The 72089-nt window shown below is 35.3% G+C and overlaps 2 protein-coding genes, 1 long non-coding RNA gene and 1 pseudogene across 3 annotated transcripts; 2 read left to right on the forward strand and 2 right to left on the reverse strand.

Annotated features, from left to right (window-relative positions):
* The first annotated feature begins 11127 nt into the window (after positions 1 to 11127).
* Positions 11128 to 29625, forward strand: LOC149265219 (metal transporter Nramp7.2-like). Its single transcript, XM_089392295.1, has 13 exons — positions 11128 to 11280; positions 11787 to 11871; positions 11999 to 12039; positions 21823 to 21901; positions 22007 to 22111; positions 22256 to 22365; positions 22485 to 22666; positions 22858 to 22927; positions 23037 to 23210; positions 24153 to 24257; positions 24378 to 24509; positions 29015 to 29110; positions 29215 to 29625. Exons 1-13 carry the CDS (start codon positions 11185 to 11187, stop codon positions 29476 to 29478), a joined length of 1539 nt encoding a protein of 512 aa, XP_089248421.1. The 5' UTR covers positions 11128 to 11184; the 3' UTR covers positions 29479 to 29625.
* On the reverse strand, positions 26230 to 26841 carry LOC149265220 (uncharacterized). Its single transcript, XR_016250915.1, has 3 exons — positions 26762 to 26841; positions 26554 to 26613; positions 26230 to 26419 (listed from the first exon to the last, which is right to left on the reverse strand). It is a non-coding gene; the product is annotated as an uncharacterized LOC149265220 (long non-coding RNA).
* Positions 29626 to 46273: 16648 nt separating the features above from the next.
* Positions 46274 to 46630, reverse strand: LOC149265221 (putative receptor-like protein kinase At1g11050 pseudogene; annotated as a pseudogene).
* A 21791-nt stretch (positions 46631 to 68421) lies between these two features.
* Positions 68422 to 72072, forward strand: LOC149265222 (uncharacterized). Its single transcript, XM_089402203.1, has 3 exons — positions 68422 to 69419; positions 69606 to 71753; positions 71892 to 72072. Exons 1-3 carry the CDS (start codon positions 68422 to 68424, stop codon positions 72070 to 72072), a joined length of 3327 nt encoding a protein of 1108 aa, XP_089258329.1.
* Positions 72073 to 72089: the final 17 nt, after the last annotated feature.

Raw genomic sequence — 72089 nt, forward strand, 5'->3', positions numbered from 1 at the left:
ACTTGACAAATTATCTCCTTTACAAATTACTTTAGACGTTTCCCTGAACATACAATTCAAAATGCCTCAGATGTTTGTGAGGAATCCAAAGAATTTCTAGCTAAATTATCAACTGCATGCATAAACATGTTGAATATTGGCCGCATCCACATGGATAAGTCTATTTGCATGCAATTAGATCCCTTCAACCTCATGCATAAGCTTAGGTCCATGCAGTTGGGGCAGAGGATCTGAGAAAACCAAGAATTCCACCTCAGAACTACCTACAACTTCTTGCTTACCTTCTCCAAACCCTAAACATTCCTCCAAGCCTTTGTCACAACAATTGACACCTCTACAAATGAAAAAACAAGTCTCCCAAGTGTCACAGCCATGATGACCTGGAAACCAATAAACATGGTTTGGCATGGTAGTTAAACAAGTCCTCATCTCTCCTCTGACACTTACATAAGCTATAACACCTCTGAATAGACCCTATAACAACTCTGCAACATCGCCATCAGATCAAATCATTGTTGCAACAAGTCATAATAATCCTACCAATCTCATCAACATGAAGCACATATCCATCACCTATAACAACATATCTAATGCCTCCAACTCTTGTAGAAGCATCTCCAATGCCTATATCAACAACTCCATCATCACCATAAGGCCAACACTCCACTACAACAAGTCATGAGCATGAAGGTGAACATGAAGACCTATAATTTCCATAATCCTCAACATGGACAACCTTAACATCACTAACACTTTACAAAGGTTTACATCAATGCCAAAATAACCATCTCAATGTCAACACTACCAGCTGAATAAATAAATAAATGTTTTTTTTTTTTTCAAATTTATATCAATAAACCCCAGATCTACTCTCTATCAATTAAATTGAAACCAATATCCCTTCTCTAATACCAATCGTTAGAAAATTTTGAGCACTAATGAGAGGGGGGTGAATCAATAGTGTGATCTTATTAATAATTTTACCAATTAAAATTTGACATACTGAATCATGAATATAATAACCAACAACTAATAACACATCATAACATGTGAACCATATGAGAAAAAACTAAAAACCATAAGAAAAAAAATAGAAAATAAAAAATGTATGCAATCACATCCTCGCACATGAGGCACAAGATTTTTGGTGGAAACCCTTCTGGGAGAAAAACCACCCTTTTTGTTGCTACTCTGCTTTGAATCTCTATTAAGTTAAGAAATTTGTATTTTTTATACACAAATGACTCTGATAAGCCTATAGACTCGACCTCATATACAATAGGCCAACAAGAATCAACTAGGGGAATTGATTCTATTGATCAACTAGGAAGACTATGTTCTCATACGGATCTATGGATTACCATTCGATGAAGGCCACCATGATCAGTGATCCTCACCCAACTCCAATTGGATTATCCAACTCTGATTGGATGGAGAAATTTTCCTTGCACTGATGCTTCGAAATCATTGCTCCAATCTCATGAAGTCATTGTTCCAATACACTATGTGGACCTCATTTCAGAAATTTTCAAACTGGATCAAAGACTCTCTGCTCAACTAGAATTCAACTCTCCAATCCAAGTGTCAACAATAAGACAATCTCATCAAACAAAGAAAAACCACCCATAAGAAAAATCAACAAGAAACCATAATCTCACCCATACATAACTCCATAAGAAACAAACTGCAACAACCTACAAATATATCAAACCCTTTCTAAATCAACAACATAAAAACTAATATGTCATTCACCATATGCACCAACATCACTTGCAAAAAAAACTGCCAATCATGCAATAAATCCTCTACCCAAACCATACACAAACATTGGCTTTTTCCTCAAGGATATTCATCTCCAAACAAATTTTTCTACAACGACTATGAATCTGATCTAAAAATTGATGCTTTGCTTCAGAAATCCACTACAACACTACCATTTAATCTCATACACTGAAGAATTTGTACTCTAAACTATGTCTGAAGCATATTTCCTCTATGCATCCTTCTCTAACTCACTCTCATACTCAACCAACCATAAACCAACTCCAAAATGTAGAATATAGAGTATGTAAGGCAAATTACACTTTTGAACTAGGACCAAATGTGCACAAAGTTGACAAATTCAATCCTCAACCATCACTACTTGTGCATTAAATGTGTTCACACCCACTGGAGGACTTACTTGACCAATTCTCTCCTTTACAAATTACTTTAGAGGTTTCTCGGAGCATACAAATCAAAATGCCGCAAATGTTTGTGAGGAATCGAGAGAATTCCTAGCTAAATTATCAACCATATGCATAAGCCTATTGAATCTTGGCCACATCCGCATGGATAAGCCTATCTGCATGTAGTTAGATCCCTTCAACCTTCTACATAAGCATAGCTCCATGCTTGGGGTAGAGAATGGGATAAAACCATGAATTCCACCTCATAACTGCCTCCAAATTCTTGCTTACCTTCTCCAACTCCTAAACATTCCTCCAATCCTTTGTCACAACCATTGACACCTCTACAAATGAATAAAAAACGTCTCCCAAGTGTCACTGCCGTGATGACCTAGAAACCAATAAACATGGTTTGGCATGGCAATTAAACAAGTCCTCAGATCTCCTTTGACACTTACACAAGCTCTAACACCTTTGAATAGATCCTATAGCACCTCTGCAACATCGCCATCATATCAAATCATTGTTGCAACAAGTCATAAGCATCCTTCCAAGCTCATCAACATGAAGCACATATCCATCACCTATAGAAACATCTACAATTCCTCCAACTCTTGTAGAAGCATCTCCAACACTTGTATCAACAAATCCATCATCACCATAAGGCCAACACTCCACTCCAGCAAGTCATGAGAATGAAGGTGAACACGAAGACCTAGAATTTACATAAACATCACTAACACTTTCCAAAGGTTGACATCAATTCCAAAATAACCATCTCAATGTCAACACTACCAGCTGAATATATATATATATATATATATATAGATAGATTGCAAATTTCTGTCAATAAACCCCGGATCTTCTCTCTATCAATTTGGCTGGAACCAATATTGCTTCTCTAATACCAATTTTTAGAAAACTTTGAGCACTACTAAGAGGGGGGGTGAATCAATAGTATGATCTTCTAAACAATTTTACCATTTAAAATTTGACTTACTAAATCATGCAGATAATAACCAAAAACTAATAACAAATCGTAACATGTGAGACATATGAGCAGAAACTAAAAACCATATGAAACAAAATAGAAAATAAACAATGTACACAATCACATCCTCACACACGAGGCACAATATTTCTAGTGGAAATCCTTCTGGGAGAAAAACCACCCTTGTTGTTGCTACTCTGCTCTGAATCTCTATTATGTTAAGAAATTTGTATCTTGCTTATACAGATGACTCTGATTAGCCTAGAGTCTCGACCTCATACACAATAGGCCAACACCAATCAACCAGGAGAATCGATTCTACTTATCAACTAGGAAGACTATGTTCTCATACGGATCTATGAACTACCATTCGATGAAGGCCACGATGATCAGTGATCCTCACCCAACTCCGATTGGACTATCCAAATCTAATTAGATGGAGAAAATGTTCCTTGCACTAAAGCTTTGAAATCATTGCTCCACTCTCATGAAGTCATTGTTCCTATACACTTCATGGACCTCATTTTAGAAATTTTCAAACTGGACCAAAGATTTTCTGCTCAACTAGAATTCAACTCTACAGTCCAAGTCTCACTGGTAATACAATCTCATCAAACAAAGAAAAACCACTCATAACCAAAACCAACCAGCAACCATAATCTCACCCATACATAACTCCATAAAAAACAAACTGCAATAACCTACAAATACATCAAACCCTTTATAAAGTAGCAACATAAAAACTAATATGTCATTCACCATATGCACCAACAACACCTGCAAAACAACTGCCAATCATGCAATAGATCCTCTACCCAAACCATACTCCAACATTGGCTTTTTCCTCAAGGATATTCATGTCCAAACAAATTTTTCTACAATGACTATGAATTTGATCTAAAAATTGATGCTTTGCTTCATAAATCTACTACAACACTACCATTTAATCTCATACACTGAAGAATTTATACTCTAAACTAGGTCTGAAGCATATTTCCTCTATGCATCCTTCTCTAACTCACTCTCATACTCAACCAACCATAAACCAACTCCAAAATGTAGAATATAAAACATGTAGGGTGAATTGCACTTTTGAACTAGGATTAAAGGTGCACAAAGTTGAAAAATTCAATCCTCAACCATTAGTACTTGTGCACTAAATGTGTTCACACCCACTGGAGGACTGACTTGACCAATTCTCTCCTTTACAAGTTACTTTAGAGGTTTCCCCAAAAATGCAATTCAAAATGCCTCAGATGTTTGTGAGGAATCCAGAGAATTTCTAGCTAAATTATCAACCGCGTGCATAAACCTATTGAATCTTGGCTACATCCACATGGATCAGCATTTTTGGATGTAGTTAGAGCCCTTCAACCTCATACATAATCCTAGCTCCATGCGGTTGGGGCAGAGAATGGTAGAAAACCAAGAATTCCACCTCAAAACTACTTCCATCTTCTTGCTTACCTTCTCCAACTCCTAAGCATTCCTTGAAGCCTCTGTCACAAACATTGACACCTCTACAAATGAACAAAAAAATTCTCCCAAGTGTCACTGCCATGATGACCTAGAAACCAATAAACATGGTTTGGCATGATAGTTAAACAAGTCCTCGGCTCTCCTCTGACACTTACACAAGTTATAACACCTCTTAATAAACCCTATAGAACCTCTGCAACATTGCCATCATAACAAATCATTGTTGCAACAAGTCATAAGAATCCTACCAAGATCACCAACGTGAATCACATATCCATCACCTATAGCAACATATCCATTGCCTCCAACTCTTGTAGAAGCATTTCCAACACCTGTATCAACAACTCCATCATCACCATAAGGCCAACACTCCACTACAACAAGTTATGAGCATGAAGGTGAACATGAAGACCTAGAATTTCCATAGTCCTCAACATGGACAACATCAACATCACTAACACTTTCCAAAGGTTGAAATCAATGCCAAAATAACCATCTCAATGTCAACACTACCAGCTGCAACCATGCTACAAGAATGACATCAACACATCAACTAGGCTAGATAGAGTTTACATTAATGCCAACATGAGCTAGTTGCCATCATAAATCAACACAAACATTAGCTAGCCGCACACATGAACACCATAATGCCATCATATATATTGATTTTGTGTCACTTGGATTTCTAAGTATACACTTGCTTGATATATAATATTTCTTGGTGTTTATCTCACTTTCATTTAATCTTAATTCTTTACTACTTGATAATGTACAATAATTTTTATTATTTGATTATTGAATTACATATTCTAATCTTATGCATAGCGAGAGATTCCTTTGTGGTCCACACAATTGAAGCTCCCCCCCCCCTCCACTTTCCGTAGAATGAAAAAATCGAGCCTATATGAAAATTTATGATAGAATATGTGAAAATCTCATCTTCGACGAGCTCAGAGAATTCATCATTCACTCTCTTGCTTTTGGCGTATTTATTTTTTTAGTTTTTTAGTAAGTTCTCCTAAATTGTTGGTTAAATTTAAGGATTGTTTTCTTCATGAAAAATTCTTAAATCTTCGAACCTATATCAAATTGATTACAAAAAAAAAAACCAAAGTTTTACCTTTGATGGTGCTATTAAATCTATGCATTTTTAAACCTATTTTTCTTCCTATTTTATGTCCATTTAAAAAAAGAAATTAGTTCAAGAAAATATCATATTCACCATAGCATTGTTACATTATGCGAATAATTATGTCTATTAAGTTAACTTCATTGAGTTAATCTTCTAAAATTTTAGTGTGTAGAACAAAGGATTTGCAAAACAAGAATATGTGCAAGAAGAAGTAGTTGCGAAAGAAGAAAAAAGAAAGCTCCCTCTACACTCTTTTCTCTATTCCACACAATGAAAATTGTCTTCCCACCTCCGTAATTCGTATAATGAAACTAATTTTCGCACCTCAAAATTTTGTGGGATGAAATGTTCCTCTACATCCCAAACTGAATTTGCCACAACTACTGCAACAATTGCAGGTTGTATGTCTTAGGGTTTCAGTTTCATTGTGCATAGTGTAGTGGTGAGGAGTAAGATTTTATTCATTCTTCCTTTGCATATCAAAGTGAACCCGAGGGAACTACTATAACATTTGCAAAGTATACATATCTCAAGATTTATATTTCATTGTATAGACATCGAAGGTATGGAAAAAGCTTCCATTTTGCTTTTGTACTTAGGTGTGACCACATTTCTACACTGCCCACAATGAAAGTTTATTCCAATCCCAGAGTGAAATTCATATATAAATTTTGTGGAACTTAAATCTTTGCGTATGAACTTTCCCCTTGATTGTATTTAATTAAATTGCTTAATATGTATTTTAGATATTAATAGTATGACTAAGCCTTAATTTTTTGATAATGGGTGTGGAGTGTGATGATTTGATGAGAATTTTTCAAAACCATATTCATCAGCTTTGATCCGTCATTGAATTATCAAATTATATATCACCACATTCAACACATTGCAAAATAAAAATTTCCTACACACCTCTGCACTTCGTACAATGAAAGTGTTTTCCACTCTGCACTGAGCACAACGAAATTAACTAAATTAAAAATAAAAGAAATTAACTTAATTAAAATTCATAGTTTTTTCCACTCTGCGCTCACTTGGCACAACGGAATTAACTAAATTAAAAATAAAATGAATTAACTTAATTAAAATTCATAGTGTTTTCCACTCTGCACTCCGCACAACGAAATTAACTAAATTAAAAATAAAAGAAATTAACTTAATTAAAATTCATATTAGGAAAAAGTTTGAAACATAACATTCTCAAATAACAACACACTTTGCACAATCAAGGTTTAGCTTTCATTGTGCCAAATCAAATAATGACACACTCTACACAATTAGGATTTTGATTTCATTGTGTGAAATATGAAGGCACATAGAAATTTTTCATCACTCACACTGTGGAAATTTTGTGGAGTGTAGAAGTGCAGAAGAAATTATGTAGAGATGGTTTTCATTGTGCGAAGTGCACAACTGTTTGAAAGTGGATTTCATTGTGCAAGATACATAGGTGAAGAGGTGGAAATAACAATATATTGTGAAAATATAGGCATTCTCAAATAATGACAAAATGTGGACACCACATAAAGAAACACGACCTTAATCAATTAATTAATGGTAAAGATAAAAAGTATATTGCATTGTAACTATTAATCTTGTTTAAATGATTGAATGCTCAAAAAATTCATTTTAACTTTATAAAATTTTAACAATTCAAAAAAAACCATCAAATTTAAATATATAACTTTTTCCTCGTAAACAATGTACATTAAACTAATTCAAATTAATTTAATTAAATCAACTTGTTAAATTATTAGCAAAACATGGCAATAAAATTTTATTAATTATTTTTATTTAAATCACGCTCAAACAATATAGTCTAGAACTACTATTTAATCTATTCAATAAATTAAAGTAATTTTATTAACTTATTGAATATCAAAAAACATAAAAATATATTTCGATATATTTTTATTCACTTATCTGGTATAAAAGAGAATAAATTTGTTTTTTATCTCTATGTAAAAAATAATAGGTTTTAAGAAAAAATAACAAATTAGAATATAATGTTTTCAGGTTAATATTTAAAATATTTTTGAAAATTAAATAATTATTCAAATCATATTTTTCAAAAATAAATAATAATATAATAAAAGAATAGATAATCAAATGAATAATATTTTGATAAGTTTATTATAAGAGGTTTTCATTTTAAAAAATATAATAATAAGGATGATGACTTAACCAATGATAACAATAATAATAACTAATATACACTAAAAAAATGATTTACACAATTTACGAAATGATTTATACAATTTTATAAAGTTGGGAGATTATTTGGAATACTTTAGAATTTTATTTTTGTACTGGAAAGCATTTGAAGATTACTATATTTTTATTGACTTAAATCGGGAATAAAATTTCTGAAATTTAAATCTTATCTCAGTGTAAGTTACAGTGTAAGTTAGATAATTTAAGAGATTGTGATTTTCATTTTCAACTTCTTTAATGTCATAAAAGTTTGGTACCAAATAAGAGTTTCACTATAGGACTCATGAGAATTTGTTGTTATTTTATAAATGTGAAGGCAACAAGATCCTTTGGATTTTCATGATTTTATTGATCATCTCAAAGTATCTTAGTTTCCTTTTCACTCCTCTCTTCTAGCCTCATCCAAAGATTTGCTTTAGTCAATTTTTTTCTAATGTCAACTAAACAACAATAGAGGTCAAATTTATTATTGCAACACTGCTTCACAATGATCGTGAGAGTAACATGATAGTCCACAAATAAATGCAAAAAAAGGTTTCATTTAGCAGAATGTAGAAACACAACATTCTCAAAGATTTCATTTTATTTGAGATTTTTTTTTTTCAAAATAATGTCTTATAGCTTTGGTAAATGGGGATAATCATAATGGTCCTAGAAGGAATGTTTTTATCCCCAATTTTAAAGATAGGTACACTGAGATTTTGCAACCAAGGCTTAGAGAAGTCTACTTCACTTCCAAATTGAAGGTCCTTTGTATGTGAAGGAGAAGAATAAACCCTATTGCTTTAATTACTTTATCATGGTGACTTTTAATATCCTTTGCTTTCCCAATTAAAAGCCACTCAACCCCGAACTTTATATTTTCCGTTAAAGATATAAGCATCAATCCATAATAAATATCAAAACACTTACTTCATGATACACGTTAAAATTAAAAATATCATAACAAATAGCTAAATTATAAGTTTATTTCAGATCATTAGAATTATTATTACTAATTATATAAAGTTAATATAAATGGTACATATATACATTTAAAAAAACATCAAACAATATTCTTAAACATGGATATTTGTCTCTACTTTATATCAACATTATTAATATGTAAATAGGCTTTGATACAATACCATGGGCCAATACCATGGTTTATCAATACCACATGTAGACAAAACCATAACTCACTTTATATGACACTTGTTTATATGTTTTTTTTTAAATTAACCAATTTAATTAAAACACTAAAAACATCAAAATCATTTTAGAAATAAATCTCAAATTTTGATTTATATACACTACTAAACTTTTTATATAGATTAAATCTATACCATTTACTTAACTATTGATAATAAAATTAAATTTGTGAAAAGGGTGTTTCAAAATAAACCTGCCTATCTCATAAAAACATTCCAAATAACATTTATAAATTAATAAATTAATTAAAAGAATTAAACAAAATCTTGTTATTACCCCCAAAATCTTTATGCCGTAGAGTAAATATGAATCAGTGATATTAGTGTTTGTAAATATATATTCGCCAACTGAAATTTGGAATTTAAAAAGCAATTCCGTTAAAATACTCATCACGCTCGAGGGTTACTTTATCAATGTCGGAGCTTGATACGTCATATATGTCAACATACAGTGAAGTGACATGAATTGCTGTTCACATGTGCATGCTTTATTTCTTAATTATCTTGATGAAAAAGGTTACAGTACGCAATAGACATTATCAGGTACGTACGACCTGATTATGAAAATGACATTATCACTTTTATTATCACTTATATTTCATATTTTCAGATTGTATTATAATAATTTAATTATAAAATAATTTTTAATTAAAATGTTACGTGATTCTGTAAGTATCTTAGAGCTCAGATTCAAAAAACTTAAATGAAGTAATATTTAGTGACAATGTTTCATAAGAGTCTGGTGCTTTGATAGTGAATCCTTAATTTGCATTTTTATTGAAAGTCAATTTTTAATTTGCATTGTTTTCATTAAAGTAGTAGAAAAACTTTTCATAACTCAATTGAGACTTATCATCTTAATTATTAAATTCGTTTTAATTATAAAAATATTTGTTAAATAGTAAACTATTTTCTTATTTAATATTAAAAATAATTCTAATTCAAATTCAAACATAGGCTTAACTTCAAATTAAAAAATTAACCCTGATATATTTACACCCTTTGTGGGACTTCACCATAGAAATAGGGAGTCATCTATCGAGGCGGAGGAATTGTCTGGACAGGTTGGATTTTGGGAAAAAAAAATTAAAAATCTTGTAGAGACACTGTTTGAATTTTGTTTTTGATAGTGAAAATGGATTCACACCATCAAAATCGTCTAAAAAACCTAAAATTTTAAAGTTTAACAACTATAATTTAGATTTACAAAAATCCTTGTCAAATTTTCTATAAATATGACCAAAATTTCCATAACTTCCAGTCAACTCCTCCACCTCATTAGACTACGGCTAGAAATAGAGTTAGGAGGTTGCCTTTATTTGCATCGTATGTGTTGATCTCGCGAGTATTTTAGAGTTTGCTTTATACAGGATCAAATTACATTAATTAATATCCACAAGGATAAGTGAATACATCGGAATCAACCTTAAAAAAGTTAAGTAATATTTTATTTGGATGACTTATAATAGGGAGACATCCATTGTATTTAAATTAAAAACTTACAGATTTAGGCAGACTTACCTTCCAATATACTTAAAAATAGAGTGGTTGGAAATAATATAATAGAACCACGTTCAATGGTTTCACAAATACCAAGTGCGTCTGTGTGAAAGTAGTTGGAAAACTAACAATGTAAAACACTCTCGACGCTGGACACCAAACGATCGAATATATATTTTAATGATTAGGGTCAGAATATTCCGTCGCATGACATCGACAGGTTACCACTATTAACAGCCAATTATTAAACAATTGGTTACCACTATTAACAGCCAATTATTAAACAATTGCGTTGTCTACGTCAAGCGAGAAAAGTGACATTGGTGGCGGCAAACCGTGGGACCATCTCTGCCGACCGCAGTCATCGCTGTGCACTTGTTTCACTATTTGACTACCTGGGGGAGTTTATATAGTGAGAACGAGATCCAGTGCTTCACATGAGCTTCCTGGAAATCTCATTCGCCTCCAAAATCAGGTGCTGACCGACTGTGGACTCCAGACTCGAAAGCAATGAATGACGGATCAGTGGAGAGACCTGAGCAGTTAGAGGGCAGCGCTGCACTAGAAATAGAGTCCATATCAGACAGCATTAAGATAACAGACGAGGTAAATTCGCAAATCACTATAATTTTATTCGTCCCACAAAATTCTGCAAATCACTATAATTTTATTCATCCCACAAGTTTCCAGTTATAGTAACATTACATTGCCAGTTATAGGAACATTCCATTTCCAGTTAGAAGAGCATTCCTCTTTAACTTATAGTGATGGTAAATTCTAGGAATATTCTGAATCTCTAACAATCAGAAAAAAGATCAATTATTTAACCTCTTTCCTATGGTCATATTCCAAATTCTCCAATCAGCATAATAATGCCAGAACATTCCTTATCACCTTCCATAATGATGGCAGAACATTCCTTTATCACCTTTCAACTTAAGTTGGCGTGAGAACGAGTTGGCCGCATCGTATTCTATAAAATGTTAAATATTACTTCTAAAATTTGGTGGATTGGCTGAAGCGATGGAGGATGTTGATTTTCAAGCAAAAGAATTCGAAAATTTAGTCACTTATCATGTTTTTTAATCTGTTTTAATTGTCAATTGTTACAGAAACTAAAACCTGCATGGAAGAAATTATTAGAGTATATTGGACCGGGAATTATGATCGCCATAGCCTTCCTTGATCCTGGATGCGGTAAGCAATTTTCATATTCTTGTGAGCCGCGAGCGGAAAAAAGGACTTATAGGTTGGCAATTGGTAATTCTCGCTGTCTCACTTGGGTCTGATAAGTTGATTATTATTTATTTTCCTTGTATTTCAGTGCAGTCTGATTTGCAGGCCGGGGCGCAGTATAAATATGAGGTATATCCCAACCCAGCAATATATACAACATGATAGGAAATACTCATTATATATATAAGATAGGAAGATTGAAGTATTTTATATTGTTCAGTTTATAACCAATCAAATGAGATTTTGTCAAATAGAAGTGTTTTATACAAAAGTGTATCTGATATTATTTTAGAGGGTATATGATACTAAAATTATTTTAGTAAATTTATTTTTTATATATATGTTTGAGTAATAAAATATTTATTAAATATATAATTGGTTTAGATTTATTTTAATTCTGGATTTAACAAGTAGAGAAAGATCAAATCTGTTGAGATGCAGATATCTTTTAGAGTGAAAACAGATTGATCTTTTTTTGCACTTGGTAGATGGGGAGCTAAAATGGATCTAAAATGGTATAATATATTTGTAATTGACATTGAAATATTTTATTTATAATTCACCTTCACATTAAAATGTTAAAACATGCCAGTCATATTTTTTTAATTTATTGTATGCATACATTTAATATTTTATTATTATTATTATTATTAATATTTTCTAAAATACTAGGCATAAAATCCACACTAAGCATTGAAATAATTACAAATATCCCTGGTAGATTGAATTAGAAAGAAACTATTAATGGAATTTCTTGTTAAAATCTTTTACTCAATCTACTTGAAATATTTTATTTATAATCTACTTTAAACTTTTTATTGTTATCTTTTTAAATCTTATATATCAATTCCATATTAGAAATAAAATAAATTACACATCTTCCTATTTATAGAAAGTGAAAACATAACAATTTTTTAAATTTAAATTACCTTATTTCTCTCTAAATATAAATTAGATATAAAATTATCGTAGACATGGAAATATTTCACTTATAAATATTTTTTGTTATTAATATATTTTTGTTTTAAATATCAAATGTGAAGTGAACATGAATTCCATATCATGTAACATCAATAATGCTATTTCTTTTCATCTCCGTATTAAGTGGTGAACAAATTATACTTCTTCCTCATAGTAAAAAGTATTTGTTTTTACTCATCTCCATATTAAGTAGTTAAGAAAACACATTTCTGCCTCATGCTATATCTCTATATAAAATTAGGTTACAACATCTCTCCCATACTAAGTTGTAGAGTATCTCTATTCCCTAAAATGATACATAGAATTTAGTTTATAACTTTGGTAAAAAAAAGTTTAATAGATGGCTTCAAATATGACTTCTTTAGATGAGTAATGAAATCTTATATATATATATATATATATATATTGATAGATATAGATATAGATATTCTTCAATTTATTGCAACACAAAAGAGATTTTATTTATTAGAATTGTTTTCCTAAACTATATATCTATATATATATATATATATATATATATATAAAAGAGAGCAAGATTAACCAATTCTACCAACTAAACTAACCCACATATAGAAGCAATTTGAAAATTTTATTTTATGACATTATATATACTATTTTTAATAAAATATTGTACATATATTTTTTTATAATTATATATTAAAAGAATGTATTTGTTTTTTTGATAGCTATGTGATTTTCAATGCAGTGGTTGATAATATAATTTATGTATTTAAAATAAATATATCTAATTTTATATTTTGATATCACTTTGTTTGTGTCTTATGTGTTTATGCATTGAACATAAGTCTACACAATTTCGATGAGATTACTGCTGAAGGCTTCTTATATCAATTTAAGGTGGATGAGGATTTGATTAATTTTTTTTAATTAACGACCTAGATTGATTCTCAAGGGAATATGCTTCGTTTGAATGTTTATCAATGACCCTAGCATGTTATGGAGTTTGTTTTTTTTTTTTGGCCGAAGCAAGAATCGAACCTTCTATTTCATTAAACAGTAAATAAAATACATAAAATACAACATTCCTTGATAAGTTGTGGCCTAAGGAGAAAACCCAACACTAACTGTTAACAGGCTAAAGGCCAAAGCCCCAACCCCTACAACCAAACCTCAAAACTCTCTAGAGAAATATACTGCGGAAACCGGGTAACAAAATCTAGAGTCGGACCCGAAGAGGAACATATGTGCCAATCTTTGTAGATTTCATGTCCGCAAAACTCACAAACCTGCGAATCTGTAGAATGTGTAAAAAGCTGCTTCCCACCAAGAACATTATGCTTCCTGCCTTTTACTTGACTTGCATCTTTAACCTCAACCGTCGATCCTCTTTTCCCGATCCCACGGCGGTGGTTCATATCACTGTGCAGAGAAGCACGACGGTTACCCATATGGACCCACCAACATGCTCGATCAATCCCATCCATAGATTCACCTTGCTAGATCCAATGGTTGAGGATCATATTGCACCGGTCAACATCACCGAACAATAATGTGTGATGAGGGTGGTATTCCATCTGACCCCACTGCCACATGGAGCTCACTGAATGGAATCGCTCCCAAAAAGGAAAAACCACTTCTCGCTTGCAAGGCTTGCGATCACTGAAAAACCACCTTGGACGCGATATTGCGAATAGATAAGAAAAACCCCAGGTTTTGAGGCCACCGAGAGTTTCCGATTTCCAGCCTCTCACTGCATCTACTTTGCCTGAAGAGGAGCATATGTGCCAATCTTTGTAGATTTCATGTTCGCAAAACTCACAAACCCATGAATCTGTAGAATGTGTAAAAAGTTGCTTCCCGTTAAGAACATTATGCTTCCTGCCTTTTACCTGACTTGCATCTTTAACCTCAACTGTCAATCCTCTTCGCCTGATCCCATGGCTGTGGTCCATATCGTTGTGCAGATAAGCACAATGTTTACCCATATGGACCCACCAACATGCTCGATCAATCCCATCCGTAGAATCACCTTGCTGGATCCGATGGTTGAGGATCATATTGCACCGGTCAACATCACCGAAAAATAACGTGCGATGAGGGCAGTATTCTATCCGACCCCATTGCCACGTGGAGCTCACTGAATGGAACCGCTCCCAAGAAGGGGAAACCACTTCCCGCTTGCAAGGCTTGCAATCACCAAAAACTGCCTTAGACGCGATATTGCGAATAGATAAGAAAAACCCCAGGTTTTGAGGCCACCGAGAGTTTCCAGTTTCCAGCCTCTCGCTGTGTCTACTCTGCCTCAACCAATGTGAGAAGAAGCTCTGACCATTCTTCCTATCAAAAAATCTGAATCGCCCAAGTTGCAACCTCTAGGAACCGTTATGAATGAATTACTCTGGGTCAGCAAAAATAGTTTCTTGATTTTCCTGATGTTGCTGTCAGTCGCTAAGGGCTCTGGATGAACAACCCTCCTTCAACCTGACATCTGTTATCTCCTCCCACCGGCAATAGAGATCAATATGCTTATTTCGAACCCCCTCATTTGCAAGCTAGTCCGCCATTTTGTTGGCTTCCCTACGAACATGCACCAATCTGAGGGTTCTCAACATTCTTAGGTGCGCTTGGATTCTTTGGTAGACTTGTAGAAGCCGCCAATGTTTTGAGATTTTCTCAGGAGCAGCTCCAACATTTATTCTTTTTACTGAGTTAATGACCAGTTCTGAATCAGCCTCAATGATGACATTTTGAATGTTGTACTTGAGCAGTATTTCCAAGCATGTTTCCATTGCCATGAGCTCAGCCATATTGTTAGTAGCTTTGCCAAGATAACTATGGAAGATGACTTGTATATTTCCTTCCTCATCCCTTAGAACCCCTCCATAACCTGCTTCTCCCATATTCCCTTTTGAAGCCCCGTCTATGTTGAATTTTAAAAAGCCATGAGAAGGGGGTTGCCAAGAAGAATTTTTTTTTAAGGTCTTCTTGATTATCTTCTTAGAACTCAGAGGGGGATTAACCTTGAGCTCTAATTTCTTCAATATTCTTGCCTCTCTTTGTTCAATAGGTTTACCTGTAGCTTCTCCTCCCAGGAAATGAACAGTTTCTTTGAGTTGTTTAAGGACCAGTTTGAGGATGTTACTCATCGGACTCACTTTCTCTTTGAAAATCCTATTGTTACACTCCTGCCAGACATTATAGATTAAGAATCCTCAGGTCAGCCTCCAGGCAAAGTTTATGATCTCATTATCCAAGAAACTTTTCCTCCAGTTCTTCAAAGTGGTGGTAATGTCATTAGCATCTCTGTCTGTTTGCTCAAAGACTTCTCCAACCCAATTCCAAAGAGTTGTGGTGAAAGTGCATCTATTCAGGAGATGATTTGTATTTTATTGTTGCTGTCTACATAAGTGACATCTTGAGGGGCCAACAAAACCTCTTTTTCTTAGGTTATCCCATGTCAGAATCTTTCCCTGTTGAACTAGCCACGTGAATAGATTTACTTTCATCCAATGAGGATTTTCCCAGATTTCTTTCCATGTCTTATCAGTGTTGGGATGGTTTAGCCTTGCCTCTATTCTTTTGGCTTCCTTAAGGTTGAATAGACCTGTCTTGTTTTTTCCCCATCTAAGTTGATCACTCAAGTTTGAGTTTAAAATTTGTCTCTTGTCTAAAAGACCTTGAAGGGTTGTGGCTTGAGTTTGCATCATGCCCATTCCACTATAGTCTGGAAGTTTCCAAGTTCTCCATTTCTTATCATTCCTTGCTTGGTCCCAGTAGTCCCTAACCCACTTTAGTCCTTTGTTGATGGTATCAGCGTAAATGTTTACTAATTCTTCACTTCAGAGATTGTTCTCCTGCTGCCAATTGTCCTCCCAGAACCAAGCCAGGTTCCCATTTCTGATCTCCCAGAAACTATGATTTTGGACTAGGGCTCTATTCTCCCATGCCCTATTCCAAATTGCAGAACCTTTGACTTGTCCTGTCATTTTGATTAGATTTTCCTCCTGCCATTCGCTAGCATATTTGTGCTTCCAGTGTTTTTCCCAAGGGGCTTTAATTTCTTTCAGCCATCTCCACCAAATTTTGGCTCCAAGAATTCTATTTAGAATTCCTGGGTCATGAAGGCCTAAGCCTCCATGGGACTTAGGTTTTCATACTCTGTCCCATGCCACAAGGGCCCATTTCTTCTTTTCTTCACATTTTCCCCATAGGAAGTCTCTCTGAATGTTTCTTATATTGGTCAGTACACTGGCTGGTGCTAGAATGGCAGATAGCATATAGATAGGGATGCTTTGTAGGATAGCCTTAGTGAGAACTAGTCTCCCTACTAGATTTAGTGCTTTGTTTGTCCATTTGCTGATCTTATCTTTTAGCTTATTAAGAATGGGCTCCCAGATGTCCTGGTGAAGCGGTTTGGCAGTGAGAGGGACTCCCAGGTACTTCACAGGCAGTGTCTCCCTTTGAAAGCCTAAAATTATGGAAAGATTTCTTTGAATCGAAATATCTATATTGAAAAAGAAGATTTTTGATTTAAAGGGACTTACTCAGTGCTTTCTACCTTAGCAAAATCACTCAGAATCTGTTTGAATGCTTTGGCTTCCTTAACAGTGGGTGTGCCTTGAAGCACAGTGTCATCCACAAATTGTTGATGCGTCACCGAGTCCCCACCATTAGCGAGTCTCAGACCCTGAATTCTCCCTTCCTCCTTAGAATCTCTGATGGCTCTTCCTAACCCTTCCATCATTAGAATGAAGAGGAAAGGAGAAAGAGGATCTCCTTGCCTAAGACCTCTAGAAGGCATGAAGGTTTTGGAAGGAGCTCCATTGAGCAAAATTGAACAGCTGGCTGTGGTAACTAGCGCCATAACCCATTTTATCCAATCGTGATTAAAGCCATAGGATTTTAAAATTGCTTTAACATATGACTAGCTAAGTTTGTCATAGGCCTTTGCTATGTCTAACTGCATTATCATTCTAGCCTTCTTGTTGGTGATGAGTGAATGAACCGTTTCATGTGCTTGTATTATATTATCTAGAATTTGTCATCCTTCCACATAGCCTGTTTGTTCCTCTGACACTAGGGTTGGGAGGAAAGGTTTAAGACAATTAGCAATGACTTTGGATATAGATCACATTGCATAATGCTATAGGTTGAAATCTGTCTAGAGAGGTGGCCTTCTCCTGTTTGGGGATAAGGGCTATGAAAGATTCATTGAGCGCCTTTAAGACTTTCTTAAATCTCCGAGAGTCGTCCACTACCTCCAAGATGTCCTGTTTCACTATCTTCCAACAAGATTTGAAAAAGTCCACATTGAAGCCATCCGGGCCGGGTGCTTTCCCATTTTGCATCTCTTTCACTGCTTCCTCAATTTCTTCCATTGTTACTGGTCTATTGAGATTGAAATTATCTTCTCTGGCGACCAATTTAGGGATGTACTGAGTGAATTTCTTTGTAAACTGGTATCTATCTTCCGAGGTTTCCTCAGCAATTTTTTGAAAATGCTGGAGTAGGACTTTCTCCATTTCTTCATGAGTGTTTCTCTCTACACCATGCTGATCTGTAAGTTTCACAATTCTGTTGTTGTTTCTATGAGCTATGGTGGATTTGTGGAAGAATTTGGTGTTTCTCTCCCCTTCTTTGATCCATTGTACTCTGGATTTCTGTCTCCAAAGTATTTCCTCTTGAAGGCATCTATTGTCCCACTCCTGCTGGAGCAACTCTGCCATCTCTTTCCTTTCATCTGTGTATCCTTCTGTGATAAGAGTATGGTTTATTTCTTTTACTTTCTTTTCCACCTCTCCTTTAGCTTTGGAGATGTTACCAAATTCCGTTTTGTTCCACTCTGAGTCTGCCTTTAATATTTTTGAGCCTGCAGTGAAGCAGGAACATCTTTGTACCTTGAAGGTGAAGATCTTCCTTCCACCAATGTTCAATATTTGTGAGGAAATCAGAATGTGTGAGCCAAGCATTTTCATACCTAAACGGGGTGTTCCTTGTTTTTCCAAAAAAGGAGGCCTCTAATTGGATAGGCCAGTGATCTGAACCCCCAAAAGGTAAAATGAGTGCAGTTATGCTGCTTCCGTTGAGAAGAAGTTCCTCTGAAACCATAAATCTGTCCAATTTTGAGGCCACTTGGGAAGGGCCTCCTCTTTTGTTGTTCCAAGTGAAGATTCCATTGCTTGTTTCCATATCAACCAATTTCATATTGGTGATGAAGTTCTGGAAGGCAATTGAATCTCTCCCAAGTATTCTAGTTCCTCCTTTCTTCTCCATAAGTGATTTTGTTATGTTAAAATCACCCTGAAGAATCCATGGTAGAGTTGGGTATCTCTTCTTCATATCCTCAAATGTTGTGAGGAGTTGAAGTTTGTCCTCCATTGGTTGTGGACCATAGACATTGGTGATCATGTAACATTGCCTATCTCCCACCGGTTTGAAAATCAGAGAAAGGTGATGTTTGGATGCCTCTGCATCAATCACACCAAATTTTTGTGGATCCCAGAGAGTGAGAATACCCCCAGCAAATTTGTTTGCCTTAACTTCAAGGAATTCATGTCTATTTACCCATTTGCTATGTTTTTCACGGACCTTCTCCACTGAGCATTTTGTTTCCTGTATGAATACTATGTCAGGTTTTTCCTTTCTAATCCTTTTACCAAGATTCCTTTGTTTTCTTCTACTCCCTAGTCCTCTAATGTTCCAAGTTGTGATTCTCATTGAGGTGGGGCTATAAAGGAGTAACTAGAAAGATCTTTCATCCCTCCTGAATCAATCATGATCTTGCCACACTCCAGTAGTAATTCCTTCTGTCTCTTTCTACCCCTCCTTTTGCTTGGATTCTTTGTTAATTTTCTGGTTATTAATCCTATTGAGGAGGTTCCTTTGTTTTCCTGTTTGTCATGTCCTCGTTTGAATCCTACAACTGTTTAGTGTGTCTTGTTAAGGAATATCTATTGGACTTTATCCACTTCCTCCTGAGGGAAGGAGTTTATTCCTAGGTTCCCGCCTTGTTCTAGAAACTTTTCCAGCTCTAGGTTCTCCCTTTCTAAGATCTCCTGCAAATCTTGATCTTCCGTACCACTTTCACTTTGAGTCATTTCCTGGTCTTTTTCTATGACCATGGTATTCAAAGAGTCCATCGTGTGTTCATTCTGTTCCTGAATGTACTCCACGCTGGTCTCTTTTTCTTTCCCCCTTGCTGTCTGATTCTCTGCACTCTCTTTATCCCCTTCCTCGACTTCTTTTTCTCCTAAGATCTCAAAGCTTTTGTAACTTTTTGTGTTATCGTTCACACTATGGATCTTTTCTGTCTTCCTTCCTCCCCCTTTTCCTTTCCCTCCCACTTTGGTGAAACTTGTCTGGTCTTTTCCTTTGCTGGGATTTAAGTTTTCCTCGCTTCGATTGAGTGGACAGTCTCTTGATAGATGCCCATGCTCATGACATTTGTGACATCTGAACGGGATATGTCCATAGTCCACTGCTTGAACCCATTCCTCATCATAGACTTCTAGAATGACCTCATCTGGAAGGGCTCCAGATAGGTCCATCTCCACACAAATGCAGGCATAGGATGTATATTTTCCCTTAAGAGTTACCTCTGAAATCTTTAAGAAATGACCTAATTTATTTCCTATAGCTTTTAAAGACTGTGGCATCTAGTAATCTAAAGGTAAAGAGTAGAGTCTAATCCATATCGGTACCGAAGTGAAGGTTTCTCGTTCAGGCACAAAGTTCATCGTCCATAGCCTCATATAGAGCCCAATAGCTGCAAAGAAGTATGGCCCTCATTCAAAAATTATGTCTCTATCTTCTATGTTCGTAAACACCACAATGAAAAAAACTTTGGATCCAAGATGAATATTTAACTCCCCCTTTGGTTTCCAGTCATATTTTATCCAGGTGTACAACGCTTTCTCAGATGGCCAGATTCCCATAAATTTACATATGATGGCATAGTTAGCCATGTGGTCTCTGTGCGCTTGCAGAGCTGGGTCACTCAGAATAACTCGAGGTTTAGTTGTGGTCTTGGGTTTACAGGGCCCCATCTTAGCTTTTCCCTCTGACCCTTGACCTCTGTCTTCCGCTTTTTCCTCCCGACAGTCTTCTTCGTGGGCTCCATGATCTCCATTGATTTTGCTACCTTCCGCCTTCTGAGTCTCTGTGTCTTTTGTCTTGACCTCCGAGGGCTTTGGAGGTTTGTTCTTTTTCCCTCCTTTCCCCTGTCTGCAACCATATAACTGTAGGAGGGAGTGGAGCTCCCTACTTCGTGTGTCTCCATGGATGCTTGGTACTCTGTGTCACTGGTTTTGATAAACCCTAGAATTCTTGCGCTCGGCTCCCGCCATGTTATGGAGTTTGTTAGGTTACATTCGATTTTAATAAATTTACAAAAATAAATTCATGTCATCTGTCTCCTCCCACCACCTATTTTTTAGAGATTTGAGATTATTCCGATTCTAATAAATTCATATTCTAATTTGATGGGGAAATTAATATATAAGATAAAATTATTTAGCAGAACGGTTGGTTTTACAATAAAATGTGTATTTCATTTTTTCTCCAATTAAAATTGACAGATAATTTTTTTATACATGATTAATGGAATAAATATTTGTATTAATAAAACAATAAAACATTTTTCTTATTACAGTAATTTTTTATTCAATTTAAACGAGATTATGCTCTGCGTTTCACTGTTTTCGTTAAATAAGTTCTGGAGTTTAAACTCATAAGTCAATTTTTTTTATATGAAAGTTCTTACACAATATTATTTTATAATAATATTAAACAAATATATTATGATCTAAGAGTATAATAGCACTTTGATTTCATGTTCATAAAATTTCAAGATATTTTATAATAATACATCTAAAGAAATGACTAATTAATATCAGTAAGATTATGCATTGCGTAAAATTGCCATGGGGTGATCGAAGGGGAACCTTATCGTCAATATATTTTCCTTTGTAGCTACTGTGGATCATATTTGTCGGATCTGTTTTTGGCGTGCTTATACAATATCTTGCAGCGAATTTGGGAGTCGTCACAGGTCTGTCCAGAGAACCATCCTCGGTTTCCTCTCTTAGACAATTATATGAGCTCATATTGTCCTAACAAAGTATTATCCTAACCCATGAAACTGTTAGCATCACAGGCAAACATCTGTCCCAACACTACAGAGAAGAGTATCCGAGGAAATTAACATATGTCTTATGGCTGCTATCAGAATTGGCTGTTACTACAGCAGATATTCCTGAAGGTTAGCATCATGTGTTCTGCAAATATCTTCTATCTTGTTTTCCGATTTTAAATTGCAAACTGCTTATGACGTAGCTTTTTAGTGAACATATTGGTAATTAATTTCTCATTTACGCACCGTGCTACTACATTGTATTTATGACAGTTATTGGAACTGGTCTTGCTCTTAATATGCTGTTGCATATACCTATTTGGGCTGGTGTTCTCATAGCTGGAGTCAGTACGCTCGTTCTTCTTGGATTAGAAAGATTTGGGGTGCTATATCTTTTCCATTATATTTCATTCATGTCCTTTCATACCAGATTCCTTTTTAATTTTCTTATCAAAACGTTGTTCATTGGAAATCTTTTAACATGTGTTGTAATCAAATCTAGATGAGAAAATTGGAGGTATTCATTGCTCTTCTTCTGTTTACGATGTTGGGGGCTTTCCTTGCCGAGCTGGTATATGCAAAACCTAAACCCAGAGAGCTCTTTAAAGGAATGTTCGTTCCTCAGTTAAGTGGGCAAGGTGCCACTGGTCTGGCCATCTCACTAATTGGAGCCTTGATTACTCCGTAAATTTCTATCGTTTTTCCTTTTATTAATTACATCAAAATATTATCTTACTCAAGTTGTCAAATGTTTAGTCGATCCAGTCTATCCCATGCCCTTCAATGGCATCCAGTGGCCTTCTTTCATCATGAATGTCTTCTGTAAAACATTTCTGACAAACGATATAACTAATAATATAATCAACCATGTCTAGGCACAATCTATTTCTTCATTCTGCCTTGGTGCTCACGAGGAAAGTAAAACCTACCGTTGATGCAATTAATGTAAGTTCATTTCAACCATTTATACAGCTCTGAAACCATACATGTATTGATGTTCCACTAATCAAGTCAAACATCTATGAAATGATTTGGAATGTTATCTATGTTACAGTCTGCGTGCAGATATTTCCTCATAGAAACTGGAATCGCTCTATTTATCTCATTCGTCATCAATGTGGCTGTTACTTCTTTAAGCGGGGCCGTCTGCTCTTCCACAAGCCTATCTCCGGACAATCAAGCGAATTGCGCGAACTTGGACCTGAATAAATCATCTTTTCTACTGAAGGTAAGTAAAGATCCTTATATATCGCACTGATTTTTCTCTCTACTGTGTTGGTTTGTTTTTAATTACCCTCTCTGGTTTGTCTCTGCTAGTTTGCATTCGTCTATCCTAAATTTAAATCTAGGTAATACCACAATAAATAGTGAGGGTGATAATCGAAAATACATTGAAGAGATTGTATGGGTTTCTTATCATTAAATAAAATTTTACAATAAATTAAAATTTTCATTCTCGTCGTTAAATAAATTTTACAATAACTTAAAAATGATTTATTTATTTAAATTTATATTATCTCAAAATGAGATTATACAAAACCAAATTAGATATCATTATATAATTTGAGTCATGTCACTGTCCGCCACAAAAGAAACTGGTATTGTTGACAAAACTCAATAATCTAGGTCTAATGAAATGTAAAACTGGTATTGTTAACAAAACTCAATAATCTAGGTCTATCAAACTGTAAAAAGCTAATATTGCTAAGCCACTGATGCCTTGCTAAAGCTGCAAGTATGTGTGCTAACCATATTAATAGATTAAATTTTCTCAAAATATCTTTATATTACTACTATCTCAAAATATATTTCTAAAAATAACTTGTACTGAAAACTATCTGTCAACTAACTCACTGAAAACTAGCTCAACAGAAAAAAATATATTTTATCAATTTCAAACCCTTATCCCAACGTTGCAGGGAAACAGACTCTTCGAATCAGGAGAATTCTAGCTTTTGCTATTAGATTTATAAAGGCTGCAGAAATTTCGTTAGTAAATATAGCGACCTCTGGTCTCTTAGTTCCTGCTGTATCGATTGTGCTTGAATTTAGACAATGAAGCTCGTGTATTTTCTTTAAATTCCCCATTTTTCGAAGAGGAGTTTTCCATACTCTTAATACGGGAGGTTCCTAAATGGATAAACTGAAAAACCTCTTTTGTCCTCTTCAGAGTGTTCTAGGGAGCTGGAGCTCAATACTTTATGGAATTGCACTACTGGCATCTGGGCAGAGCTCCGCGATGACAGGAACATATGCTGGGCAGTTTATCATGGAGGTGCGTTATGAATTTATCTTTCTCCGCAGTTGAAGAGAAAGGATTATTGAATTTTGCCAGTCTAATTTCCATAATATTCCTCTGATGACATCTAACTGTGGTGATTCTGTTTCGTTACAGGGATTTATCAATTTGAAAATGAGATTATGGCTCCGTAATCTTATGACACGGTCCGTTGCAATCATCCCATCTCTGGTAGTTGCTATCGTCTCTGGATCTTCTGGTGCAGGAAAACTGATTATTATTTGCTCGGTATGCTCTGAATGTCTATTCTATTAGTTAGAATGTGAGTAACAATAATCCAACGGTCTGATAATCTATATTACAGTTACATTAATTTCTATTTTTTATACCTTTTTATGTGATGAGCGCGTAAAACATGTAATTATGAAAGTTACTATGGTAAGAAACTTATGTGAACTGTTAATTACTATGTTAAATGATATTATTTTATTTATGAAATGGAAGATATTTTGGAAAAATGCTGGCAGTCTCTTAAGGGAGGATTTCTAAAGAAAAGAAACAGTTATAAAACTGAAAAAGAAAACTAACCCTTCAGCCAGGAAAAGTCTTGGGAGGGAAACCCTTGGTCTGTTGTGACAGAGAGAGGGAGAAAAATTCCAAGAAAGGAAAAAAAACAAGAAGAAAGAGGGTTAAGTCTGGTAAAGACCAGATAACCCAAGCACGTAGGTGCTAGAAGACAGCTCGGGGGGAGAATCCAACGTACTGATGGATCTCATGGCTGGGTGGATAAGAGCAATTATGTAAATGCAGGTGAACTTCTGGAGCATTAACTCTAGCTGGTAGACCAGGTACGAATTATTCACCAGATTCAGATTTCCTTAATCAGTATACTGGGTATATAGAAGGAAAGTAGATGAATCCAAGTACCTGTTGCTAACTAGAGGTAAAAGAATGTTTAATATTAGAAACAGTACTATGAACATTCTAGAACTGGTTATTAAAGCAAAAGAACAAAGACTATCTGCTGTAAGCATTGCAAGTTAAATGTATGAAAACCGATGCATATTAACAGTATAGAAACCAATGCATGCCATCTGTATAGAAACTGAAATATGCTATTTACATAAAAATCGTACAAGTCCTGAAAGATCATAACTGTATGCAGGATAGTGAAGTGCATGATAAAGAATGCCTTAAACTGTATAACAGCGGAAAGATTCACTGAAAACTGTAGCAGTAGAATGTTATAGAGAACCAGAACGGCCAAGGGAATCATTGCGATTCTACAGCAAATAAGAATAACATACTGAGACAGTACTGTTGTTTATAACATATAATGAAGCCGTAACCAGAGATTTAGCCAAACCCTGTACCAAGGGTTTACATTTCATATACTCGAAACAAGGGGTTACATTTCATATATTTGAAATAAGGGTTACATTTCATGTATTTGAAACAAGGGTTTACATGTCATATACATTCAAAATAAGTATAAAGCCATCAATTGTATTACCACTCGTCTGAACGCATTCGGCTCAGAGTGCAGGGTTGATATTGTTATCCATAAGGCGACATGACGTCCCCGGACAATAGAACCCCACTGTGGTAAACGGCCATGCAACCGCCGTAATAAAAGACATGTCCAATGAGCAATTATGTGACTGTTACTATAAACCCTTAACTAAAACTAATGCCAATCTGTGAACTGAAGGAAATACAATAACTGTAAATACAAAACGAGCTTAGACATGTCTATGAATCGATGTAATATGCGTATAAACAAACAAATCTAGTGCCAACAGTATTATATGAACAAATGTACACATTGTATTCAAAGGGAAAAGTATATTAACTTTATGATAACAGAAACCCGGATGGGTATAAACAGTAAGATAACCAAGTATCCCGAGAGCCGAAGGGAACTCTCATTCCTTCATAATTAAAGACAAAAGCTTGTGAATCATTATTCAACATTCTCGACAATGTGAGAAGACAGAAGGGAGTAAATAGCCTGAGTTCCTTGAGTCGATTCGGTTCCGGCTATGAGGCCGTGGATTCTTAACAAATATACATGCAACCCTGGCATAATGCCCAAAACAACTATTTAACATAAGATGGTAGAAACCTTGAGAACGCAGGTACCGGCATGGAATGGCCGACCGCGTTTCGAGTCCAGGGTTTGTCCGAGTGTATAAACCCTGAGGCATTAAAGGAAAACCGCCATGAGGAACTCCTCAGGCTAAAAGAATCAACCTATAACATTGCACAAGAATAAACCCTCACCCATCAACTGAAACGCAAGCTCTGCATCAAGTTACGATGGGGTAAATACCTGGAGGTGCCACGGTCGCTTATTATCTGCTTAAATGGCTGAAGATTGGTAGTATAAACCCTAACACAGTAAAAGCATTGAGATTAGTTCAAACAGAGGTATACAGAACTAATGAACCGGCAGTAAACAAAAGTATTGTGCATATATTTATAAATCCAAATAGCTGAGGAAGAAACTGTAATCGGCGGACTTTGGTTATGGAGGATACCTGGTAATTGAAGCGAGGGGGTCACCGCCGAGCTGAGCAGCATCCAACCTTCCGAAACATGTGCAAATGAACTAAATGAAATAGCTCAGTGGTATATAAACCACCATTAAACCCTTGGGTGCTTTCGGACCCTTAGATCTTAACTTATCATCCACACCGTTCAATCGATTGAGAGCTTGGCGCGTAAACTCTAGCGCTTCAACCAAAGAATCATGTGGTCTCAGCACGACATTAGCCACCTGGCGATGGTAGGTGAGGTGAGTTAAGATCCCGGTCACCATCTGGCACCGGAGCTGACCGGAGCAGCAACCGGTGACGGGGTTAACCATTAACTTAGCCTTCAATTTCGTAAAGGTTGCCAATTGGGTCATGAACGTTAACTTAAGGGAGGAACCTTAGTATAGTAGGAATTGATATACATATGTGTAATTACAGCAGCACCTTTATACCTTGGAGAGCGATGCTTTGCATCATAATTATTTTATATTCGGCTGGCTGAATGGTAAAAGTAGTAAGTCTGTGATATTTATTTTAATTTTTTTTATTATAACTGTGGATAGATCGTGACATTTTATCTTATCTTTTACTGAAAAATAATTGAACTAAATGAACTAGTATGGTGAGTAGTTTAGTGGTTTCATAAATTTAAATTTAAATGTAAATGTTGAGTGAAACCTTATAAATTAAATGTTTAGTAAATGGTATCAAAAAGTTAATTCATAAAAATTAATAAATTATAATATTATAATTAATTGAAGAGAAAGTTAATTTTTTTTTTTTTTGTAAGCTGGGGTGGGACTCATACATCATACTCGTCTGCCTCGGCAGGATTTGAACCTGGGTGGGGGGTGCTACAGCGCACCGCCCTCACCATTACATCGTGCACCGAAGTGCAAGAGAAAGTTAATTTATAAAAATGAATAAATTATATTATTATTATTATTAATTAATTAGGAAAATAATTGATTAGTATAAGTTTAATTTTTTTTTTCAATTTAAAGTGGATGAGGATAAGTTGATTTTTAATTTTACTTTTTAATTAATATACGTTGATTTTTAATTTTATTTTCTTCATTAATATCTTAGATTGATTGTCAAGAGAATACACTCAACATATGATTCATCTGAATGCTTATCAATAATGGTAGTGATTTATAGAATTTGTTCAATTACATTAACTTTTAATAAATTTAAAAACTTTGATATCCTAATGCCAACAATAAAATAATCTCATATTTTAAATTCAAATAAATTTCTCTTTATAATTATATATCTACAATTCTTAAATACTACTTAATTAAATAATATAATAAACTTATATATATCGAATAATAATAAATTTTACCTAATAACAAAATTATACCAATTATCATAATTAATAATTAATAATTAATAATAAAATATCTAATATTGTTGTGTGAATATAGAAATGATGTACAAAAATCATAAATTATAATGCGGAAAATACTCTTTAATATATATAATATGGTATCTTGAAAATTTACAATAACACTATTAATTTATTTATTAATTAAATTTTAAAAATATAAATATATATGTAATTAAATATTATATAATTAAAGAGAAATTAATAATTATTATTAGATTAATTATTAATTATTATATATATATATATATATATATATATATATATATATATATATAATTTAATTATTATAACTTGATATTTCATTAATTAAATTATATCCAATAGTATACAAACAGATTTAGATAATTTCTTTCAATTTCATTTCTTTTACATGGATCATAAAACAAAATATTTTATGAATGATATTTTCGAAAGTAGTTTCTCAACTAAACCATATAAATTTTATATATTAAAACAGGAATTAAAATAAAAATTCAAATTTAACCATTTGATATCTCTCGCTAATAAATAAGGTTAGTAACACACCTCATCATGCCCTATCACTTCATAATTAACAAAAATTATTTGAAAAATTATTTGAAATTACACCCTAAGTAAGAAAAGCACCCGAAAAAAATATTCCCCCATATTTCAAATTGATAAAACGCTACGAACTTTGAAAAATAATTTTTTCCCTCTTGTCTTAACTTTGTCAAAATAAATAATATTTGTATCTATTTCGTGCAGATGATATCATCCTTTCTCTGGTGATATTTTAAGCTTTGAGAAAATCAGTAATACTTGTATTCTTATATTATCCTATATGTACTGCTTGATGTTTTACCCTAGCGATAATCAGTAACATTTGTATTGTTTCCCTGCAGATGATATTATCCTTTTTATTGCCATTTTCAATAATTCCGCTGTTGAAGTTCACGAGTAGTGAAGTAAAGATGGGTCCTCACAAGAACTCAATCGCAGTAAGCTACTACCAGTTTTCACAAAGAAAATTTATATTCATAACGCTTTGGAAAATGTCGGAATACTTTTTTTATAAAGGTCCGTTGCTCTTTATGTGTCGCAGGTTACGGTTGTGACTTGGGCGATCGTATGGTGTATCATAGGCATCAACATCTACTATCTGGCGGTTGGATTTGTAAAATGGTTGATCCATAACAGTTTACCTAAAATAGGTTCGATATTTATAGCAATATTGGTATTTCCATTCATTGTTCTGTATATAGCGTTGATTCTGTATTTGACATTTAGACGAGACAAGAAAGTCACTTATGTAGCCCCAGGGGGGTCCTCCCTGCCCAGCCCTCTCAGCACTCCAATTACTCAGTAAGCAGAGAGCTAGAGAACCTTGGAACTTAATATCGTGCAGCGTCGTCTGGCCTCCATGGAGAAAGCAAAAGATGAAAATGGCACCTTGTCCATTCTCTTATATGGTCACTTATATATAGAATTAAAAAATGTTTCACCTATAAGTGAAACATGTAGATAGTGTATATAGACATCAGCGTCTGCTGCTTTTGTAAAATGTGTGCTCGTCAGAAATAGTTTTTAGTTGTTAGTTTAGTTTGTGGGAATAAAATGTCTCAATAGACCCTGAAAAATAACTCTCGTAGCTTAGAGGATGATCTTGGAAAAACATGTTAACATATGTTCATATTCATATTGTTATGTAAATATGCTTTGTTATGATCTTGGAAAAACATGTTAACATAGGTTCATATTCATGTTGGTACGTAAATATGCTTTGCTATGATCTTGGAAAATCATGTTAACATAGGTATGTAAATATGCTTTGTTATGAATCTAATGAGAAGGTAAGGAAACTGACTCTTTATACAGTATGGAATCTGTATTCGACTTCGTGTTGATTTTGGGAGAACAAAGGAAAGAAAAACCAGAAAATTGTTGCAACTTCCTGGCCAAAAACACAATTCATTGTAGCTGTAAGTATAGTTACCAAATTCGAATTGGTAACGGGTTAGATAGGAAAAAAAAATTAGAGTATACATCTTATAGTACTTAAATTTTTTTTTTAATTTAATTTTTATTTAAGGAACTATAAAAGTTTAATTATTTATTATTTATTTTTTTATTTAATTTTTAATAAAAATTTAAATGAACCATCTTTATATTTTAAAAAGTTTAATTATTTTCTATTTTTTTAATATAAAAGAGTTATAGTTTTTAAATTTTTTTTATCTAGAAGTTACCAATTTGTAACTGCAATTTGTTATTTAATAGTTTTTTCCAATATAAAAATTATGGTATTTTTTATATATTCTTTTTATATTACAAATATTCATTTCATAATATTTTCCAATAAGAGAGTTACCATTTTAATTTTTTATTTTTATTATCACACTCACTCATTTACAACCACAATATTTCCAATTTATCATTTTGTAAAATTTTCAATATATAAATTATTAATTTTATTAATTTTTTTATATAAATAAAACTTATAAAATTTTACAAACAGTGGGATAAGTTTCCCTTATTGAAGTAAACCAGTGTGACCCAACTAATTGGGTGGTCGATGACATGATAGAATCAAATTAGGTTGATTGGGTGGTCGATGACATGATAGAATCAAATTAGGTTGATTGGGTGGTCGATGACATGATAGAATCAAATTAGGTCTGGGTTGGAACATGAATGGCCTCATTTGTATGTTGTTATAATAAATTCCAGTGGGAGAGCTCAAGCTCTTGAGCTTGGATACAACTTTGGATACTTTGGAGGACAAATTACGGACAAGAACCAAAAAGGATACAACTCTGGACACTTTGGCGGACAAACTATGGACATGAATCAGAAAGGCTAGTGGTCGTGCCAATGAAAATGGTGCTTACCCTCTAACTTAATAAGGGTATGCCAATCGATCTCAAGGGCACCACGTTCTTCTAGTTGTGCCATATCCCTTTCCACCACCCATTCCCCTTAGCCACAAACAAAACATTAAGAAATTAGCGAAATTCATGTTGCTTATCAAAACAGAGGGACTCCAAAAAGTCGTAGAGAGAATTGCAACGGTGGAGGTAGAAGCGCTGATGAAAACGAAGGGACTACAAAAAGTTGGTCTATTTGTAGAAGAGTGAGGCGCTAAAGTTGGGCATGAGAAGCGCTCGGTTCAATTTTCTGGCCGTCAAAACTGCCCTAACAATGTTTTGATGGTTGAGACCCCATACGCTCTGCGAAATTTCGACAAACTTATCATGTCGCCTACTTATCTTGGCCTACTGAGTGTACTCTTATTCACGTCTTTCACTTTGGCATGACTAGACCTTCACTGCGGCAGGAAGCACATTGGACAACGAATGTTGGAGGTGACAGTGCACCAGTGGTTATCTTTGACTCACCGTACAAATTCCAATTACCCAAAATATTAACTGGGCCAAAAAGTATTGGCGAATTTTCATATTTTTTAGGCAAATATGACCGAACTTGGTAACTATGGTTGTAAGGGATGAAAAAGAAATAAATTGGTGAAATAATATATTCTGGTTAACATAATAGTTGATATTTCTTTCTTATATATATATATATATATATATATATATATATGGATAATTATTTGAATATCTAGAGAGGAATTATTAAAATTTAACTAATTAATATGGCCAATCTTAATAAGGGAAAACTATATTATCTAACAGTTCTTAATTTTCCCTATTACAAGTATCAATGTGTTGTTTTTTAAATTCAAAATTGTGGCCTACTAATGACTACGTAAAATTCTAGAATAATATTGTCATTGTCAACCAGCTCACTAATGAAATGATAGTAAGTGTCAATGTGTTTACTTTTGTGATGAAACACATTATTTTTGGATAGTGCCAAGTACAAATGGAAAAGAAGCTGAAATTGTTAACGAGTTCAGTTTAATTTTGTGCTGAAATTCATGGATTGTGCAACATATTTACTTTTGTGATAAAATTCTTAGATTGTGCAACCAGGAAACTATTGTCATAAAAAAATGGGAATCATTCTCTTCTTTTGCAATATCACTGAAGAGTCTTCTCAGTGATAAAGCATGAAAAATTGTTGATGTAGCTGCTACATACTCTACTTCAACTGTAGGCATTGTGACAATGGGTTGGTTGATTCTTGGATGCCCATTATATTAAACTTATACCTAAATGGAATGCATAATCGAAAAATACTCTTTAGTTTGTCAATGCTACCTCGAAAATCACTACCTTCCTAGCCAACAAAAATATTGTCTTAGGAATTGAAATACCAAATTTCATAATCTATTGTACTTAAAATGCACCTAAAAATTATTTTACCAACAATCCAATTTGAGTCTTTGGGAGACTCCATAAATATGTAAATTAGGCTTACTCCATACATAATATTTGGCCTTTTCATTATAAGGCATATGAGGCTACTTACAGTTCTCCCATACAAAGTAAGATCAATAGAATTATTTGCTTTACTTAACTTTATACCTATTATAAATGGTGGATCTATTGGTTTTTTTAATCCATTCTAAAGCTTTTCAAAATATTAGTGTGACAGACCCAAGTAGTTACATTTATGTATGCAATGTAAATATTTAAAAACATAAAATAAAATGGGTTATGAAAGGTGACATGATTCTAGAGGGATGGAGTGATTACTTGTTGTGTTGATTGCTTGTTGTGAATCATATTAATGTACACAAATTTAAAATGAAGAATAACAAGCTTACAACTCGAAACACTCATTGTATTAAGCAAACAAAAGATGCATTTAAAAACAACATGGACAATAGTTGGACAAGTGCTACATTTCACATTGGCTTCCAAGTTCTTTCAACCAAGAGTTACTCCCAAGAGGAAGCAAGAGAAAGAGAATTTGAATAACTAGAAATAAAGCAACTCAATAGGGAATTTGAAAGGTCAAGGGACAACAAAGAAAAGGAAGAGGAAAAATTGAATTACTGGGGGAGATTTGGAGCAGAAATAGGAAGAAAAAAAAAGAGAAAAAGAAGAAAGGAGAGCTATAAAAAGAAAGAGCGCAAGAAGCAATAGAAAAAGAGCAAATCAAATGCAAAAAAAAAAAAAGCATGAGTTTTTAGTTTGAAAAAGAGTAAGAAGAAATCACCGGGCGAGGAATTAATTGTCTCTGAAGCTCCCATCGGCTTGGAGGGTGTGTTTCACAAGAAATCCCTAAGGTCTCGGGTGGAGGAATTGATCTTGGAAAACTCCTATAGGATTTCTAGATGTTTCTTTGATGTATGCTGATTTTATTGTGAGTTTTGGAATCCCTGACTTGGGTGGAACCATAACGCTTAATTTTGAAGGGTGGAGACAATTGGTCTCTAGAATCCCTATTCATTTTTTTTATTTCAATTCAATTGGTGCATGGAAATTGATGAATCTCTGGAGTCCCTATTTAAGCTAATGGATGTGCTTTCCTAAAGAAAAAGATATCTCAACCTTTGGATTCTGGTTCTCGGGTGACAACTAAAAGTGAGACTTGGTTGTAGTTGTCTATGGTTTGGTGGAGAGTCATAGTTGTGGACTCAATTTCCCATTACTTTGAGATAGGTATCTCTCATGTTCTCAAGAAATCATATATATATATATATATATATATATATATATATATATATATATATATATATATATTCCCATTTACATTATTGGTCAGAAAATAATTTTATTGATGGCATGGTTCATGATTTCTCTATCTTTATGATTGACCAATGTGTTGTTGTCCCTATGCACAAGGTGTTGGAACAACTTGTGGATATAGTGGTTATGTTCATGTAATAACCAACATAAAATATTTCTTATTGCAATGATATGATTTTGTTTAATCACAGTACTATGCATGTTACTGCATGTAAATTACAAGCTATATGAGGATGTGAAATGCATGAGATGCATGGTCTTATACTAAGATCTTGGATGCAGTGGTTACTTCACTATGATGTTGCTAGGCTCCACCGACAAAAGTGATTTCTCAACAGTATGGTCATTGTGGAAAGATTGGAAATCTTGTGTTGGATGCATGTTTAAATTGTTGTATAAGTTCTCACAGACATGTTGCATGCCAATTATTACATTCTTGATTGAAGAGAAGGAGTCATGATGCCATCCTTGTATTTGCATTTTATCATTTAACTAAGTATGCATGAGTTGAGGAATAATGTTTGCCTATTAGCTCAATTAATTGGGCTATTGAGTGAAAGAAGGCAAGTTTTTTATCTCTTAATGAGCTGCTACAACTCTGTGATTTTGTGAAGAAATGCACTTGAAATTGTTATTAAATGGTTATCATGCATATAATTTATTTTTTCTTAAGTTTAGCCTTAAATTCCTTATCAATTTGTTAGTCATTATGTGTTGGGCATAGTGCTTGAGAGGTTGGAAAAGTTTGAAAAGTGTTGTACCCCACTCTAGTTGACTGAGATTTATATGGAATTAATATTGATTTAGCGCTAAGGCCCACACTTTATTCTTTGAGGACATCAAGTCAAGGATCCAAACACTTGACTATATTATTAGTGGATGTGATGGTTATTTTTTTTTCATAGTTGATATTATGATAATGATAACATTGATGGATATGTATGTTCTCTATTGATGATACGATGATGATAACTTTATGGATATGTGTGTTTCCTATTGATGTTACGATGATGACATATTTGATGGATGTGAATGTTTTCTACCAATGTTATGATAATGATAGCTATGATGGATGTGTTGTTTATGTTAGCCACTTATATTAGTTCTAGTTCATGTTGAAAAACGATGAAAATTACTAACTGATGTTGGTGCTGCTATTACGACAATGACTAATACTGAGAAACATTTTTATTGATGATTATCGATTAATGACAAGAAATCACTAGAGGCACTCACATGCGATGAGTCGATGACATTTGGTTTGATGGAAATGAAAATGTTGTCTTTGAAATTGTAATTTTAGTTTGAAACTACTATATATTCTAATGATATGTAAGTGATTGTAGGCACATGCTAGTTGCTTGGCCGAATGACTCACACATGGATGAAGGGGTTGTACAAATAGATGGAACTGAATGGGAGTGTTGGGAGAGTGTTCGTGATTTCACCTATGAGTACTCCTGTCGTGACTTAGGATGGAAGGGTTGGGACACCTTCAACTTGAAGATCATGATGTCATGGGGGCAAGTCCAAAATTTGGATCTCTTACGATGATTTTATTGGGGGGGCGCTCATCAAAGAGGATTCCTTGATCCCCAACACCTTTAATTTCACTATAGCGAGATAGATAAGAGATGATATGTATAACCCTACCAATATTTCCAGTCGTGACTCTTTATACAATATGGAATTTGTATTCGACTTCGTGTTGATTTTGGGAGAACAAAGTAAAGAAAAACCTTGAAGAAAATTGTTGCAACTTCCTGGCCAAAAGAAAAACTCATTGTAGTTGCAAGTATAGTTACCAAATTCGAATTCGTAATTTATTCGATAGGAAAAAAAATCGGCAGTATAAAATTCGAGAGTATACATCTTACAAATACTTAAACATTTTTTTTAATTTAATTTTTAATAAATATTTAAATGAACCATCTTTATATTTTAAAAAGTTTAATTATTTTCTATTTTTTAATTTAATTTTTAATAAAAATTTAAATGAACCATCTTTACATTTTAAAAATTTTAATTATTTTCTAATTTTTTAATATAAGAGAGTTACAATTTTTTAAATTTTTTATATAGAAGTTACCAATTTGTAACTACAATTTGTTATTTAATAGTTTTTTCCAATATAAAAATTATGGGATTTTTTATACATTCTTTTTATATTACAATTTTTCATTTCATAATTTTTTCCAATAAGTTACCATTTTAATTTTTGTTTTATCACACTCACTCATATACAACTACAATATTTCCAATTTACCATTTTGTAATTTTTTCAATATAGAAATTATTATTTTTATTATTTTTTTTATATAAATAAAATTTATAAAAGCTTCCAAACAGTGGGATACATTTTTGTGATTGAAGTAAACCAGCTTGACTCCACTGATTGGGTGGTAGATGACATGATAGAATCAAATTAGGTTGATTGGGTGGTCGATGACATGATATAATCAAATTAGAATCAAATTAGGTCTGGGTTGGAACATGAATGGCCTCATTCATATGTTGTTATAATAAATTCCAGTAGGAGAGCTAAAGCTCTTGAGCTTGGATACAACTCTAGACACTTTGTCAGGCAATTTATGGACAAGAACAAAAAAGGATACAACTCTAGACACTTTGGCAGACAAATTATGGACAAGAACTAGAAGGGCTAGTGGTCATGCCAAAGAAAAGGGTGCTTACCCTCCAACTTAATAAGGATATTCCGATAGATCTTAGGGGTGGTGCATTCTTCTAGTTGTTCCATGTCCCTTTTCATCATCCACCACCGCCCATTCCCCTTAACCACCACCAGAACATCAAGAAAATTACCCAAATTCATGTTGCTTACCAAAACAGAGGCACTCTAAAAAGTCTCAAAGAGAATTGAAATGGTGGAGGTAGAAGAGATGATCAAAACAGAGGGACTTCAAAAAGTCAGTCTCTTTGTAGAAGAGCGAGGTACTAAAGTTGGGCATGAGAAGCATTTCGTTCAATTTTCTGGCTATCAAAATTGCCCTAGCGATATTTTGATAGTTGAGAACCCATACGATCTATGAAACTTCGACAAACTTATCATCTTGCCTACTTATCTCAGCCTACTGAGTGTACTCTTATTATCGTCTTTCACTATGGCCTGAACAGACCTTCACAGTAGCAGGAAGCACACTGGACAACGAATGTTGGAGGCGATAATGCACTAATGGATAGCTTTGACTCACGGTACCAAATTCCAATTACCTGAATTATTAACCGAACCGAATCGTATTGGAAAATTTCTGTATCTTTTAGGCCAATACGGCGGAACTTGGTAACTATGGTTATAAGGATGAAAAGGAAATAAATTAGTCAAATAATATAGTCATTTTTTCAGATTAACGTAATCATTGATGTTTCTTTCTTTTATATATATATATATATATATATATATATATATATATATATATATATATATATATATATACATATCTTTATTTATTTATTTATTTGTATTTATTTATTAGGATAATTATTTGCATATCTAGAAAGGAATTATTTAAATTTAACTAATTAATATGGCCAATCTTAATAAGGGAAAATTACATATCTAACACTTCTTAATTTTCCCTATTACAAGTATCAATGTGTTCCTTTTCAAATTCAAAATTTTGGCCTACTAATGACTACCTTAAATCATAGAATAATATTTTCATTGTCAAAGAGCTCACTAATGAAATGATAGAAAGTGTCAATGTGTTTACTTTTGTGATGAAACACACTATTTTTGAATAGTGCCAAGTAAAAATGTAAAAAGAAGTTGAAATTGTTAACAAGTTCACTATTGGAATGGTAGCAAGTGTCACTGTGTTTACTTTTGTGATGAAATTGTTGGATTGTGCAATGTGTTTACTTTTGTGATGAAATTCTTGGATTGCACAACCAAGAAACTATTGTCATAAAAAAATGGGAATAATTCTCTTCTTTTGCAATATCACTTAAGAGTATTCTCAGTGATATATCATGAAAACTTGTTGATGTAGATGCTACATACTCTAGTTCAACTGAAGATATTGTGATAATGGTTTGGTTGATACTTGGATTTCCATTATATAGCTATACCTAAATGGAGTTCATAATCCAAAAATACTCTTTAGTTTGTCAATGTTACCTCGAAAATCACTACATTCCTAGCCAACAAAAATATCGTCTTAGGAAGTGAAATACCAAATTTCATAATCTATTGTACTTAAAATTCACCTAAAAATTCTATTACCAACAATCCAATTTGAGTCTTTGGGAGACCCCATAAATATGTAAATGAATATTATTCCATACATAATATTTGGCCTATTCATTATAAGATATATGAGGTTTCCAACAATTCTCCCATACAAAGTAAGATCAATAGCATTATTTTCTTTACTTAACTTTATACCTATTGTACTTAGTGCATCTATTAGTTTTTTTATCCATTTTGAACCTTTTCAAAATATTAGCTGGAAAGCCCCAAGTAGTTAAATTTATGTATGTAATGTAAATATTTAAAAATATAAAATAAAATGGGTTAAGCAATTTGACATGATTCCAGAGGGATGGAGTGATTACTTGTTGTGTTGGTTTCTTGTTGTGAATAGTATTAATGTACACAAAATAAAAAAGAAGAATGACATGCTTCCAACTCAAAAAAAGTGTTGGCCACTCACTATATTAAGCAAACAAAATGTGCATTTAAACCATGGAGAATAGTTTGACAAGTGGTACATTTCACATTCGCTTCCAAGATCTTTCTAGCAATAGTTACTATCACGAGGAAGCAAGAGAAAGAGATTTTGAACAACTAGAAATGAAGCAGCTGGGTAGGGAATTTGAAAGGTCAAGAGACAACAAAGAAAAATAAGAGGAAAAATCGAATTATTGGGGGAGATTTGGAGCAGCATTAAGAAGAAAAAAAAAAAAAGACAAAAAGAATAAAGGAGAGGTAGAAAAATAAATAGCGCAAGAAGCAAGAGAAAAAGAGGAAATCAAATGCCAAAAAAAGGGTTAAAAAAAAATGCATGATTTTTTCGTTGGCAAAGGAGTACGCAGAAATAACCAGGTGAGGAATTAATTGTCTTTCAATCCCCCATTAGCTTGGAGGGTGGAGATGGTGTTTCCCACGAAATCCTTAAGGGCTTGGGTGGATGAATTGATCCCGGAAAACTCCTGTAGGATTTCTAGATGTTTGTTTGATGTATGTTGATTTTATTGTGAGTTTTGGAATCCCTGACTTGGGTGGAACCATAATGTTTCTTTTTGAAGAGTGGAGACAATTAGTCTCTAGAATCCCCATTCAGTTTTTTTTATTTCAATTGAATTGGTGTGTGGAAATGGATGAATCTCTGGGGTCCCTATTTGAGCTGATGGATGTGCTTAATCCCTGAAGAAATAGATCTCTCAACCTTTGGATTCTTGTTCTGGGGATACAACTACAAGTGAGACTTGGTTGTAGTTGTCTATGGTTTGGTGGAGATTCATAGTCGTGGACTCAGTTTCACATTAGTTTGAGGTAGGTATCTCTCATTTTCTCAAGAAATCATATATATATATATATATATATATATATATATATATATATATATATATATATATATATATGCCCATTTTCATTATTGATCAGAAAATAATTTTATTGATGGCATGGTTCATGATTTATATATCTTTAGGAGTGACCAATGTATTGTTGTCACTATGTACAAGGTGTTGGAAAAACTTGTGGATATAATGGTTATGTTCATGTAATAACCAACATAAAATATTTCTTATTGCAGTGATATGATTTTGTTTAATCACAGTACTATGAATGTTACTACGTGTAACTTACAAGCTATATGCAGATGTGAAATTCATGAGATGCATGGTCTTATACTGAAATCTTGGATGCAGTAGTTACTTCACTATGGTGGCACTAGGTTGCACCAACATAAGTGATTTCTCAGTAGTATGGTCATTGTGGAAAGATTGGAAATCTTGTGTTGAATGCATGTTTAAATTGTTGTATAAGTTCTCACAGACATGTTGCATGCCAATTATTACATTCTTGATTGAAGGGAAGGAGTCATGATGCCATCCTTGTACTTGTATTTTATCATTTAACTAAGTATGCATGAATTGAGGAATTATGTTCACCTATTAGCTCAATTAATAGGGATATTGAGTGAAAGGAGGGAAGTTTTTTATCTATTAATGAGCTACTACAACTCTATGATTTTGTGAAGAAATGCACTTGAAATTGCTATTAAATGGTTATCATGCATATAATTGATTTTTTCTTAAATTTAGCCTTAAATTCCTTATGAATTTGTTAGTCATTATGTGTTGGAGTAGTGTTTGAGAGGTTGGAAAAGTTTGAAAAGTGTAGTGCCCCACTCTAGTTGACTGAGATTTATATGGAATTAACATTGATTTAACCCTAAGGCTCACACTTTACTCTTTGAGGACATCAAGTCGAGGATCCAGACACTTGACTCTATTATTAGTGGATGTCATGGTTATGCTTGTTTCCTAGTTGATATTATGATGATGATAACATTGATGGATATGTATGTTCTCTATTAATGATATGATGATGATAACTTTATGGATATGTATGTTTCCTATTGATGTTACGATGATGACATATTTAATGGATGTGTATGTTTTCTACCAATGTTATGATAATTATAGCTGTGATGGATGTGTTCCTTTTGTAAGCCACTTACATTAGTTCTGGTTCACGATGAACAATGATGCAAATTGCCAATTCATGTTGTTGATACTATTATGATAATGACTAATACTGAGAAACGCTTTTATTGATGATTATCGAATAATGACAAGAAACCACTAAAGGCACTCACATGCGATGAGTCGACGACATTTGGTTTGATGGAAATGAATATGTTGTCTTTGAAATTCTAATTTCAGTTTGAAACTACAATATATTCTAATGATATGTTAGTGATTGTAGGCACATTCTAGTTGCTTGGGCAAATGACTCACACATGGGTGAAGGGGTTGTACAAATAGATGGAATTGAATGGGAGGGGTGGGAGAGTGTTCTTGATTTTACCTACTAGCACTCCCATCGTGACTTAGGCTGGAAGGGTTGGGACACCTTCACCTTGAAGATTATGACATTGTGCGGTGAGGTCCAAAATTTGGATCTCTTACAAGGATTTTACTGGGCGGCGCTCATCAAAGAGGATTCCTTGATCCTAAACACCATTAGTCTCACTATAGCGGGAAACATAAGAGATGATAAATGTTTTTATGTTTTCACCTAGGCTTTCCCTTCGTAGTCATTGGATGCTTCAAGGGAAAGTGACATGGAACCATTGGAACTTCAAGGGAAATTCTTGAAGGGCATGACCTACTTGCAACCCTTGGCATCACAAGTAAATTGTTAGGTGTGGTACCCTTTGAAAATCAAGGGAAGTTCTTGAAGGACACAACTGGCTTGGCACCTTTGGAATGACAAATAAAATATTAGGCATGAAACCCTTGGAACTTCGAAGGGAAGTTCTTGAAGGGCATCGTCAACTTGGCACCCTTGGGATCATTAAAAATAAACTAATAAATATAATCAAGATATCAAAATCCTACTATTCACATAAAGTGGTAAATGATGTTAGAATCGACAATTAAATCAATAATAAAACTTGAGATAGATGGAGAATAGAAAGAAATAAAAATATTGCACCTTGAAGAAATCTACCCTTCCCATGTTGAAAAATATTAGGTAGATAATTTTCATAAGTGATTTATTTAGGTAAAAGGGGGAAAAAGAGACATAGAGTTAATTATAAAGATTAATCATAAAATAGTTAATCTTCATTAAGAGAAGAGGGTGGTGAATTAAAATGAGATAAATAAATTAAAATTAGAGAAATTTAAAGAACCTCCCTTTGGAAACATACAACACAAGAATATCCTTCTAAGAGGAAAATTGAGTTAAATTAGGAGGTAGTTAGGGGACCAAATCTTAGATGTATTTGTTGACTTCAGTAATTAACACAAATGAAGGAGTAAAAAAGGGGATCAAGACACAACTAGGAGAAGAAATAGGAAGTCTTATTAGGGTGTGGAAAAATATTATTTTTAAATTAAAATTTAAATAAATAATTTTGGAGAGTCTTGGCGAGATGGTAACACATGGGTGGGTGAATAATCAAAATTTTGGATTAATAAAAATAATTAATTATGTATGAAGTGTTAAGTGTCACCTATGAAGCCTCCTATAAAAGAAGGGGCAAGCCATGAGCGATAAACTCTTTGCTTACCCTATTGTTGGATAGATGAGATTATGTCATTGTGAGTGACTACGAGCTATAGTTGAGTTTGGTGAGGTAGAGGACTTTAGAGAGGGGACTCGTGAGCCAAGGAGTGCTCACCTCTATGAGCTAGCATACTTCGTCTGTTGTACAACCTCATTGCAACTCGGGGGTCCATGAGGAAGAAGAGTACCTAAGGAGTAGGTTGGGAGGTCAACCGTTGGTCACTACATTTAGTGAGAGCACATCAACATTCACACTTGGAGGCAGACAACAACAAGGGATTGCAAGTAGTGGCAAGATTGGTCCATAGTTAATAGAATATAAAACAGATGATATGTGTAACGTAGTGAAATTTATAAATGTTTGATGTAAGTGCTTTAATGTTTATTAGTTGCCAATGGTTATCTACTTGTGGTTTCATTCCTAGTTTATCTTTTAAGATAAAAATGGGTTGATCCCTAGACTTGGTATTAGAGCCAAGTTCAATAAAGTGGAACCTTAAACCTGTTAAGATTTTTTCTCGCAGTAATTTTTCTATCATCTCATAGCTCCATAATTTTGTCCATATCCCCAAATGATATTAATTTTTGTTACAGTTGCCTCAATCATATCATTCATATTACTTTAATATGGTTGGATAACTAAAAAAATAAAATATCACTTTCATTTCAATATATTAACTAAAATTAATAAATTTTATTTTATAAATGTTCAGAAAAATTAATCGGGCTTATTATAGAGTAATGATAGAAAGGTAAATGATTTTCATCATCTACGTGATCCATATTTTGTTACGAATTCACATCACACCCAGATGTAAATGGATAATGGATTCATAATGCTTACACCCCTAGATATATCACCCCAAGGTGCTTCAAACTTCTGTAAGTGGATCCATGCAAATTTAAAACCTAAATGCCCATAAAATATAGCGTGACACTTTTTGTGATTGGCATTGCCTACACCATCCTTTAAAAAAAAAAAAAAAACATGCGGTCTACCGAAAACAATTCCCTCAATTGTATTATCCTCGTTTATTCTTTTCATGAAGGCAGTGGCTGCTTCTTCATCTTAATTGTGTGCATTTACCACCTCCCTTAAAATGACTAAAGTCTACAAAACTTTTCCGATCTTATTGCCAAGATTTAAAGCCTTTAATGTTGAATATGTTTCATTAGAAGTAGAATCTGCAATGTCCTCAGGATTTGTTTTTAAAGCGCATTTTGGCAAGCTCCCTTTTATGATTACGACTACATTTAATAGTAGTAGTTTCATAGATGAAGAAAAAAACCACTAGCGGTGCCGATGAGGAGCACCAAAGGTGGGTAATGGCCTTCAGGTATAGGAGTGCTCAAGGGTTTCCATACCATTGGAACTGGAATTGCCTAGATATCCACGGCTAGAGTTACATGAAAATGGCAAAGAAATGGAATTGGATTTGAATGCCTTGAGAAATGAGCATCTGTGTGAACTGTTAGGCCTTCTGAGGAGTTGTTTAGAGGTCGGGGATGAAGGGTGTAGTGTTTTAGCGCGTAGGTCTCATGGCTAATGTTGAGAAATTTTGGGGTGAGAGAGGCTAAATTATAGAATAATTCAAACATGCAAGTAATTCTGCATGTAACATATGCTTCACAATTTTTGGCTTTTAAAAGTTGACTGGAAAACAACAAAAAGGATTTTTGAAAAATAGAAAAGGACAGGGGCTTTTTTTTTTTGGTTTAAAAAGAAATGTGCATCCATACCGATCAAAACGAAGTGGAATATTTTGGGCTTGATCATGTGACTAACTAGTTGAATGCGTGCTTTTGTGGCAGAAGGAGAATATAAGAATAACAAAACAATTCTGATTTGGCATTATTAGGTGGTGGATGATGAATAGAAAATCCTTCAATTTAATTATTAAATGGCATATCAAGAAATATTTAAAATAAAATAAATGAGGAATCATTGGGTTGATCTTTCCTTTTTTATTCCTCATTTATTTTATTTTAAATATTTTTTATTATGGTGAAGTAAACATGGTAAAAAATATTGGTTTGTAGATTTCTGTGGAGTGTTTCTGAGAGATTGAATTTGGATATTCCAGCCTAGACCAAGACTCATCATCAGGAGTCCTGATGATGAGTCTTGGTCTAGGCTAGAAACTGAATTCAGATATTCCACAGTGTTCATCATTCTTATTTGTCGACGTTTCGAGCCTAGACCATCATCAGGAGTCCTGATGATGAGTCTTGGTCTAGGCTCGAAACCCCGACAAATGAGAATGATGAACACTGTGGAATAATGGTAAAAAATGTGAAGTAAATATGTTTATTTCTCATTTATTTTATTTTAAAGATTTATTAATATAGTGAAGTAAACATGGTAACAAATTTAAGCTTTGATTCATTTAGTTGAGAAGCTCATTCTACACCCCACGGCAGAGTGTAATTATATCAACATTCAATCTCAATTTGACATGTGTCTCATTTAAAACAAAAATAAAATATTCTCTAAATAGAAAAGTAATGTCAACTAAAATAAAAAACAAAAATGAATATGCATGTTTAGTTAGTATTAATTAAAATCTTTATAAAACGTTAATAATCCCTTGTTATTGATATTACAACCAAATGCAGTAAAAATTTCACTCGCTCTCAATAATAAATAAAATATTTTGATGTCCACATGACGTAATATAATTTTATATCAACTTTTAAAAAGCATAAAGTAATTAGAAGTAAAAAAGTGTGAGTAAGATGTTTAAATTTATACTTTAAAAAATATTTCGACATGAATTTTAAAAAAAATATTGTAATGTTGTATATAATAAAATATTCAATTTCGAAAGAAAAATAAAATAAAAGTTAAAATATAAAAGAAAAATATCGAGTACTTCCTAATAAGAATAAAAAAAATTATGTATACAGCATGTAAAAAAATTGAAAAGATAAATTGTTTAAAATGTTTTAAGTAATTTCTCTATTTTATGTTGTGGTTTTTTTTACGTATATTTTTTTCGTCAATATAAATAGTGTGTTTAGTAGCATAATATTTGGGAAAAAATATTGTTTAGCGTTAATTAAATTTTAGCATATATATATATACACGACCTCAATCGAATTTTAAATAACCCCAACTTAAATTCTATTTGGTGGTAGGAAAGGAAAAAGAGATTTTCAAAATAAATTGTGATTAAAGTCATTTGGAGAAAGGAAAAAAATAAATTAACTAAATTTTTCGAAAGGAATGCTGGAAGGTGGTGTGTAGACAACATCCAAAAAAAAGAGACAAAGCTCATGCACCACACATGATTCCATTTTGCACTGTTTGGAATGCCACTGCATATTCCAAGAAATTATTGATAAATCATTTGACATCACAGATGTTGGATGTGGGGTCCACTTTCATGAACGCATCTACCACACTGCCGAAAACATAAATATATACTGATTTTCTTTCATTTATAGAAGGGTTAAAAGCACGTCGAAAACCTAAATTTACGTTGAGTTCATTTCATTTATAGAATTTTACACTGGACACTTACCGTCATCTGTTGCAATCCTGATTTCACTGGTTTCACGACCCCATATATTTTATCTAGATCCTCTAAAGGAAGTAGAAAAACATTGTCAGAAATCCCGAAGGAATCATTTCATTCGTCTATAAGGAAAGATATTCCATGATGCATCATTGGCAAAGGCCTGTCAGGAATTTTAGGGATCTTCGCTTCACCCTCCAACATCTTCACGAACTCCACCATTCCAGGTCTGAACGCCACCATAATGTGGGCGCATGTAATACCCACCAAAATAAATCTCTCCATAAATATCTCGACCTCATTCTACCTGATTTTGTCATCTATTATTTCACTGGTCCTTCTTTCACTGGCACCCATGCCCAATCCGTGATGAGATAATAGGAAGTCGACTCTCTAGTGGTGTCCAGAGATTTTTTGTCGCTCATGATCTCCAACAGCAAAACCCCATAGCTATACACATCACTTTTATATGTGAGTTTTCCATAGAGAGCATATTCGATGGCTAAGTAGTAGTGCGTACCTACTACCTTTCTTGTCAAACAAGATTCTCCTGTATCTTCTTTAGTCATGATCCTCGCCAAACCAAAATCGACAACATGAGCATTCATATCATCATCTAATAGAATGTTAGTGGCCTTAATATCTCTGTGATAAATTGCAGGCTCAATTCTGTCATGGAGATACGCCAGCCCCTTAGAAGAACCCAATCACGATATTCTTGCACTACAGCCAGCTCAAAGGTTGGGCCATGGACTTTCCTCCAAATATATGGTCATCCAAACTGCCATTGGGCATGTAATCGTATATCAAAAATTGTTGATGCCCTTCCATTTCAACGTTGGCTATGCAATAGCCTCTCAAAATGACGAGATTCATGTGCCTCGTGTTGTTGATGATCTCCACGTTGTTCAGGAATTCAGAGTCCCTTTCCAGATTGCAGTTTCCGATTCTCTTCACCATGATCCGTTCACGTTCATCAAGCGTTCCTTTGTACACTGTATTGAAGCCCCCTTGGCCGATGAGATTTTCGACACTTAAATTATCGGTGGCGATCTTGATCTCCTGATTTCTGAACCACATTGTTTCAGTGTTGGGTTTCACGACAGACTTCAAAAGTTTTTCATTCTGCTTCACGAATCCCCTGTACAAAGACTTACAATTCCTCCTCCTCACCCACAAACCATAGTGAAGCCCAAAACTGCAAATTAGGAGGGCTGCGACAACGCCGACGATTGCAGGCTAAAACTAGTTGTCACGACGAGGTTTGGACGAAGGGAAGACAAAGAATACACTAAAAAATACTTGGGCTCTTGGGACCAAATTCATTGACCACTCCAGTGACATACAACATTGTGAAATAGTAGCATTTATCGCTGGTTGCTGTACTTGTCAAATTTTTGTACGTGTCCACCAGAATCTTATGAACGAGGTCTCCACTGTGTTTGCATAGCTGACAGGAAGCCAGGTCTGAGAGGTCGCCTTTACAGGCCAAGTCTAGGTTAGTAGTTCCCATTTTGTGAATCCAGTCCTACTTTGTTTTTATGCGTATGCAGAGTAGAGGGCTCGATACAAACATAGACAAACTATTCTCCAAACATATCGCTACCAAGTATGGAAACAGACCTAGAGAGCCCAACTACTGTTGAAATTGCTTGAGACAAGCAACGACAGAGGCATTTATAGGAAGCTCAAAAAGGGATGTGTCTCTCAAGTACTTAGCTAATCCTACTCCAAACAAACCAAGAAATGTCTTGCAGCATGGGTTATCATTCTCACCACTAATACGTGATTCATAAGAAGAGTTATCCAAAGGCAATTTACTAGAATATTATAAGTCCATTGGACATTTTGCATCGTGATTCATAGGAAGACTTATCCAAAGGCAATTTACTAGAATATTGTAAGTCCATTGGACATTTTGCATCAGCGAACATCCAATATTATAATGAGAGCAACTGTAGGAGGAAGATAATATCCATTTTAATTTTTGTTATCCTGCATGATCAATGAAAAAAAGGTCCAGAGAATCTCAATCTAATGCAGGGAATGAGGAGGCTAAAGCAGAGAACTAATTCGCCTACGAGTACCTGAAAATAGGTCACACACAACCATGTACGCCAAAATTCAGACATGAGAAAATATTCAACTGAAACTCTTCATCACATTTTCTTTCATGGTGATGGAAACTCTTATAGTCTTCCATATGCTATTGTGAAAATCCCTAACCCAAAATTCTACTGCAACAACTAATTCATTTCACCTACTTATTATTCACCATAAGTTATTTACAAAATCTCTTCAGTAAACATTAAAATAAATTCTACTGCAATTATCACATAATTACACAGAGAAAATAACATGCACAAGAGCCAATCACATCAACACAATTGTTTTTGGATAATTGTCCCCGGAAAAACCCAATGTGGAAAAATCGGTGACCATTAGAGTAGCCATAGGTCTACAATTCTACATCCTGAATCTCTTCAAGGTGTCTGTAGCATATCTCCCTTGTCCAAGGAAGATCTCACCCTTCTGCTGCCAAACTTCCAACCCCAAGAAATAATGCATGTGTCCCAAATCCTTCATGTCGAATTATTTGGCTAGGTTCTTCCTATAGTCTTTGATGAGCTTAGATGATCTTGTTTGGAAAACATCATCCGCATATAACACCATAATTAGAGGCTCATTCTCTACAAAAATATAGTAGAGATTAGGATTTGCGTCACTCTTAACGAACCCCATATTCTTCAAGTAGCCATTAATTAGATCGTACCATGCTCTAGGTTCCTGTTTAATCCCATACAAGGCTTTCTTTAATCTACATACATGATATTTCTTCTCATGTGTCTCAAAATCCTCTAGTTGTTCGATGTATACTTATTCTTCTATCACCCCATTCAAGAACGTTGTCTTGACATCCATTTGGTGAATCTCCCACCCCATCTATGCTGCAAAGGATATAACAGTCGTAATAGAAGTATACCTAGATACTGGGGCCAATGTTTCTTCATAGTCTATCCCTTCCTTCTGAGCATAACCCTTAGCCACAAACCTGCCTTTGTATTTCTCCATACCGCCGACTGCAGCATATTTGACTTTTTAGATCCATCTCGAACCTACCACTGACCTATCTTGAGGCCTAGGTACCACTTCCCATACATCATTGACCATTATAGAATTGTATTCCTCCACCATAGAATCTACCCATACTTAATGCTGAACAGACTCCTAAAAACTAGAGGGTTCCCCAACTTGAGCTATTAGGGCCTGTTATCTATCTGGGTTTCTTCACACCCATTTATCATTCCTAGGTGCACCAATGAAGTCCTCTACATCCCATAGAATCTATCAGAGTTCCCAACTCATTCTTCCACCAGTAGTGGGTACATATATCAACTCTTCCTCTTCTTGAGATTGCTCCTATTCTGAAGCTTTGCCTTTAGGATAATTGTTGGTACTAGTTTCTGTTGGTTGAAGTGGTTGGACCAACGGATCATATTTTGACTGCTCCTCGGTAGGCATTTCTTGAGATTTCCTTAAAGATTTGTCCTCCATGAAATTTACATCCCACTGAACTACTACCTTCATACAACCTAGAAGATAGACTCTATATGCCTTAAAATTCTCACTATATCCCACAAGATATCCTTTCTCAGCAGTTTGATTTAATTTTTTTTCTCTTTTCTTCAGGTATACGACAATACAAAAAACTCCCAAATATCCTAAAATGACTGACTTCAGGTGTCTTCTCGGTGAAGACCCTTTCTGAAGTGATTTTTCCCAATTCCCTCTGTAGAGTCCTGTTCAGGACATAAATTGTCGTTCTACATGCTTCTACCAATAGGAATTTGGGCATATCCTAATCATACGACATTGCCCTAGCTTCTTCCACAATAGTCCTTTTCTTCCTTTCTACTACTCCATTTTTCTCCGAACTATAGGGATATGTCCACTCCCTTATGATGCCTTCCCCAGTGAAACAATCGGTGAAGTCCTTGTCAACGTACTCTCCACCATTATTTGAGTGCAACACTTTTATCTTCTTTCCTGTCAGGTTCTGTCAGGTCCCTATAATACTAGCTATTCCCCCATTACTAATGTCATTGTATCCCTTATTGTTATTGTTGCGCCCCTATTGACCCCATATTGTTATTATTGTGCCCCATAGAAGCCCACTATTATTATTTTTGTGCCCTTATATTATCATTGTTATGTCGACTTTGATTATATTGTGACCCCTTAGACTCCTATGTAGAAAGGAGGTTTTCTCATTTGTATCATCCAAGAATTGTTCATTTGTGTAATGTAAAGGAGGCTTCCCCCTTGAAGAAGCTGATTTTTAAGGTGTTGATCTATATTTTCTTCCATTTTGTGAGTTGGTTTCATAACATTTGGTATTAGAGCTTTGGATTCTAGGGTTTTGCTGCTCGAAATAGGTCATCGTGGAATTTTCGCTATAAATTTTTTTCGGAGACCTTTCAAAATATAAGAAAAAATTCATTTGAGAAGAAATCCCTCCGAACCTCGGGTCTAAATTTAAGACCTTGTCTCACTATATTTTCAGAGATATGATCCAAGGAAGTTAGGGTTTTTGCAGGATCCTGAATTATATCTCAAACAGGTGACCTGGGGAAAATCGTCATAACTTTCTTTTTGTGTGTGTGATTGAAATTTCATAAGAATTTATAGAAAGATGACATCCTGTATTTTTCTTTTTATTGGTTTAGAGTCCTAAGGTCAAAACAGTGACACGTGGCATTTCATACAATTTCACTCTACTGAACCCGTATATAATGAGGTCATCGTGGAAGATTTGGCATAACTCTTCCTTGGAGAATCCAATCTTCATCAGACTTACGAGGTTGGAAACAGGACTCAGAGGGCTACCACAAGATGCAATTTCAGACCTTGGAGAGCCAAAATTACAGAGATACAATAGATTCAATATCGAGCTCCTACAAAGTGAAAAAAGCTATGTATTATAAATTTTAGATAAGTTTGGTTTGAAAAATTAGTTTGAAGGAATTCAAAGGGCATAGTGAAGCATTATTATCATTAATTGATGCCTCGAAGAAAGAAAATGGAAACACCTAGATAATAAACCTGAAATATCTAGCATGACTCATGAAGAAGAGGAAGAAATGCAACATGATATATCAAAATTACGAGATCGATTGCAACAAAATTCACTCTCACAAAAAGTAACAGAAGCTAAGATGGATAGTTTAAAGAAAGGCATAGAAGCTAATATGGATGGTGTGGAAGCTAAGATGGATGGTTTAAAGAAAGGCGTGGAAGCTAAGATCGATGGTATACAATAAAAACTTAAAGGAAACATGGAATATTTGAAGATAGGCATGGAAGCTAAGATGGATGGTATAGAAGAAAAACTTAAAGGCGACATGGAAGATTTGAGAAAATTTCTACAAGAAATGATTACTAATGGTGAAAGGGTAGTAAAGAAAACTAATGAGGAGAATAAAAGAAATGTTAATCACAATTTCATAGACTTTAACTATGGATTGAAGACCCACCATGTTCCAAATATTGATATTAGGAAGTTTTATGGAAAGGATCCCATAACATGGATACTACAGATGGAGAAATATTTTGATCTCCATAATATGCAAAAAACACAAAAAGTACGCATTGCAACTTTATATTTGGAACCAAATCAGTTTGTATGGTATCGATGGCTTTTCTCTCTTAAATAAATTGTCACGTGGGCAATTTTTACGGAAGAAATGATAGCACATTATGAGGATACAAAAAGCAACACTTCTTTTAGCCAATTGATAAATCTCAAACAAAAGGGTTCAATGATGGAGCACATTTAGGACTTCCAAAAATTGAATATAAGGGTAAAAGATATTCCAAAGGAGCATAGGATTGATGTATTCATGGTGACTTTAAAGGATAACATCCAACATGAGGTTCGAATTTGGGAACCTGATCCGTTGGAGAAGGAATTCAGGTTGGCAAGAAAAATGGAAAACAAAATTATGGCCATAGGAAGCCTACCACTTACAGCTAAAAAGATGGAAGTGTTGTTGCCCCTAGCCTTCCACAACCTAGAAGGTTGACACCACAACAATTCAAAGAAAAAAGAGCAAAAGGGCTTTGTTACAGTTGTGATAAAAAATACATTAAAGGTCATAAGTGTGATGAGAAGAAATTATTTTACATAGATTGTGAAGAGGAGGAAGAAAAGGAACAAGAAACATCAAAAGAAGAGGATATACACCATGAACAACCCCTAGAGAAAGAAGAAATCAGTCTGACCATATCTTGTAATGCATTGGCCAGAATTACCACTCCTCACACTATCAAGATAGAAGGACATATCAAGAAGAAAAAGGTAATAGTGTTGATTGATTCGGGAAGTACCCATAATTTTATTCATTGTAAGATAGCCAAGGGATTGAATTACTTCCTATATCCAGCACCAGAGTGTCAAGTGATGGTTGCAAGTGGAGGAACCATAAATTTCTCTAGGAAGTGTCGTAATATCAAGTTATCCATGCGATAATATGTATTGAATAGCCCAATGCTTTCCATTCCAATGGGTGGTGTTGATGTTGTACTAGGAGTCCAATGGCTACAATCTTTGGGTATAATAGCTTTTAAGTTTCAAGAACCTTTCATGAAATTTTCTTCGGAAGGAAAGGAAGTTGAATTAAGGAGTATCACAGAAGAAACTAGGAAAGATAATTAGCTCTAATGGAATGGCAAAGCGTCTAAAGAAATAACAATGAGGCATAATTGCACAATTATGTTCGCTAGAGGTTCCCACATCGAAATCATCTATTTCTCCAGATCTCCAAAAAGTCTTGGACAATCATTCCAAGGTATTTGAGACTCCCAAAATCCTCCCACCTATTCATGATCATGATCATGCTATTCATTTGATTCCAGGAAGTGTTCCTCCAAACATCAAGCCTTACAAATATCCCCATTCCCAAAAGAGTGAAATTGAGTGTATGGTTGGAGAAATGCTAGAGGCTGGTATAATTCAACCTAGTCATAGTTCTTTCTCTGCTCCAGTAGTATTGGTGCACAAGAACGATGGCTCATGGCACATGTGTCCAGGTTATAGGGAGCTCAACAAGATCAGTATTAAAGATAAATTTCCCATTCCTATCATTGATGAATTATTGGATGAATTACATGAATCAATTTAATTCACCAAGTTAGATCTTCATTTAGGATATCATCAAATCATAATGAAGACTGAAGGCATTCCAAAAAAAACATTTAGAACTCATGAGGGTCATTATGAATTTTTTGTCATGCCTTTTGGCCTTATTAATGCACCTTCTACATTTCAAGGTTTGATGAATTCCATTTTCAAACCATTCCTTAGAAAATTTGTGTTAGTATTTTTTGATGATATACTAATCTATAACAAGTCTTGGAAGGATCATGTTCAAAATGCTGATAGGGTTCTCAAACTATTGGAGGAGAAATATTCATATGCAAAAAGCTCCAAATTTCTTTGGAGTACAAGAGGTGGAATATATGGGCCACATTGTATCTCATGAAGGTGTGAAGGTAGACCCTAGCAAGATAAAGCCATTAAGGAATGGAAAATCCATACATCCATAAAGCATCTGCGAGGATTTATCGGGTTGATAGGGTATTATCGCAAGTTTGTTAAAAATTATGAGCGAATTGCAACACCTATAACAACATTATTGAAGAAAGATTCATTTTCATGGACTACAGAAGCAACGAATGCCTTTGAACATCTTAAAGAGGCAATGTGCCAAGCACCGGTCCTAGCTATCTCGGACTTCAGAAAAACATTTATTGTGGAATGTGATGCCTTAGGAAATGGAATCCGCGTTGTTTTAATGCAAAAAGAAATACCCATTGCTTTCGAAAATTATCCAATCAAAGAAAAGTATTTACACAAATCTATTTATGAGAAGGAAATGTTGGCAATACTACATGCACTTAAGAAATTGTGACCCTACCTAATGGGAAGACACTTCAAGGTAAAAACGGATCATGATAGTCTTAAATAATTTTTATAACAAAGATTATCTTTAGAAGAGTAGCAAAAATGGGTCACAAAGATGTTGGGTTATGACTTTGAAATCATCTACAAAAAAGGGAAGCAAAATGTTGCGGTAGATGCACTCTTAAGAAAGGATGACGATGTGGAACCATTTCTTCGCGCCATTTCTATTATCCAACTAGATTGGATAAACGAAGCAAGGGATGAATGAAAGAATAACGAAGAAGTGTAGGCACTCATTCAAAAGGTACAACAAGATCCTAGTACATCTGATACATTTAGCTGGAAAAATGATTCATTATGGTACAAATATCTCTTATACTTATGTAAGAATTTCCATCTCAAACAAAAGATTCTTATGGAATTTGACACCTCTCCCTTAGGAGGGCACTCAGGATTTTTAAAAACTTACCACACGGTTAAGGAGGAATTTTTTTTGGATGGACTTAAATTGGATATTCAAAAATTTGTGGCAGAATGTTTGGTTTGCCAACAAAATAAAGTTAAAACAATTAATACCCGTGGTCTATTACAAACTTTATCTATTCCAAGCCAACGTTGGGAGGACGTTTCAATGGATTTTATCATAGGCTTACCCAAGTCCGAAGTAAAGAGTGTCATCATGGTGGTAGTTGACAGACTTACCAAGTATGCACACTTTTCTGCACTATCGCATCCATTTAAAGCCAATACACTTTCTACTGCATTTGTGGAGACAATTCAAAAGCTACATGGAAACCCAAAGATTATTGTAAGCGAAAGAGGTCCCATTTTCATGGGAAATTTTTGGACAAAATTATTTTCTTGTCTTGGTACTCAGTTAGTTCATATCTCATCTTATCATCCTCAATTTGATGGGAAAACTAAGATCGTAAACAAATGTTTGGAAGGATATCTTTGTTGCTTTGTATCTAATAAACAGAAACAATGGGTCAAATGGTTGCCTCTGGTTGAATGGTGGTATAACACTTCCTTCCATACTGCAGCAGAAATGACCCCATTTATGCACTTTATGGATATCATCCATCATCCATCACATTATATTTAAGAGAAAATTCTAAGGTTCAAGTAGTGGAATATCACATCGAGCATCATCAACAAGTTCTCCAACTCTTAAAGGATAACCTCACTTTAGCATAGAATAGAATGAAGCAATTGGAAGATCAACATTGCAGTGAAAGAAGTTTTGATGTAGGTGACTAGGCATTTCTATGGCTACAACCATATAAACAAATGTCCCTCAAGCAAGCTAAGAAGGATAATAAATTATCACCAAAGTATTATGGTCCATACAAGGTATTGCAAAAGATTGGTACTATGGCATACAAATTGGAGCTTCTTGCGGCTTCTCGAGTGCACCTAGTTTTCCATATTTCATGCTTAAAGAAGGTTATAGGTGACAAACTCCCAGTTCAAACAATACTGCCAGAACTTGATGAGGAAGAAAAATTCATATTGGAACCAGAAGTAGTCATAGAAACGAGAACTTGACAGGTACGAAATCGATCAATTTCTGAGTATCTCATCAATTGGAAGAACTTACCCGCTGAAGATTCCACATGGGAGGGTGAGAATTTTATACAAGAGAATCCATAACTACTTGAGTGTTGAGGAAAACACTTTTTTGAAGGAGAGGGGCATGTTAGGTCCCTATAATACTAGTGATTTCCCCATTACTATTGTCATTGTAGCCCTTATTGTTATTGTTGTGCCCGCATTTTCCCCATATTGTTATTATTGTGTCCCATAGAAGCCCGCTATTGTTGTTTATGTGTCCTTGTATTATTATTGTTATGTTGGCTTTGATTATATTGTGACCCCTTAGACTCCTATATATAGAAAGGAGGTTTTGTCATTTGCATCATCCAAGAATTGTTCATTTGTGTAATGTAAAGGAGGTTTCCTCCTCGAAGAGGCTGATTTTTAAGGCGTTGATTTATCTTTTCTTCTATTTTGTGATTTGGTTGGATAACAGATTCTCTTCTACAGCCTTGAACTCTTTGAATCAACCAAAAACCTCATCCTTGGTTTTCAAAAAGTAGATCCAAGTCTTCCTGTAATGGTCATGGATGAAGGTGAGGAAGTATTCTACACCATTAAGAGCTTTTGTGGACATAGGTCTATAGATGTCTGAGTGTATCAATCCTAGAACACTCTGAGATCTATTGTTACTTCTTGAAAACAGTGCTTTGGCATACTTGCCTAGAGCGCACCCTTTGCATACATCATCTTGTTTGGTACTTAATTCTGGAACTCCTGATACTGATTTTCTAAGAATTCTCAGAGCCCCATGGTGTAGGTGTCCCATCCTCCTATTCCATAGTTCATTCAAATATTTAACTCCATTTCTACCTATCAATGCCATTGGAGATTCTAGCTATACTTTGTACAACCTGTTAATTCTGATTCCAATCTGGGCCTTCCTTTTCCAACTCAAGTGTTTGACATATACTTTCTCCTTAATGAAGAAAATGTCATAGCCCTTGTTTTGAAGTTGATATATGAAGAGTAAGTTCATCCCCAATCCTGGCACATGTAGCACATTGGTTGCTCAAAGACACTCTCCTGCTTCGGTTTGAAAGACTACAGTACCTCTTCCTACATGGGTACACTTTGTCTTATTTCCCATGGTGATTTGAAAATTCATCCTTTCTTCTTGATAATTTGAAAAACATTCTCTAATTCCTACCATATGCCAGGAAGATCGACTATCTATATACCAAACCTCGGAGGAGGTAGAGCTCTCTAGGCAAGTAACCTCTTCTTCTAGTCTGGAAGCTAACATAGAATAATCGTGATCCATTTCCCTCGTGCGTTCTTCTGTAAATCTACGTGAGTCCCTTTGAGTTTAAGCCTCTACATCATGCTCCCGACCCATAGCTGATTCTTTTCTCTTATTGTCAGATCTCTTCTATGATACCATGTGAAAATTTCTAATTCGAAATTCTACTGCAACAACTGATTTATTTCACCTACTTATTCTTCGCCATAAGTTATTTACGAAATCTCTTGAGTAATGATTAAAATAAATTCTACTACAATTATCACATAATTACACAAATAAAATAGCATGCATAAGAACCAATCACATCAACACAATTGTTTTTGGACAATTGTCCCTGGAAAAACCCAATGTGGGAAAATCAGTGCAGCAGATGAGGGTTTTATTAATCCTCAACAACAATAATTTTACAAGGAATGATTTTATCGACAAACTGAGACAAAACACATGAGATGTTCCCCTGGAAACTTTTTGACACCCTGGAGACCCTTCTCCCACATCTACGCCACTCTTGCGTCACATTGCGTGGTTCTGTGTCCCTCTACTTCAAGCGACGTGAGAGTTGTGTCTCTCCTAGACTGCGTCTTCCTCTGTGTTGTCTCTCAATGCCCCTACATCACCTCCTCCTTAATAACTGACTGTTTTTTATTCCCTCATCCTCCTCCACCCTGCAACTCTCCCTCTAAAATCGATCTCCTTCTCTTTGAGAATCGATTTTCCTTGGGATACTGAGTATCTGTTAGTGTGTCTCCAAATGATCCTCAAGTCTTCTCTTATAATTTTCTTGTTGATGAATCAACGAACGATATTAAGTCTCTAGTCAATAGCTAAGATTAAAATATACTTGATCATCATCTCATAGAAGCTTCTCACCCTTATCTTTATTAATACCCATTAATATTTTTATTTTCCTAAGTTTAGACTTAGGACCCCATTAAAAATATTAATTATTTTAATAATTCCTCATACGGGTGGAATTTCTCCGAACAGTTTCTGGGTCTTGGAGATCTCATGTGCCTTATTAGCCTCTCCACCAAATTTCAAGGCTAGATCACATCCGATGCTACCAAAAATCAACAATTATGACAATAGTGCGCCTTTGAGTCCTCTACTAGTTTCCACTGCACTCACACTACGCAATCACCATTTCTTAGCATCTCCACGTCTCTGGTTCATGTTGCAGCAAGAAATTTAATTATGCTGAATGGTGAGACACTGTAGCTAGATTACATGGTGGCTGACGAATTTAGCTACAGTGTCGTGAGGCAAAGCCTCACCATAAAAAATCCTTCGACTTAATTATGGAGTTGATGTGTGCTAAAAATATATATTAAAATAAAAAATAATATTATTTGTTTTCAATAAATGTATTTGTTTTCAATAAATGTATTTGTTTTAAAAACATATTTCTCTAAATCAATTAAGAAAAATAAATGATAAAAAGTTAGAAATTCCAAAATAGCAAAACTATAAATAGAAAAGCAATTTCATATACTTAAAGCCTTTCCAATGTATTAGATTCATAGCAAGGTCTATCTTGGTAAATTTAGGACTAGGTGAAAGGATTATAATGGGAGATGGGAAAATTTACATGAAGAAAGGAAATCTTATATTAAAAAAAATTAATTGGCAACTTTTACATTGGTATTATATAAATGTGAATAGGAAGGGTATATATATATATATATATATATATATATATATATATATATATATATATATATATATATATATATATATATATATATATATATATATATATATATAATTGAAACATTAACTTGATTTGATTAAGAAACTCTCCACCTCTTCAATTTAATTAGCAACAAGTAATGAGCATATATATTTCGATTGCAATAAAATTTTAAATATTATAGGATAAGGAGAATTAGAAATGTTTGATCCATTGAGTATATTTGGTTGATGTCATTTTCATTCTTTTTCCTCAATTATTTACACTAAATTATTATGGTAGTAAACATAATTCAGTAGTTTGGATTACCATAATTAGAATCAAGTGTTCTTGCAAAGGAAATGCATCCGCATTTCCCTTATAAGTTATTAAGTATATCAAATATGAGGTTAAAATATTCCTGATAATCCTCATCGATTCCTTGATAAGTTGAGTAGAATTGTAAGAAGGTGTGATTTCATGTTGGAAATGTATGGTGGAAGTGCAACAATGTCCAATTTAGATAGGATTTTTGGATTTCTTTCATGTGTTATAGAAGGCCCTAAAACTATTGTTTCTTTTGATTGTACTAAGGAAACTTAATGTTGACTTAAAATAGGTGCCATGACTAAAAGGGACACTGGAAGGGGTAGGACTGCTAGAGGATGCAACATGGCACCACCACAACAACCAACTTTTGTCACCAATATGCCTAATGATGGGGAACACATCGCAACACAATATCAAATTCCTAAAAGAGAATTATTGAACTTAATGAGGTAATTTCAGCTTATGCATGAGGTATTGATAAGCCTTTTATAATGGGAGCATGGATGACCTGTCATTCATAATGAAGCACCCAAAAATTCCGCAAGAAATGATGTATGTCAAGATTTGGAAAAGGTGAAAAATCCATAATTTTGGGGGTCCATAGATGGTCAGACCGCAAAGGCATGAGTTGAAAACATGGTTATGTGCTTCACACTAAGGGACTACACCTAAAACCTAAATGCCAATATGGGGATATTTTAGGTAAATGGAAATGCCCTATTTTGGTGGAAGACATTATTACACCAGTTGGGTATGGATATTTCAGAATTAACTTGGGAATTATTTGAAGAGAAGTTTAGAGAACACTACCTGTCAGAGGAATTCCTTGAGAGACAATTGAATGAATTCAATGCAATAAATGATGGGAGTCTCTCAATACCAGAGTATGAGGATTGTTTCATGGAACTGCTCTCTTATGCCCCTCACTTAAACAAAGAAAAGTTCAAAGTGAACAAATTTGTTTATGGACTAAATTTTAATATCTGGGCCAAGGTTAGGATCTTAATGCCTTGCACCTTGTACGAGGCAGTTCAACAGATGATCATTGCAGAGGAGGAGATCATGAATAGTAAACCTAGTACGACAACAAGGCCCAATGGATCAGGAGTGTTAAGAGGAAACAATATGGAACAAAGAAATTTTCAAAGGGGGCCAATGCTCAATCATCAAAAGTGGTCAACGAGAAAAAAAGGGTACCTTATATGCATCTAGATTAGAAACTTCACATAGTACCTCAATAGACTCTTCAACCACAACAACACCATCGTATGTGACAACACCAAGTCACACCACCTCAGCACTGATCCCAATAGTCTGGCTCTTACCAACAAAGTTCCAGGCCAACTCTTGGTTCAGTCAGTAGTAGGATCCAAGCTCCTAAGAGAGAGTCTTGGACTTGTGGAGGTCCACACTATGAGCTCAAAAGACAACTAATACCAATTCAACTTAAAAAGAAGCTACAGTTGGGGATTTGGGGAAATCTCATCACATCCATGCAGTGGTGAACAATAGCCAGGTCAAACACCAGTCCACTATGTTGGAAACATCATTTAATATTGATGGTATGAGATTTTTCATTTTAGTAGATGCACAGGCTACTGATTCTTTAATTTATCTAAATGTATTATCAAATATTAACCATGAAACAATTGCATACCATGATTTTAGATGTGTAGAAATGGCATGTGGTATGAAAAAAAATGTAGGAAATATTGTAAAGGATTATGAGGTGGACCTGAGCATATGTAAGACCAAGGTATCCTTGTCCTCTATGATCCTATGAGTCTATGACGTAGTTATAAGAATGGATTGGTTGGGATGACATAAGGCATTTCTAAACTGCAAGGACAAGATACTACATTTCACAGATGATGATGACTAAACCAAATCCTTGAGGGGAAAGAAACGAGGGGTGTCGCTAAGTTTCATCTCCTCAATGCAACTGATGGAAAGTCATGAAAGGGGTGTCAAATGTTCATGGTGTTAGCTCTAAATGATAAGGGAGATTACGAAAAACCTTGATAAAAATCCAATTACTATTGAGTTTAAGGATGCATTCCTGAAGAACTATTTGGGATACCCCCAAAAAGGGAAATTGATTTCACCATCAACCTTAAATGAAGCACAAATCCTATTGAAAAGGAAACATATCATATGTTTGCCCCAGATCTAAAGGAATTTCAAATTAAATTAAAGAGCTTATTGGACTTTAGGTTCACATGACCCAACATATCTCTGTGGAGAGCCTCATTCATTTTTGTTAAGAAGAAGGATGGATCTTGGCGGCTGTGCATTGACTACCGCCCGTTGAACAAGGTGATGATCAAAAATCAATATCCTCTACCGAGGATAGATGACTTATTTGATCAAATGAGGGAAGTGATAATGTTCTCAAAGATCCATCTTAGCTTAGGATATCATCAGCTGGGAATCAAGGAAGAAGATATCCCAAAGACAAACTTGAAGACAAGATTTGGACATTATGAATTTGTAGTTTTACCATTTGGAATGACTAATGCCCTAGGTGTTTTCATGAGTTTGATGAATCGAATATTTCAAGATTACCTAGAAAAGTTTGTATAAGTCTTTATTGATGACATATTGATCTACTCAAAGACCCCAGAAGATCATGGCGAGCACTTGAGGCTTGTTATACAATGCCTTTGAAAGAACCAATTATATGGGAAGTTGTTAAAGTGTTCCTTTTACCAAACTAAGATTCATTATCTTGGGAACATTATATCTAGGGATGGTATCGTGGTAGATTCGAGGAATATCGAAGTGATCATGGAATTGCCAAGACCAACCAATGTTCATGAAATAAAAAGATTCATGGGCATGGCAAGATATTTTGAAAAAAAAAATTGAGGGGTTTTCTAAGATAGCAAGCCTCATTACCTAGCTCTAAACAAAGAACAAGAAGTTTGTTTGGACTAGAAATTCTGATGAGGCATTTGAAAGGTTAAAATTAATGCTAACAATGACGCCAATTTTGAAAGTATAGATATTGAATAAGAAATTTTGGTTTTCACTGATGCCTCCAAGGAAGGATTGGGTTGTGTAATGATGCAAGAAGGAAGAACAATAGCATATGCAACAAGGAAACTTCGAAATCATGAATATAAGTACACAACCCATGATGTATAAATGGAAGCAATTGTTTATGCCCTAAATATTTGGAGACACTACCATCTAGGAAGGAAGTTTGAGCTTAAGATTAATCATTATGGGCTACAACACATATTCGCTCAACACCACTTAAATGCAATACAAAGATGATGATCTGAGCTAAATAGTGAATATGATTTTGATATTGCCTACATAAAAGGAATGGTAAATATGGTGGTTGATGCCTTAAGTAGGATACCTTGAATATTTTTGGTAATTCCATTAAAGGAAAACATGAGGGAAAAGTTTCTTGACTTACAAATTGAGGACACCTGGGACTAGGAGGTTAGCAAGAGTTTAAGGGAAGAAGAAATGATGATCCGAAAGTATGAAGGATACTCCCTTGATAGTGATGGACTATTATGATTTCAGGGGAGGATATATGTGCCACCAAATGATGATATATGCCAATTTATCTTGAGTGAGGCACATTGAGCAATATACATGGCACACCTTGGTGTTAGGAAGATGACTGCAAACATGAAACCACTCTTGTTTTAGAAAGGGATGAAGAAGGAAATTGTAAACATTGTAGAAATATGATTATAATATCAGTGAGTGAGGGTTTAACACAAAATACCAATAAGGTTACTACAACCCCATGAGATACAAGAATCTAAATGGGAAGTTATATCAATGGAATTCATCGCAAGACTACTGATGACCTCAAGGAGACATGATTCCATATTCGTTGTGGTGGAAATAATGACCAAAATCACCCATTTTATACTCGTTAAGGCTACATATAAGGCAACAGAGATAGCCATAGTTTTTATTGAAGAGATTGTGAGATTACATGGAGTACCTAGGAAAATCATATATGATAGGGGAGCAATGCTTACATGAAGGTTTTCGACCAGATTCCAAGAATCCTTGGGAACCCAATTAAACTTCAACATTGCTTATCACCATGAGGTAGATGATCACATAGAGAGGACTAATCAAATCCTTGAGGACATGTTATGGATGTATGTGATAGACTATCAATAGAGATGGGAGGAGTTTCTACCACTAGTGGAATTTTCTTATAACAACAGTTATGAAAGCTCCATCAAGATCGCACCATTTGACTTCTTATATGGGAGACCTTGTAGAACACCTCTAAGTTGGGACTACTTAGAGGATGTTGTACTTATATGATTATAAGTAGTGCAAGAGATGGAGGAGCATATGACCATGATTAAGGGGAGGCTTAAGGAAGCACAAGATCAATATAAGTGCTATGTTGACGCTCACTGAAGTTATGAAGTGGGAGATAGGGTGTTTTTGTGAGTAAGGCCTCAAAAGACCTTTATAATATTTGGAAAGGGAGCAAAATTGTCTACAGGGTTTGTAGGAACTTTTGAAATTTAAAGAAAAAAGGGTTGGTGGCATATATGCTTGCCTTCTATCTCTAGTACATATGCATGATGTATTTCATGTTTCTGTATTAAATCATTATATTTCAAATCATTCACATGTTATTAACTTGGGTAATTTGCAGGTTTTAGACAAGGGCACGGTGATGGTCGAACTAGTTCGCATACTAGACCAATGAACTCTGCAACTTATACAATGGCTAGTGGATCGAGTTAAGGCCCAATGGGTAAATTATAGTTCCAGTTTAGCCACTTCAGAGGATGCCAAGGGTTTACATCACTATATTCATTACCTAATCTAGGGAATTCAGGACAAGATCTATTATTAAGAGGGGGTGTATGGAGTGCCCCACTCTAGTTGACTGACATTGATATGGCATTAACACTTATTTATCCCTAAGGGTCGCACTTTATTCTTTGAGGACCTCATTTTGAGGATCCAGACAGTTAACCCTATTATTAGTGGATGTGATGGTTATTTGTGTTTCCTTGTTGATATTATGATGATGATAGGATTGATGGACATGTATGTTCTCTAGTGATATTATGATGATGATAATATTGATGGATATGTATGTTCTCTATTGATATTATGATGATGATATCATTGATGGATATGTATGTTCTCTATTGATATCATGATTATGATAGCATTGATGGATATGTATGTTCTTTATTGATAATATTTTGATGATAACTTTGATGGATATGTATGTTTCATATTGATGTTATGGTGATGACATATTTGATGGATGTCTATGCTTTCTACTGATGCTATGATAATGATAGCTATGATGGATGTTTTCATTATGTTAGTTACTTAAATTAGTTCTGGTTCATGATGAACAATGATGTGAATGACTAAGTCATGTTGGTTATGCTATTATGACAATGAATAAAACTAAGAAACTTTAATAATGATGATTATCAAGTAATTACAGGAAACCACCAGAGGCACTCACATGTAATGAGTCAACGAAATCTGTTTTTTTATTTTATCTATGGAAATGAATATGTTGTCTTCAGATGTCTAAGTTCAGTTTGAAACTATTATATACTATAATCATATGTTAGTGGTTTTAGGGAAATGTTAGTTTCTTGGCTAAATGACTCACACACAAGTGACGAGGTTGTACAAACGGATTGAACTACATGGGAGGGGTGGGACAATTTCCTTGATTTCACTCGCTAGCACTCCCACCATGACTTAGGCTAGAAGGGTTGGGACACCTTCACCTTGAAGATCACAATGTCGTGGGGAAAGTTCCCCAATTTCGGTCGCTCGCGAGGATTTTATTGGGGGGCACGTATCAAGACAGATTCCTTGATCCTCAACACCATTAGCCTCACTATAGCGGGAAACACAAGAGATGACATCAGTCTCTATCGTTGCAGCTAGACTTTCCCCTCATAGCCACTGGACGTTTGAAGGGAAAGAAACGTGGCACCCTTAGAAATTCAATGGAAGTTCTTGAAGGGCATGAACAACTTGGCACCCTTGACATAACAAATAAATTGTTAGGCATGGCACCCTTGGAACGTCAAGGGTGTTGGAATAAGGAATTACTGAGAGGGGGGTGAATTAATAATAGTGAGGTTCTTAATATTTAAGCTAAATTCTTAAATTTCCTTTTACATTTTCTAGCTACTTGTGATAGCATTCATTCAACAATACATACATACATCAAAGTAAACCATTCACCTTAGCAAATAGTCCATCAATTGAGTGACACACACATATTGACACAAGTAATTTTATGTGGAAACCCAAAGAGAGAAATTCATCAATCGTTTTGTTATTATTATGTAAATTAAGCACCCACTTAATTACATCAAGTTTTTTATGAGCACCGACTCACAAGAGGATCCAACCCCCTTAAGAAAGAAAGCCATGACTTATCTCTCATGCCCATAAAATCTCGGCTCCCGAGTTCCTTCCCTAATAAAAGGCCCACCTAATCCATGCTTTCAAAGCTATTGGCTACTCGACCTCTCAAATTAATAAGGCATTCCTTGCCACTTCTCATCCTAAATCCTACCCCTCTAACCCCACCCTGCATGTAAATGAAGTCTCTCTCCCTTACATAAAAGGAACCACTGATGTCATTGTCAAGATTCTATCCAAAAAGAAAATCAAGACTTTCTTCAAACCCCATAGAACCCTTAGGCAATTATTCCGATCATCCAAAGATAAATAAAACCCCATGCAAAGATCAGGTGTCTACTAAATCCCTTGTTCATGTGGGAAGTCTTACATTGGCCAAACTAGTCGTTCAATCTCTACCCGCCTCAAGAAGCACATTGCAGAAAACATGCACTAAAGAGTTGCTAAATATTCCATACCTAAGCACTCTCATAATTCCAAGCACTTCATTTTCTTTGATCAAGTGCATCCCCTAGAATGTATCCCTTTTCGTAACTCTCATATCATCAAGGAAGCTTTAGAAATTGAAAATGATCCCAATAATTTCAATAGGGAAGATGAATATATTCTTAGCCACTCCTAGAAGCCTATAGTCCATCAATTTTATTCTTCTTAACACCCCCCTGCCTCCTTCACCCCCCCTTCCCTCCCTCCTTTCTTTTCCTTAGTTTCCCCCTCTTTCTTGAAACCTCCTTCAAAATTTTATTATTTCATTTATAAGCGGAATTTTTTTTAACCTTATTTCCATCTCCAAATAAAAGTATATTCCTAAATAATTTTAGCTATTAATCCTATAAATAATATTTATTAGAAATTCTTCTTATATTAAAATCATTCTGAGCCTTGACTCAATACTTATTAAATGGTTAATAGTTTAGCTAAATTATAATAAATAGAATCAATGGTAGGGGACAAGGGAGAAAGTTTTATAAATAAATTTATTTATAATAACCTCAAAATATACATTTAGATTAATAGCATATATATATATATATATATATATATATATATATATAGATAGGCTATTAATCTAAATGTATTTTGAGGTTATTATAAATAAATTTATTTATAAAACTTTCTCCCTTGTCCCTTACCATTGATTCTATTTATTATAATTTAGCTAAACTATTAACCCTTTAATAATATTTATTTTTTCCAGAAATTCTTTTATTTATCAAAAATGAAATTATATATATATATATATATCTTCAAACTTTGACTTAATTTATCAAATATTAAAATAAAATTTATTAAATAAAATAATGTTAGCTATTAATACTATAAATAATATTAATTAAAAAAATTTCTTATATTAGAATCATTCCGAGCCTTTATATATATCTATATATATAATTTAGGTTATTAATCTAAATACATATATTTTTAGGTTATTATAAATAAATTTATTTACAAAACTTTCTCCTTTGTCCCCTACCATTTAGTCTATTTATTATAATTTACCTAAACTATTAACCAAATAATCATACAAAAGAAATTGGAAATTTTTTTATTTATTAAAAATGAAATTAATGATATATATATATATATATATATATAGATATATATATATCTTCAAACTTTGACTTAATTTAAAGTTTAAATTTCTATACCAAGTTTCATAATCTTTTAACGGTCAATAATAATTGTCAATGGAATTTTCCTTCTTATTTTTTGTGAAATTTCCCATTTATTTATTAATTTATTGTGGTATGCATTTCTTTGACCTTTAAATTTGTTGACCATCCATCTTTTGACCGTTTATTTTTTATTTTTTTAATTATTAATATTTTTAATCTTTTCAAGAAGACATTTTGGATTGGAAAAAACATGGGACGCTCTGCAAGAGGCGATTAGGGTTCCTCTGCAACCGTGACGGTGCAATCAGCCGACCGCAGACCCTGTAACCACACCTAATCAAAGCTCTGAGAGAACAGAGCACCAGCACTGCGCCAGTCAGGCGCCATGGAGACAACGCAGGGGGGGGCGACAGGGCCCTCCCCAATGCAGTAGGAGCAGGACAATGATCTCCTTTTTGGCTCGATCAATAAGGAGATCCTGAACAGAGAAGATTCGACACCACAAGAGAACAAAAAGTCAGAAGATCCGCACGGCCAAGACAACGGACCGTAGGACAAAGGGAAAAAAGACAAGGAGGAGGCGCCAAAAGTCACCTCAGCCACCTGCAAACCTGTAGCTGCAAAAAGGCCAAGAATCGAACTTCAAGGACACCTGATAAATGCCAGAATCGAGTTCATGAAAGAACACACCATAATAGGGAAATTCATAGGCTTCTGGCCTACGGAAAGAGCCCTATATGGATGGATAGCTGCCAAATGGAAACCAAAAGGGGATGTCCTGCTGCAATTAGGACCGAAGGGTTTTTTCACAGTCATTTTCTACTGTGTTGAAGACAAACTCAGAGTATTAGGAACAGGCCCTCACTTCTTCAATGCAGCGGGTCTGTACATGCGAGATTGGATACCCAGGTTCAACCCAGACAAGGAAGACCTAACCTGGGCACCAGTATGGATTCGACTGTACGGACTCCCCGATGAATATTGGGACGAAGACTCCCTCCGGAGAATTGGAAATGGCGTGGGAGAATATATCAGAACGGCTGAAGAAACCAAAACACGCAGATTCATATCATATGCTCACATATGTGTCTTCATAAGGCTGAATGAAGCGCTACCAGAGTCGATAACGCTCTCCCATTGGGATGAAGAATGGATCCAGCCCTTGGACTATGAGCATGTGCCCTTTCGTTGTAGGAGATGCCATGCCCTTGGGCACTTATTTAGGGATTGTCCTCTGAATTCCCTAGATCAGTCTCAGAACCCTTCAGCCAAGCCCAATCAAGACGGGTTCACCAAAGTAACCAGCAGAAGGCGCTCGCACAGGAAAAATACCAGCGGGCAAAAGTCTCAGCAGAATAACTCCAAAGGTCAAGTGTCTAAGAACAGCTTTGAAACCCTCAATGACATTCCGGAAGAACAGCCCCTGGAAAACACCAGCAACTCCGCTCACCCATCCTCCTCAAACCGCCCCCCCCCTTCCAGCCCCCCTCCCAAATCGAAATCCCCCATTCTAATCCCGACCATTCTAACCAGGAACCAGGAGGACCCCGTGAATACCCATAGGAAAATGGAGATAGATGGGAAATCGAAGCCCACTCAGAATTCAGAGATCGCACAGGAAGACACCAATGTTGCTGAAGTCATGGAGGAAGAAACTGAAAATGTAGACCTTCATGGTCTGGATATCAACGAGCTAGAGTTGGCATGCAGGAAAGAAGCGTATGAATCCATCGCTGAGACTGATTTAGAAAAGTTGGAAATGGTCATCTCCAAAGCCTACCACCAACATCAGCTAGGAATTCAAGCGGGAAGCACCTGGGATGGTAGACTGCGTCCAAAAGATTTCAAAAAAAGAGGAAGGAAAACAGATCTTCAACGCACAATAGAGGTTGGCAAAGTCCTAGTGGACTCAGGCCGCTATGCGAAGCTTACGAATTACTTCAGCCCCTCTCAACTCAGTTATCAATGAAGCTCGTCTCCTAGAACCTAAGAGGGCTCAACAACCCCGCAAAATATAGAATGCTCAAAAACATGATCAAGATGGAGAAACCGCAAATATGCTTCTTCCAAGAAACTAAATGCAATAGCACCACACTAGGTCGAATACTCTCAAAGGCCTGGCCAGGCTGCCATTCAGTGGCCGTGGACGCTACCGGAGCTTCGGGAGGGCTCGCCATAGCCTGGAACACTCAGGCAATAGCACTCACTGACTTCCACGCTTCCCATCATCTCATACAAGCTGCCTTTCACATTTTAGGCACAAAGGTACATGGAAACTTATCCAATGTCTATTTCCCACAGGACGGAGGCAGTAAAAAAGCGCTCCTCGACACCATCGAGGCGCTTAGTATCAACAGACAGTACCCTCTTTGGATTGCTGCAGGGGATTTCAATATGATCACCAAAATCGAGGACAAAACGGGAGGAAGAACTAGATTGGAACCTGAAGTGGAACACTTCAAGGATTTCATCCTAAACGCCTCACTCATCGACATGCCCTTCTGCAATGGAACCTACACATGGAGCAATCACAGAAAGGGGAAACATCAGATTGCCTCCAAGCTGGACCGCTTTCTGATTTCGGACAACGCAGTGCACATTGGGGGGGATTTCACTGCGGAGATCCTGGCTCACTCAGGTTCGGATCACTGGCCAATAGCCCTGCATTGGCAACGACCAGGGAACAGCACCAGGAAGCCATTTCGATTTGAAAGCTTTTGGCTAACACACCCGGCATTCAAGGACTTCGTCAAATCCATTTGGGCCTCCTTTGTTCCTCCAGAAGGCACCAAAATGTTCCAACTTCAACAGAAATTAAGATACCTAAAAGGCCACCTCAAACGCTGGAATAGGGAGACCTTTGGGAATATTTTTGAAGCCCAACAGCAACTCAATCAGGAGCTCAAGCTACTCCACCAGACAGTTATCAACACGGGGCACACAGAGGCAACCTTGGAAAAAGAAAAGCACATTTATAATCAGCTTGAAGAAAGAAGGAAGCAAGAAGAAATTTATTGGAGACAGAAATCGCGGATCAGGTGGCTCAAAGAAGGGGAACGCAACACTAAATTCTTTCATAACACAACAGTGCAAAGAAGAATGCACAACAAGATTTCCTTCATCCAAAATCAGGAAGGAGTTAAAGAGGAGGAGCACGAGAAAATAGAGGAAATCCTCCTCAATCACTTCCAATAGGTTCACCAAGAGCCGATAATGGATCGGAGGATAGCTATTCAGAAAATCACCAGCAACATTCCCAGGCTAATAACAGATGAGCAAAACGAATTGCTCATGAGTCCAATACTCAGCCAAGAGGTGGATGAAGCAATGGCGCAGCTTAAAGAAGGTAAGGCTCCTGGCCCTGATGGCTTTACCACTAATTTTTTCCATGCTTTCTGGGATATGATTAAGGTAGAGATTTGGCAAATAGTAGAGGAATCTAGGGCCCTTCGCTGGCTGCTACCCTCTCTTAATTCCACCTTCATCACTCTCATTCCCAAAGAAGAGAACTCTACCACCCCTGACAAATTCAGGCCCATCGCTCTCTGTAATGTCCTTTACAAAGTCATTTCCAAAGTCATAGCCAACAGACTCAAGCCCCTTCTTCCTCAGCTCATCTCACCGGAGCAGTCTGGCTATGTTGAGGGCAGGCAGATTATGGATGGTATAATACTCTCCCATGAGATCATTCACTCGCTTAAGCTTTCCAAACAAGCGGGCATGTTACTCAAGCTCGACCTCTCCAAGGCCTTCGACAAACTCAGCTGGTCCTATATTCAGAACATGCTGAGAGCCTTTGGCTTTTGTGCCACCTGGGTAAGATGGATAATGAGCCTCATTTCCTCCTCCCACTTCTCCATCCTTGTCAATGGGCTGCCCTCTCGTCCCTTCAAACCCTCCAGGGGCATTAGACAAGGGGACCCCTTATCCCCCTTCTTATTTGTGATCATGGCGGAAGGTTTAGGACGGCATATCAACCAGGCTCTGCTATCCAATCAACTTCGAGGAATCTCCATTCATAATTCCCCAGCTTCCTCCCATCAGCAATTTGTGGATGACACCATGCTTTATGGCTATCCCTCTGCTCAGGAAGCCTCTTGTCTGAAATCCTTGCTCAACGACTTCTCTAGAGCCTCAGGAACCCAGGTCAATAACACCAAATCCCATATATTTTTCTTCCACACCCCACCCTCTGTAAAACGTGCCGTCTCCCGCATCCTGGGTTTTCAAACCGCTTCTCTCCCCTCCACTTACCTGGGTGCGCCTCTCACCGCATCCACCATAAAGCAACCTGCTTGGCGAGGCCTCATTGAGAAACTGGAATTCAAACTTAACTTATGGACGCACCGCTCCCTTAATCTGGCAAGTAGGGCTGTGCTCCTAAAATCCATCCTCCAAGCCATGCCCCTCTATCTGTTTTCCATCCTAGCCGCTCGAAAGTGGGTTTTAAAAAGACTGAGAAATCTGCAGCGCAACTTTCTCTGGGGAAGTTCAACTACTAACCGCAAGTGGGCACTAGTAAAATGGGACACCACCTGCAAGCCCAAGCACAAAGGCGGTATTGGCCTCCGAGATCCTGAGCACAGTAACATCATCATGACCGCCAAAATCTGGTGGCAATGGCTGACAAATCCGGACAAGCTATGGGCCAAAATATGGATAGCTAAATATACCAACAACATGCCTCAAGCAGAGCTTATTAGATTCACGCCCACCAGCATAGGTTCACTCATTTGGAACGCGGCCAAACAGTATCACCAGCTGGTTCAGAAACACAGCTTCTGGGAAATAAGAAATGGTCATAGTGCTAGATTTTGGAACGATGCTTGGAACCAGCTACCTAAAATCTCAAATGTTCTACCGGCAGCCACTATCCCAGGCAGACAGGAGCAACAGCAAGCCAAGGTTCATCAATTCTGGATTCCGGAACTAGGAACGGGCTTCAGGAAATGGCAACCAAGCAATCAAATATCCAACACCAATAGTACCCAGGAAGTAGCAGCCCTTGAAAGCGAATTGAAAAAGAGGAGCATCAGGTACAACAACAGTGAGGACATTCTTAGATGGGGCTATCTTCCCAAAGGTTCTTACTCCACTTCTGAAGCTTATAATCTATTAGAAGATGCCCCCACCATGCCGGATCCTCTCTGGGCAAGAATATGGAGCTTCATGGCCTGGCCCAAAATAACTCACTTTCTTTGGATGGTGGGGCATAAAAATATTCTTACATGGGATAAACTGCGGAAACGTAACTTCCATGGACCCTCGTTATGCCACAACTGCTTCCAGAATGAAGAAACCTTGCAACATCTTCTGGATACATGCCCGCTTGCTACTCAGATGTGGGAGAAGGTAGAATTCAGAAGTCAAAGGTGATGTAGAGAGGTGGGAGGCATAATAGACACCATTCGACAATGGCCGAAAAGCCCTTACAACAGTGGGTTGCTCAACCACCTGTGGAACATAATCCCAGGTATCCTTTTATGGAATATCTGGAATGAAATGAATAGGCGCATATTCAAAAACCTCAGCTCGAATAAGGAGGACATATGGAACAGAGTGCACGCTAACCTCCAAGAAACCATGCTATTGAAGGCTTGGACTCAACAGGATCTCCCCACTGCAGATAATGAGAAAAACATCCTAAACAACTGGGGACTGCAAATGCCACAAGAGCCAACTACACAGTAGACAGTAAATTGCAAAGG

This window comes from Pinus tabuliformis, chromosome 6, assembly GCF_031772625.1.
Source record: "Pinus tabuliformis cultivar Carrire ecotype Pingquan chromosome 6, CPIR1, whole genome shotgun sequence".
NCBI classification, from domain to species: domain Eukaryota; kingdom Viridiplantae; phylum Streptophyta; class Pinopsida; order Pinales; family Pinaceae; genus Pinus; species Pinus tabuliformis.

Bases quoted from the DNA above. Each gene is read 5' to 3' on its own strand.
- LOC149265222 (XM_089402203.1), top strand. From the start codon at position 68,422: ATGGAGAAACCGCAAATATGCTTCTTCCAAGAAACTAAATGCAATAGC. The intron at 69,420-69,605 runs GTGGCTCAAAGA...AATGGATCGGAG, and splicing joins AGACAGAAATCGCGGATCAG to GATAGCTATTCAGAAAATCA. The intron at 71,754-71,891 runs GTGATGTAGAGA...TGAAATGAATAG, and splicing joins GTAGAATTCAGAAGTCAAAG to GCGCATATTCAAAAACCTCA.
- LOC149265219 (XM_089392295.1), top strand. From the start codon at position 11,185: ATGAATGACGGATCAGTGGAGAGACCTGAGCAGTTAGAGGGCAGCGCT. The intron at 24,258-24,377 runs GTGCGTTATGAA...GTTTCGTTACAG, and splicing joins CTGGGCAGTTTATCATGGAG to GGATTTATCAATTTGAAAAT. The intron at 29,111-29,214 runs GTAAGCTACTAC...TATGTGTCGCAG, and splicing joins CTCACAAGAACTCAATCGCA to GTTACGGTTGTGACTTGGGC.